The sequence below is a fragment of the Myodes glareolus genome, chromosome 7, assembly GCF_982192425.1.
Source record: "Myodes glareolus chromosome 7, mMyoGla1.1, whole genome shotgun sequence".
Classification (NCBI taxonomy): domain Eukaryota; kingdom Metazoa; phylum Chordata; class Mammalia; order Rodentia; family Cricetidae; genus Myodes; species Myodes glareolus.
The window spans coordinates 104024218-104096306 of record NC_142032.1 but is presented as its reverse complement, the minus strand read 5'-3'; the positions used below and the strand labels follow the sequence as shown (position 1 = coordinate 104096306).

At 38.3% G+C, this 72089-nt stretch overlaps 1 pseudogene across 1 annotated transcript; it reads left to right on the top strand.

Moving 5' to 3' along the window:
• The first annotated feature begins 28965 nt into the window (after positions 1-28965).
• Positions 28966-70830, top strand: LOC148121576 (tRNA (carboxymethyluridine(34)-5-O)-methyltransferase ALKBH8-like; annotated as a pseudogene). The gene is made up of 9 exons (XR_015738475.1): positions 28966-29168; positions 32754-32991; positions 33974-34105; positions 34908-35003; positions 42349-42453; positions 44308-44378; positions 64729-64814; positions 67941-68210; positions 70546-70830. The product of XR_015738475.1 is annotated as a tRNA (carboxymethyluridine(34)-5-O)-methyltransferase ALKBH8-like (transcript).
• The last annotated feature ends 1259 nt before the right edge of the window (positions 70831-72089 follow it).

The following is a 72089-nucleotide window of genomic DNA, read 5'->3' as shown; positions in this document are numbered from 1 at the left end:
TATTATTATTACTGTTGTTACTCTTTAATCACAAGTACTTTTAAAAATAAAGCCCAGGTCCTTGGTTCACATGGAAAAAAAAAAAGGGGGGGGGATTGATTGGTGATGGGATAATAATATATTGGTATTTGTGAGTTATTGTTTTTAGAAAATTGTATTGGTGTTGATTTTTGTACATTGATATATGGAAAGATATTTATGTAATTTGATTGGAATAATAATATATTGGTATTTGTGAATTATTGGTTTTAGAAAATTGTATCGGTGTTGATTTTTGTACATTGATATATTGAATGTTGTATGTAGTATGCTTCTACCTCTATTTGTATTAATATATATACATATATTTACATTCCTACCTCTGATTAAGATATTTATACACATTGTTTACATTTGGAGGTCATTGTCCTCACTCATTGCACAGTTGTTCATTCTCTTAGTCTTCAAGTTAGATAGATAGAAATCAATAGTCATATATGGTTATTATATTTATATTTAGGATAATGAGGTTATTTAGATGCATAGAGATCATATTTAGTATAGATAGTATAATCTTCAACCTCTTCGAAGAGCTGTGAAAAATGGCCTTTAATCTAACTCATAGTTCTATAGTAGTGAGACACAATCGCTCCTGGCATCACCGCTCTACTCCCGAGAGAACGTTGAGCACCAAAGACACTCCACATGGAGCTTGTCTTCTTCCTGGAAGAACTGGCCTTTGGGCAAAGAAAAAGCCCATACCTCAACCACTGACAGAATTACAGAATATCCATAAATGGATAAAAGCAGGATTGTCTTATCTTGCCAAGACAGGGTGAGAGAGTCCTAAAAGGTTTCTTGCCTTTGAAAAATGGCATGTCAGTTCCATCAGGCCTTAGCCAAAGTTGGTTGACTCAACATTGCATACGAAACTTTGGGTGATTGCCCAGGTATTCAGTTGTCTCTTCCATTCATTGCACATTTCAGAAGTTTCCCGCTTGTACTTCTGGGCTGCTTGAGTAAAATTATTTTCCTTCTCAGATCTTTGATGGAGTTGAAGATTAGATAGTTGTAGTTACCATCTACATTATTTAGACTCCCTGAGATAGAATGTTTAGCAGAACTTTTGTTATAGGTTTCTTGCTTAACATTGTTTGTTGTTTGTAACTTTATATTTATTATTTGCTTCTATTGCATATAGTTGTATTTGGTTTGGTTCTGTCTTATTTTAGAAAAAAGGGGAAGATGATAGGGGAGTTCAGCCAATCATATTCTGTTTTCAGGACGTGCCGCCCTCAGGCAAAAGCCTGCCTATAAACCTTGCAAATGCGCTCTGCTAGCTCTCTTTTCGCCTGGCTCCTGCTTCCGGACGGATCGGTTGGATTCTGGTGTAAGCTGTTGTAAGTCTTACTTCTGTTTATTAAAGCTGTATATTTTGTATCAAGATAGTCTGGGGACTTTTCTTTACCAATCGCCCTGCAGCTTCAAGCCCAGATAATTAGAGTTGACAGTTTACTGCCAAGGAAGGCCGCATCCATCTGAGTGTCTCTCTGCCATGCTCCTTTACTCTTTAGTTTTGACAAGGTCTCATAATCCACTTCTCTCAATTGCCCAAAGGATGGATTACAGGTTTGTACTACCGTCCACCTTCTTTCTTTCCTAATTAAGTTTTGCTTTTCAGCAGTTGGTGATAATTTTTCTTGCCTAGCAAACAGGAGCAGTTGAGTTTGGTCTCCATAGCACATAATCCAGACCAGGAGACAAATTGTAATCTCATGCTTAGGAAGTAGAAGGCAGAGGGTCAGAAGTTCAAGGTCACCTTCAACTAATATGGAGTTTGAGACCAGCCTGGGCTAGAGACTTTGCCTCAAAAATTACATTTGTAATTAAAAAATATTTTATTAATAAATTTTTTCTGGGTTTTTTTGAGACACAGCATTAAAAGGCCACCTTCATCTTTAGCTTGCTATATAGTTCAGGCTGGTCTGACCTCAAATTCCTTGTTCCTCAGCATTCTGAATGTGGGTGCAGGAGATTACATGTGTTGGTCGTCACGCCTAGCTGAACTCGTAGTTCTGGGATCCAGGATGAAATCTAAGGCTAGAAAACACTAGAAACGCACTCTAGCTAGCACTAGCCTACTGCAACCCTACTAACACTAGATCATCTAAAAAAAATTAATTCCAAAGCTATGGATTTTCCTCTGGGTTCCACTTTATTAACAACGTAGTTCTAAGATTTTTAACTGCCCATACTTTATGTCTAGAAAGAGTTCAACAGCTCACGTTTTTCCAGACTATTTTCATTGTTTCCCTTTCTCACAGACAGGACAGCCTGTTGAATATTCAAGTCCTGGCTCCACGAGGCTGGAAGACACCTCATGGAGCCTGCTTGGTACTGAGTGCCCAGTTGGTCTCGGTCAATGCTGCTCTGCTGCTCAGTGAGCTATCAGGAGCAGCAGTAACTCCACCTCTCTCAGGGAGTAGTCCCGTCCACGGGGTTTCCATGGGACTTGTTTCTGACCCTAAGGCTGGCGTGGTGCCCCATACGTTGGTGCTGCTTGACTTGAACAGGCAGAGTCTTCCTCTTCCCTGGCCCATTTCCTGAGTGTTAAAACTACCTCTAGACTGTGTTCATTTAGTTCTATCTGAAGATAACTGTCTTTTAATTGACATTTCCTCACAGATGGAGTAGGGAGCTTAGGGATTTGGGGGCCCCTGCCCTGAGTATCTATAACACAGATATAATTGACTGGAGTGGGGGAACTTTCTGGTAGCGTAGCCTCCCTTAAGCTGCCCACAGCTCTTCGGGGGTAAAGGTATTTGTGAGTCGCCCATGCCTTCGGCAGCAGTCTTCATGGTCTAAGTGCTAGTATGCTGTCCAGGAGGTTCCTGGTGCTGTAGCTGCCTTGAGTCATTTGCGATCTTACAAGTGACCCCAATGAACTCACTGATTCACTACCTGGATTTGGATGGAATCCTTTCTTTAGTTTGTTGTTACCTTTTTCATGTGAGTGAAGGAAGGGTGAACAGATGCTTCTTCCCACCCTCTGAGGAAGTGTCAAAAGGGCCTGAGAGTCAATATGTCTGGCTCTGCAGGCCAAGTGGTGTCTTTTTAAAATTGTTTAATGAGATCACCATGGGCAAGCGCATGCAGGAAGTCAGTGAATGGGTGTGTCTTACTTATTTCACACTGTAGTCCGCTAACTTTCGGTTTAGCCCATACCATGTACTTTCATCAGAAGTGAGTCACAGAAATGGAGGGAAAATCCATGCTTTATTAATGTACTTTATTATCTGTCTGTTACACTTAACAAGCTAATCTACTAAGTTACCACAATTTTAAGATATAAATATTTTTAGTTAATATATGGCAGATACAAGAGAGCCACCGTCAATTTATCTTCATTCACTGGGAGACGTAAATTGAGCAGCACGACTCTTGTACTTCTCTGCAATCTCGTTGATATTTTCCAAGAGGTCTTCAGACATGATTCCTTCATAGTCTTCATCTGCCTTTGCAATCTGTTCTTCAAGGTGTTTCTAGTGGAAACAATTCACAACTCTTAATGCACAAACATGAATTTTGGTTCAAGTGTGACATTTACATACAAGAATGACATTTGTAAATTAAGAAAAGTACCAGGTGGATGTAATAGTAGAGGACTGTAAACTCAGCACATGAGAGGCTGAGACAGGAGGATCACAGTTTAACATGTCTCGGCTGCCAAATAGGTCACCTCAAAAGAACAAAATATTCTTATGTTCACATGAATTCTATTTTCTTTTCCTCTCATTTTTTTCTTTCATTCTTTTTTTGTTGAGACAAGGTTTCATTGTGTAGTTCTAGGTGTCCTGGGACTCCCTCTGGAGACCAGGCTTGCCTAAAATTCAAATGGATCCCACCTGCCCCTGCTTCCCGAATGCTGGGAATAAAGGCTTGTTCCATCACCTACCAGCACATTCTACTTCCTGAATGATATTTCCTTCTTTTCCCAGTGATACACTAAGTAATAAGCTTTTTATTATCTCTAATCCTCTCAGAGCTATGTGCATTTATGACATGCAGTCATTTGTGCAGATGTTTCTGTGAATAGGCAGCACATACTAAGATCAGTCTCATGATAATACAATCTCTAACCCAACCTGGGTTTGTATAAGAACATTATAATGTTTACAACCATCCCAGTTGTTGCCTTGCAACTTATCTTCGAATGTAACCTCCTCATATGCAACATACAACTATACTGGGACTTGGTTTTAAATTTTATTACATTACATGTAATGTATGAAATTTTGCTTGCAGTTTTTGTTTTTGTTATTTGAAGATAAGTCATCACTCTAACTCAGAGTGGCCTGGAATCATGGTAATCTCCAGTCTCAGTCTCCAGTCTTCTTTCTTCCAGTTCTAGAGGGTTAGGATTACAGATATGTAAAACCATCATGCCCAGGTCTCGTTTGGTCTGCTACAGGTCTCTCATACTGATGCATATAGCTATACATTGCTAGATTGTAGTCATAATCTTTTTTCACCCAGAGATTCACCTGCCTCTGCTTCCTGAGTGCTGGGATTAATGGCATGCACCACCATTGCTCGGCTGATCTTATTTTTTTTGAGTGACAGTGTCTCCCTCTGTAATTCAGGCTAGTGTCAAACCTGTAATCCTTCTGCCTGGGCCTATGTGGTACTAGGATTATAATCATGTGCCGTTCACTAGATCTAGTTTTAAGATAAGGTTCTTGACATTCCAAGTATTGGAATTACAGAATGTGTTTCTATAATGATTAAGAATCCTTAATTTTAAACTGGGCAGTTGTGACACACACCTCTAATCCTAGCACTCAGGACACAGAGACCAGAGTCTGAGGCCAGCCTGGTCTATAAGAGCTAGTTCCAGGACAGGCTCCAAAGCTACAGAGACACCCTGTCTTGAAGCCCCCACACACACAAAAAAAGAAAAGATTTTTTTTTGTTCTGGGTAGTGGTTATGTGGTTGTGCATGCCTTTGATCTTGATGCTCTGGAGGCCGAGGAAAGAGGGTCTCTAGTTTGAGGCCAGGCTGGTCTACAGAGAGAGTTCCAGGATAGTCAAGGCTACACAGAAAAACCCTGTCTCACAAAACTTCTTTTTTGTATCTTATTTAATAGCATTTTATAAGCCCAGGAGTTGTAAAGGTAATCTTATAATCTAGCCCCACATTAGGTTCATAGTCCATCGGACCTGAGTTCTGTGGAAGGCAGGATCCAACACCATCAGACAGTAGTTTGTTACCTTCGGTCTTCTACAGTGCTCCCTTCTCACATGCCAATTTGATTTCTGTGCTCATACATCTACTTTGGGCCCTTTTTTGATTTTTGAGAAAGGGGTTCTTTCTGTGTACCCTTGGCTATGCTGGAACTCAGAGATTCCACCTGTCTTCCTCCTGAGTCCTGGGATTGAAGGTGTGTGCCTTTCCTCCTGAGTGTGAGATTAAAGACGTCGACTACTACTGCCCAGCTTACTTTTGGAATCTGAGAGAAAGGCCAGGTATGAACTAATAGCAATCGTATTGCCTCAGCTTCCTAAATGCTGGGATTAAAGGCACGAACATAGTGCCTAACTTACTTCCATACAGCCCCTCCCTGCTGAGTGTGATGTATGTGTTTGTAGGTTATGCACATGAACAAAACACTACTTTATAAAATATAAAAGTGGTCTCCTGTAACCTTGCCCCTCCAGTAGACAAGATTATTTTATTTATAAAAAAAACTGTTTATCACTAGTTTCCATCAAAATAAAATTCGTCACATGACCACCGATGAACTCTGATGCACAGCTAGCAAACGTTCATCCATATTTTTGCGACTTACACGCTTCTTGTCCTGTATGGTATCCCTGTAATATGTTTTATACTGTAATGTGCAAAAAATTGTTTCATTTTACTGGAAACACAAGCTGGGATATTATCAGTCTTAATTTGTGCTGGTATGCCCATTACAGCCAGAGTAAGTGTCAATGGTATGATGAACATATTTTAACTTTACCAAATTTTATTTCTTTGCATACCTTTAGGATTAGTCCCTGCTAGTAACAGACCTTGATTATAAAAAGTACAAGCAGGTGGTGGTGCATGGGTTTACTCATGCAGGTTCATAAAATGAAGACTGAGAGACACCTTAAGAATGAACTTAGCTTTAGCAACCACAGGAGTCCTCAGCCTTGCTGGGCTGAAGCGTATTCTCTTAGCCCTTAGGCATTTTATTTTTCCCTCTGTTTATACTTTAGCCACTAGATTTCCATATCTCAAAACAATCTGAATGAGGCCTCCAATAATACACTGCCATGTGTCAGTACCTGATTCATGAGGTACCACAATTATCCGAATTTTTCCTAACCAAGTTTTGCCTAGACCTTTTATCCATGGTGAAACTCTCAGACAAGATTCACATAGGACAACAAAACGTATCTGTAACACAAAGGATGGGTTAGGGCTGGTTGGTAACTCTGGAGCTAGGCCAAGTATGGCCGGTCTATCAGGGGTTCAAGGGTAGTGGGGGTTGCTTGATAATACCCTGGTGCCAGACGGGCAGAAATTCTGTCACAGAGAGTCAAATCAGCTGCTTGACTTGGAGAGGCCAGGTCCTTTGGAAAGGAATTGATTTATGCCACCCCAGCAGTTTGGTTTCAGCACCACAGAAATGAAAATAAAATGAGGACATGACTGTTCCCACATATGGTTTGAGGAGAATATTTATTGTAGATATGAGGGAGAGAACAGCCAGAGGCATCTGGGAAGATTTAGATTGAATATGCCCAGCAGACTGCTAGACCATGTGCAGGGGTGAGAGATCCAAGAGTGGAGTCAGCTAATAAACAAGAGGCCAAGTGATGGAGTAGACAAAATGACTACATCATGTAGGATCAGAAGTCGAGAGAAAGAGAAGCAGAAACCAAGTACCTGGGAAGGGGAGCTTTAGGGTAGTGGGCAGAGTGAGCGATGCTGGAAAGGAGCAGTAGGTACTGAGCAATGCTGGGAGAGCTGGCCAGCATCTGCTTCGATATGTTAGCAGGCATAACCATTTGTCCTAGTTTCTTTGAGACATAACGATGTGGAGATGGATAAAAAACATACAAATTAAAACATTACTGTTGCTCTTTTTGTTGTTATCGTTGCCATGAATCAACCTCATATTAGGGACATAATTTTTTTCTCCATTTGATCAATTTTTCTGCCACTAAAACTTTTCTTTGAAATTGTAAGCATTACAGATCGAAAGGGATCATCCTGGCAGTTGTGAGCCAAGAAGTACCACAAAGTCACCATAAGCATAGCAGCTTACAAGCCTGTTGCCTGGAAAGGCTTCCTTAAAGTAACAACTCTGCCCCAGCAGGGGAAGGTTTCCTCAGAAAAAGAGTTACAGTTGTGCTCTGTTCTGTTCCAGCTAAAGATGTTACTTCTCTGCTCTACTCCATTCAGCAGAAAGATCTCACCCAAATCTCATTCAAGAGATTTATTGGGAGGGAAGAATCTAGGAGGGCAGCTGCTTTTGCCATGGTGGAAAAAGGCAACAGCTAACTGAACAGGCACAGGGTTTATATAGGGCTTCTTATGCACAATATTTTTTCCAGGGATAGAAATTTTCTGGGTGGGAGTTGGTTGTATTTTAATCCCGGAGCTTGGCTGGATTTCATGTTCAGGGATTGGTTGGTTTCTGTACTGAGGTGATCAGGGACTGAATGTGTTTCGTTGGTTTTGGTTTCAGGTGTGTTTCTTTGGTTGTAGTTTCAGGGCCAGGGTATATTCCTTTGGCTGGCCCTTTTACCCTACAGAAATGTGTTTCCCAAAGCAGATCCAATTTCTTCTTCTTCGTCGTCGTCGTCTTCTTCTTCTTCTTCTTCTTCTTCTTCTTCTTCTTCTTCTTCTTCTTCTTCTTCTTCTTCTTCTTCTTCTTCCTCCTCCTCCTCCTCCTCCTCCTCCTCCTTCTTCTTCGTTTTTAGAGTTCTAACTATTTCTGTATTTTTAAGATTATATTATGTAATTTACCCATTGCATTTCCACCCTCCAAATCTACTCCCATACTGCTCCTCCATGCTCTCAAACTCATGACCCTTTTAATATTAATTGTGCATATATACACAAACACAATATATTACATTTGTATAATATAGCTTGTATTTAAGTGTTTTCAAGGCTGACAACTTATTATTGGATAACAACTGGTACGCTCTACCCTGGAGAAGACTATTTCTCTTGTTCTCAGAATTCCTTATTTTCCTGTAGTTCTTTGTGTAGAGTTAAGGCCTCCTGAACTTTCTGTATGACCTTAGAAGCATGTCTATTTTCATTGTTTTGTTCAACTCATATGTAGACAGTCTAGTTAGTGAGACTTTATGGATGACTCCCCATTTGCTTTACCTCCATTTTCTCTGCAGATCTCTGAGCTTTAGGTGCAAGAATTGTATTGTAGATGACAATTGACACTGGCCTTCACAGATCTTCATCTTGATTAGTTGTGGTTTTTCTGTAACCGTCTAGTTCTTTTACAAAGATAACTTTCCTTAATAAAGGGTGAGGACGATACTCAACTGTGGGTCAAATCCTTAGCATGCATTTAGGGAGTTTTAGTAACGTGCTTTAGTAACGTGCCAGTTGTAGTGCTCCTCCAATCATTACTATCCACCCACATAAAGCAGCCAAACAGCACAACAGATTACAGACACTTGGCCGAGAAAGTGTCAACAAAAGATTTTGGGCGCGAGAGGGTGTTGTGGGAGCGCTGTGGTAGCCCTGTGGACTCATGGGAAATGTACTGCGACTGTATGCAACATGGTGACGCCTAGGTGAGGTGGTGTGAGAGCGGTTGCCTAGCTCTATACGCTCCAGTGGGGCTGACTGACGACAGAGACAAAGCATCGGTGAGGTAAAAACCTCTGGTGAGGAGAGAAAGAAGAGTACGGTACCAGTTTTTAGCGGTGACGGAGGGTCGAAAACCAAAGCTTATTCCTGGCAACTCCTTGTCCATTGTCTTGGCCAACGTGGGCCCACCCAGGTTGGGTAGGGTGCAGTCTATGGGCCGAGGCATGCCGCGGTGTTGGCAGCTCTGGTAGGATCTAGTGTTCATGTGTTTGGGATGGGATGAATGCCCAGGGATGCCTGTGTTAGCTGCTTTTGTGGTTGGAGACCGGCACTTGATTCTAATTCTTTTCCAGTCAGCATCAATTCTGTGAAGCAAAGGTAAGCTAGTAAACGTTCGTCCATATTTTTGCGCTTCTTGATCAACCCTTCTGCCTGTAGGGTGGGGGTGGTGTGTATCAGTCTGTGGTTTTGGTTGATTTCACTGAACGCTTTTCTTCTTCTTCTTCTTCTTCTTCTTCTTCTTCTTCTTCTTCTTCTTCTTCTTCTTCTTCTTCTTCTTCTTCTTTGTCTTCATCTTTTTCTTCTTCTTCTTCTTTGTCTTCTTCTTTTTCTTTTTCTTCTTCTTCTTCTTCTTCTTCTTCTTCTTCTTCTTCTTCTTCTTCTTCTTCTAATTCTTCTTCTTCTTTCTTTTTTCTTGATATTTATTGAGGTCTACATTTTTCTCTGCTCCCCTCCCTGCCTCTCCCTTCCCCCCTTCAATCCTCCCCAAAGGTCCCCATGCTCCCAATTTACTCAGGAGATCTTGTCTTTTTCTACTTTCTACTTCCCATGTAAACATAAAGCAAAGAAAGTCAGCCTACAAACCACAATCTCACAGAACTTATACAACAATGAGGACACTAAGAGAGACTTAAATAGATATAACCACTGAACGTTTTTGTTGCAAGCTTTATGCCAGGTATCCAAGACTGTAGTGAGAGTTTGAGTCCAGCACATTCATGTAATCTGGATACACATCTGGTGTTATGGAAATCGTTGAAGATGGCTGCCAAAATCAGAAATCTGAAGAAGAGAAGTTTAGGAGCTAAAATGGCAAATTCTACTACGTTTATAAAACAAACAGACAAACAAAAAATAATGAGTTGCTACTGGGTATCACATCATTAAACATCATTAAACAGTGCTAAGTGCTACCCAGTGAATATTACTAAATCACTACTTCATGCAGTTAAATTTCTATGCACTTGTAGGAAAAGATAATAAACACCAAGTGTAAACAAAAATAACAACATAGAATATATAATTCAGAAAGTTAGAAAGGGGTATGATAAATTTTTTTCTAATTGCTTAACTGTTTCTGTGTTCTTTTAAAATAGATAGTGCATTTTGAATAGCTTATAAATTCAAAAGCCATGGCATCCCAGCTTCCATCCAGAGGGCCATCGGAGGGGTGAGTTTGCTTCGGGCCCGCGGCAGGGGCCCTGCGAGGAGGAGCTCGGACTTTCCCCAACCCCATAGACTCCCAGGTCACCCTGCAGTGCTGGCTCCACCCTGCTAAGCTCTCCCACCTGCCATCCCAGCTTCCATCCAGGTACAAATTCCTATATTTCTCCCTTCCCACTGGGGCCATAAAATTTCCCCAGCTCAGCTGCCTTGCATGCTGGGCCTGCTCTGTAGGTGCATCCCAGAAAGAGGGAGTGCCTGTGCTTCAATAGCCTGCCTGAGGAAAAGTAAGCATTCTATCAGTGAATTCACTGCCCAACAAGGGAAACTGACCCGCTACCAGAAGTTCCAATAGAGAGCATTTGAACGAAGAGATGGGCAGATGCCAAGGCAAGACCTCCCCCAACAATCTGAAAAACAACATGAAAACACCAGATCCCAACGACCCTACAATAGAGGGACTTGAACACTCTAACCCAGAAGAAGTGGAAAAAAGTGCCATTATGAAAGCAATAGAGTCCCTTAAACAGGATATGAATAACTCCCTTAAAGAATTGGATGAGAAGTATAACAAAAAGTTTGAAGAAATGAGTATAGAAATGGATGAGAAATATAACAAAAAGTTTGAAGAAATAAGTAAATCCGTGAATGAGACCCTGAGAAACCAAGAAAAAACAATCAAACAGGTAAAGGAAACAGTCCAAGAATTGAAAACTGAAATGGAGGCAATGAAGAAAACACAAACCGAGAACCAGCTGGATATGGAAAACCTAGGTAAACGAACAGAGACAACAGAATCAAGCATAACCAATAGAATACAAGAGATAGAAGAACAAATCTCAGATTCTGAAATTACCATAGAGAAAATAAATGCTCTGGTCAAAGAAAACGGCAAATCCAACAAATTCTCTTCACAAAACATTCAGGAAATCTGGGACACAATAAAAAAACCAAATCTAAGAATAATAGGGATTGAAGAAGGAGAAGAACTGCAGATCAAAGACCCAGAAAATATATTCAACAAAATTATAGAAGAAAACTTTCCCAACCTAAAGAACGATATTCCTATGAAGGTTCAAGAAGCATACAGAAGACCGAATAGACTGGATCAGAAAAAAACATCCCCTCGCCATATAATAATCAAAACACAAAACATACATATTAAAGAAAAAATTTTAAGAGCTGCAAAGGAAAAAGGTCAAGTAACTTATAAAGGTAAACCTATCAGGCTTACACCGGATTTCTCTATGGAAACCATGAAAGCCAGAAGATCCTGGATAGAGGTACTGCAGAAACTAAGAGACCATGGATGCAAACCCAGGCTACTATACACAGCCAAGCTATTGTTCGCTATCAATGGAGAAAACAAAATATTCCAGGATAAAAACAAATTTAAACAATACGTAGCTACTAATCCAGCCTTACAGAGAATATTAGAAGGAAAATCACTACCGAAGGAATCCAACATTCCCAACACGGCCTACAATAACTCGAACATCTAGCGACCATTCACAAGCACAAATCAAAGAAGAAAAACACATACACTCTACTACCTAAAAAAAAAAATGACCAGAGTCAATAACCACTGGTCATTAATATCACTTAATATCAATGGACTCAATTCACCTATAAAAAGGCACAGACTTAGAGATTGGATACGAAAACAGGATCCAACATTCTGCTGTTTACAAGAAACACACCTCAACCACAAAGACAGACACCTACTCAGAGTAGAGGGTTGGGAAAAAGTTTTACAAGCAAATGGACCTAAGAAACAAGCGGGCGTGGCCATTCTAATATCTAACAAAATCGACTTCAAACTAAAATCAATCAGAAGAAATGGAAATGGACATTTCATACTCGTAACTGGAACAATTCATCAGGAGGAAGTCTCAATCCTGAATATCTATGCTCCTAATATAAAGGCACCCACATATGTAAAAGAAACTCTTCTAGAACTCAAGGCAGTCATCAAACCATACACACTAATAGTAGGAGACTTCAACACTCCTCTCTCACCAATGGACATGTCAATCAGACAGAAACCAAACAGAGAATTGAGAGATCTATTGGAGGTATTGAATCAAATGGACTTAACAGACATCTATAGAACACTCCACCCAAATAGGAAAGAATACACCTTTTTCTCTGCAGCTCATGGAACCTTCTCGAAAATTGACCACATACTTGGTAACAAAGCAAACTTCCACAAATACAAAAAAAAATATTAGTAACTACCTGTGTCTTGTCAGATCACCATGGACTAAAATTAGAATTCAACAACAATGCTCCCCCCAGGAAGCCAACAAACTCATGGAAACTGAACAGTCAACTACTAAATCACCCATGGGTCAAGGAAGAAATAAAGAAAGAAATTAAACTCTTCCTTGAATTTAATGAAAACAAAGACACAACATACTCAAACCTATGGGACACTATGAAAGCAGTGCTAAGAGGAAAGTTCATAGCACTAAGTGCCCAATTAAAGAAAACGGAGAAAGCACACATTGGAGACTTAACAGCACACTTGAAAGATCTAGAAAAAAAGAAGCTGATTCACCCAGGAGGTCTAGAAGACTGGAAATAATCAAACTGAGGGCTGAAATCAACAAAATAGAAACAGAGAAAGCAATCCAAAGAATCAATGAATCAAAAAGCTGGTTCTTGGAGAAAATCAACAAGATTGACAAACCCCTATCCAAATTAATCAAACGGCAGAGAGAGAACATGCAAATTAATAAGATCAGAAATGAAAAGGGGGACATAACCACAGACACAGAGGAAATTCAGAGAATCATTAGATCTTACTATGAAAGTTTATATGCCACAAAGTTGGAAAATGTAAAAGAAATGGACATTTTTTTAGATAAGTACCATATACCAAAGTTGAACCAAGAACAGGTGAACAATCTAAATAGACCTGTTAGTCGCGAAGAATTAGAAGCTGTTATCAAAAATCTCCCTACCAAAAAAAGCCCAGGACCAGATGATTTCAATGCAGAATTCTACCAGAACTTCCAGGAAGAGCTAATACCTATACTCCTTAAGGTAGTCCACAATATAGAAACAGAAGAGTCATTGCCAAACTCCTTTTATGAAGCTACAGTTACCCTAATACCAAAACCACACAAAGACACAACCAAGAAAGAGAATTACAGGCCAATCTCACTCATGAACATCGACGCGAAAATTCTCAATAAAATACTGGCAAACCGAAACCAGGAACACATTAGAAAAATTATCCATTATGATCAAGTAGGCTTCATCCCAGAGATGCAGGGCTGGTTCAACATACGCAAATCTATCAATGTAATCCATCATATAAATAAACTGAAAGAAAAAAACCATATGATCATCTCACTGGATGCTGAAAAAGCATTTGACAAAATTCAACACCCCTTTATGATAAAGGTGTTGGAGAGACTGGGGATACAAGGATCATACCTAAATATAATAAAAGCAATATACAGCAAGCCGACAGCTAACATCAAACTGAATGGAGAGAAACTCAAAGCCTTTCCTCTAAAATCAGGAACGCGACAAGGCTGTCCACTCTCTCCATACCTCTTCAATATAGTGCTTGAAATTCTAGCAATAGCAATAAGACAACATAAGGAGATCAAGGAGATTCGTATTGGAAAGGATGAAGTTAAACTTTCGTTATTTGCTGACGATATGATAGTTTACATAAGTGACCCCAAAAACTCTACCAAAGAACTCCTACAGCTGATAAACACCTTTAGTAACGTGGCAGGATACAAGATCAACTCCAAAAAATCAGTGGCCCTCCTATACACAAAGGATAAAGAAGCAGAGAGGGAAATCAGAGAAGCATCACCTTTCATGATAGCCACAAATAGCATAAAATATCTTGGGGTTACTCTAACCAAGGAAGTGAAAGACGTATTTGACAAGAACTTTAAGTCTTTGAAGAAAGAAATTGAGGAGGATACCAGAAAATGGAAAGACCTCCCCTGCTCTTGGATTGGGAGAATCAACATAGTAAAAATGGCAATTCTACCAAAAGCAATCTATAGATTCAATGCAATCCCCATCAAAATCCCATCAAACTTCTTCACAGACCTTGGGAGAACAATAATCAAGTTTATATGGCAAAACAAAAAACCCAGGATTGCTAAAACAATCTTATACAATAAAAGAACTTCTGGAGGCATTACCATCCCTGACTTCAAACTCTATTATAGAGCTACAGTATTGAAAACAGCTTGGTATTGGCATAAGAACAGAGAAGTCGACCTATGGAATCGAATAGAAGACCCAGATATTAACCCACAAACTTATGAACACCTAATTTTCGACAAGGGAGCTAAAGGTATACAATGGAAGAAGGAAAGCATCTTTAACAAATGGTGCTGGCATAACTGGATGTCAACCTGTAAAAAAATGAAAGTAGATCCATATCTATCACCATGCACAAAAATCAAGTCCAAATGGATTAAAGACATCAACATTAATCCGTCCACTTTGAACCTGATAGAAGAGAAAGTGGGAAGTAGTCTACAAGATATAGGCACAGGAGGCCTCTTCCTAAGTAGGACCCCAGCAGCACAGACAATAAGAGAAACAATGAATAAATGGGATCTACTGAAACTGAGAAGCTTCTGTAAAGCAAAGGACACTGTCAGTAGGACAAAAAGGCTGCCTTCTGACTGGGAGAAGATTTTCACCAACCCCTCATCAGACAAAGGTCTGATCTCCAAAATATACAAAGAACTCAAGAAACTAAATTAAAAACTCAATTAAAAAATTAGAAACTCAATTAAAAAATGGGGGTACTGAACTTAACAGAGAATTCACAACAGATGAACTTCGAATGGCCAGAAGACACTTAAGGTCATGCTCAACCTCCTTAGCGATCAGGGAAATGCAAATCAAAACCACTTTGAGATACCATCTTACACCTGTCAGAATAGCTAAAGTCAAAAACACCAACGATAGCCTATGCTGGAGAGGATGTGGGGTGAGGGGAACACTCATCCATTGTTGGTGGGAATGCAAACTCATGCAGCCACTGTGGAAATCAGTGTGGCGGTTTCTCAGGAAACTGGGAGTCAACCTCCCTCAGGACCCAGCAATTCCACTCTTGGGAATATACCCTAAAGATTCCCTAACATACTACAAAAGCATTTGTTCTACTATGTTCATAGCAGCACTATTTGTAATAGCCAGAACCTGGAAACAGCCTAGGTGCCCCTCAATAGAAGAATGGTTAAAAAAGGTGTGGAACATATACACATTAGAGTTTTACTCAGCGGTAAAAAACAATGACATCTTGAATTTTGCATGCAAATGGATGGAAATAGAAAACGCTTTACTGAGTGAGGTAAGCCAGACCCAAAAAGAGGAACACGGTATGTATTCACTCATAAGTGGATTCTAACCATAATTAAAGTTCTTTGAGCCTATTATTCGTGATCCTAGAGAAGCTAAATAAGAAGATGAACCTGATGAAGATTATTTAGCTATCCACCAGGAGGTAGGAAATAGACAAGAGTCCCAGGTAACCTCGGGTGCATGGGGGGGTGGGCGGGTTGATGGAAGGGGAGAGGGTTAGAGAGAAGGGAGTAGGGGAGGAACGGGGAAAGCTCGGTGGCCTGGGATGGGGGGGGGGAGGAAGGATGAATATGGGATCAGGGAAGAATATATTTCAACTAAGGGAGTCATTTTAGGGTTTACAGGAAACTTGATTATATATGGGATCCCAGGTCCAAGGAGAGATCCCCAGATTGTTCTCTGGACAGAGGAGAGGGTGCCTGAATCGACCGTGGCCCATAACCATACTGATGTATATTTTGCTTATCACCATAGATCCTTCATCTGGCGAAGGACGGCGATACAGTCGGAGACCCACATTGGAGCATCGGACTGAGCCCCCCGAGGTCCAAATGAGGAGCAGAAGGAGGAAGAACATGAAAAACGAAATCAGTACTGCGAGGGATGCTATCACCCACTGATACAAGGGAACGGATCTAATGAGAGTTTACCAAGGCCAGTTGGACTGGGACTAAACGAGGAGGTGATCTAACCAGATTCTCGGAATTTGGCCTGATTCTCTGACTGTGGCTGGCCCGAAGTCTTTCTGAAAAGCCATTGACTATGATACTGGGACCTGTTTCCTCTGCATATACTGGATTTTGGGGATCCAGTCTGTTTGGACACTCACCTTCCTGGACCTGGAGGGAGGGGGAGGGAACTGGAACTTCCCACAGGGCAGAAATCCCTGACTGCCCTAAGGGACGAAGAGGGAGGAGGAGAGGGAGTGGGGGGAGTGGGAGGGTGTTGGGAAGAGGGGTGGAAATGGAAACTTTTATAATTTAGTAAAATTTACTTAAAAAAAAAGAAAAGAAAATATTACATTTCCAAAAATTATATCATGTTTATCAACTTGCATTTTTAAATAAGTTAATAACAGACTTTCTGTAGCATTATTTGTCTTTTAATATCTCATTTTAGGTAAATTGCTAATCTTACAATAAAACTGATATACATACACAAAAAAATAATCAAAACACAAAACATACAGATTAAAGAAAAAATTTTAAGAGCTGCAAAGGAAAATGGTCAAGTAACTTATAAAGGTAAACCTATCAGGCTTACACCAGACTTCTCTATGGAAACCATGAAAGCCAGAAGATCCTGGATAGAGGTACTGCAGAAACTAAGAGACCATGGATGCAAACCCAGGCTACTATACCCAGCCAAGCTATCATTCACTATCAACGGAGAAAACAAAATATTCCAGGATAAAAATAAATTTAAACAATTTGTAGCCACAAATCCAACCTTACAGAAAGTAATAGAAGGAAAATCGCAACCCAAGGAATCCAACATTGCCATCACTGCCTACAATAACCCAGTCATTTAGCGACCCTTCACAACCACAACTCAAAAAAGAGAAACACACAAACTCTACTACACACACACAAAAAAAAATAATAACCGGAGTCAACAACCACTGGTCATTATTATCACTTAATATTAATGGACTCAATTCACCTATAAAAAGGCACAGACTAAGAGACTGGATAAGAAAACAGGATCCAACATTCTGCTGTTTACAAGAAACACACCTCAATCACAAAGATAGACATCTACTCAGAGTAAAGGGTTGGGAAAAGGTTTTCCAAGCAAACGGACCTAAGAAACAAGCGGGTGTGGCCATTCTAATATCTAACAAAATTGACTTCAAACTAAAATCAATCAGAAGAGATGGAGATGGACATTTCATATTCATAACAGGAACAATTAATCAGGAGGAAGTCTCAATCCTGAATATCTATGCCCCTAATATAAGAGCACCCACTTATGTAAAAGAAAAACTTTTAGAACTCAAGGCAGTAATCAAACCACACACACGAATAGTAGGAGACTTCAACACACCTCTCTCACCAATGGACAGGTCAATCAAACAGAAACTCAACAGAGAAATAAGAGAATTACTAGAGGTAATGAATCAAATGGACTTAACACATATCTATAGAACATTACACCCAAATAGGAAAGAATATACCTTCTTCTCTGCAGCTCATGGAACCTTCTCGAAAATTGACCAAATACTCGGTAACAAAGCAAACTTACACAGATACAAAAAAATATTAGTAACCACCTGTGTCTTGTCGGATCACCACGGAATAAAGTTAGAATTCAGTAACAATTCGAACACCAGAAAGCCTACAAACGCGTGGAAGTTGAACAGTCAAATACTGAATCATCCCTGGATCAAGGAAGAAATGAAGAAAGAAATTAAAGTCTTCCTTGAATTTAATGAAAATAAAGACACAACATACTCAAACCTATGGGACACTATGAAAGCAGTGCTAAGAGGAAAGTTCATAGCAATAGGTGCCCAAATAAAGAAAACGGAGAAAGCACACATTGGAGACTTAACAGCACACTTGAAAACTCTAGAAAAAAAAGAAGCTGATTCACCCAGGAGGAGTAGAAGACTGGAAATAATCAAACTGAGGGCTGAAATCAACAAAATAGAAACAGAGAAAGCAATCCAAAGAATCAATGAATCAAAAAGCTGGTTCTTGGAGAAAATCAACAAGATTGACAAACCCCTAGCCAAACTAATCAAACGGCAGAGAGAGAACATGCAAATTAATAGGATCAGAAATGAAAAGGGGGACATAACCACAGACACAGAGAAAATTCAGAGAATCATTAGATCTTACTACAAAAGTTTATATGCCACAAAGTTGGAAAATGTAAAAGAAATGGACATTTTTTTAGATAAGTACCATATACCAAAGTTGAACCAAGAACAGGTGAACAATCTAAATAGACCTGTTAATCGCGAAGAATTAGAAGCTGTTATCAAAAATCTCCCTACCAAAAAAAGCCCAGGACCAGATGGTTTCAATGCAGAATTCTACCAGAATTTCCAGGAAGAGCTAATACCTATACTCCTTAACGTATTCCACAATATAGAAACAGAAGAGTCATTGCCTAACTCCTTTTATGAAGCTACAGTTACCCTAATACCAAAACCACACAAAGACACAACCAAGAAAGAGAATTACAGGCCAATCTCACTCATGAACATCGACGCGAAAATTCTCAATAAAATACTGGCAAACCGTATCCAAGAGCACATTAGAAAAATTATCCATTATGATCAAGTCGGCTTCATTCCAGAGATGCAGGGCTGGTTTAACATACGCAAATCTATCAATGTAATCCATCATATAAATAAACTGAAAGAAAAAAACCATATGATCATCTCACTAGATGCTGAAAAAGCATTTGACAAAATTCAACACCCCTTTATGATAAAGGTGTTGGAGAGACTGGGGATACAAGGATCATACCTAAATATAATAAAAGCAATATACAGCAAGCTGACAGCTAACATCAAACTGAATGGAGAGAAACTCAAAGCCTTTCCACTAAAATCAGGAACGCGACAAGGCTGTCCACTCTCTCCATACCTCTTCAATATAGTGCTTGAAGTTCTAGCAATAGCAATAAGACAATATAAGGAGATCAAGGGGATTCGTATTGGAAAGGATGAAGTCAAACTTTCGTTATTTGCTGACGATATGATAGTTTACATAAGTGACCCCAAAAACTCTACCAAAGAACTCCTACAGCTGATAAACACCTTTAGTAACGTGGCAGGATACAAGATCAACTCCAAAAAATCAGTGGCCCTCCTATACACAAAGGATAAAGAAGCAGAGAGGGAAATCAGAGAAACATTACCTTTCATGATAGCCACAAATAGCATAAAATATCTTGGGGTTACTCTAACCAAGGAAGTGAAAGACCTATTTGACAAAAACTTTAAGTCTTTGAAGAAAGAAATTGAGGAGGATACCAGAAAATGGAAAGACCTCCCCTGCTCTTGGATTGGGAGAATCAACATAGTAAAAATGGCAATTCTACCAAAAGCAATCTATAGATTCAATGCAATCCCCATCAAAATCCCATCAAACTTCTTCACAGACCTTGGGAGAACAATAATCAAGTTTATATGGCAAAACAAAAAACCCAGGATTGCTAAAACAATCTTATACAATAAAAGAACTTCTGGAGGCATTACCATCCCTGACTTCAAACTCTATTATAGAGCTACAGTATTGAAAACAGCTTGGTATTGGCATAAGAACAGAGAAGTCGACCTATGGAATCGAATAGAAGACCCAGATATTAACCCACAAACTTATGAACACCTAATTTTCGACAAGGGAGCTAAAGGTATACAATGGAAGAAGGAAAGCATCTTTAACAAATGGTGCTGGCATAACTGGATGTCAACCTGTAAAAAAATGAAAGTAGATCCATATCTAACACCATGCACAAAAATCAAGTCCAAATGGATTAAAGACATCAACATTAATCCGTCCACTTTGAACCTGATAGAAGAGAAAGTGGGAAGTAGTCTACAAGATATAGGCACAGGAGGCCTCTTCCTAAGTAGGACCCCAGCAGCACAGACAATAAGAGAAACAATGAATAAATGGGATCTACTGAAACTGAGAAGCTTCTGTAAAGCAAAGGACACTGTCAGTAGGACAAAAAGGCTGCCTTCTGACTGGGAGAAGATTTTCACCAACCCCTCATCAGACAAAGGTCTGATCTCCAAAATATACAAAGAACTCAAGAAACTAGGCACTAAAACTCTAATTAACCCAATTAAAAAATGGGGTACTGAACTTAACAGAGAATTCACAACAGATGAACTTCGAATGGCCAGAAGACACTTAAGGTCATGCTCAACCTCCTTAGCGATCAGGGAAATGCAAATCAAAACCACTTTGAGATACCATCTTACACCTGTCAGAATAGCTAAAGTCAAAAACACCAACGATAGCCTATGCTGGAGAGGATGTGGGGTGAGGGGAACACTCATCCATTGTTGGTGGGAATGCAAACTCATGCAGCCACTGTGGAAATCAGTGTGGCGGTTTCTCAGGAAACTGGGAGTCAACCTCCCTCAGGACCCAGCAATTCCACTCTTGGGAATATACCCTAAAGATTCCCTAACATACTACAAAAGCATTTGTTCTACTATGTTCATAGCAGCACTATTTGTAATAGCCAGAACCTGGAAACAGCCTAGGTGCCCCTCAATAGAAGAATGGTTAAAAAAGGTGTGGAACATATACACATTAGAGTTTTACTCAGCGGTAAAAAACAATGACATCTTGAATTTTGCATGCAAATGGATGGAAATAGAAAACGCTTTACTGAGTGAGGTAAGCCAGACCCAAAAAGAGGAACACGGTATGTATTCACTCATAAGTGGATTCTAACCATAATTAAAGTTCTTTGAGCCTATTATTCGTGATCCTAGAGAAGCTAAATAAGAAGATGAACCTGATGAAGATTATTTAGCTATCCACCAGGAGGTAGGAAATAGACAAGAGTCCCAGGTAACCTCGGGTGCATGGGGGGGTGGGAGGGTTGATGGAAGGGGAGAGGGTTAGAGAGAAGGGAGTAGGGGAGGAATGGGGAAAGCTCGGTGGCCTGGAATGGGGGGGGGGGAGGGAGGAAGGATGAATATGGGATCAGGGAAGAATATATTTCAACTAAGGGAGTCATTTTAGGGTTTACAGGAAACTTGATTATATATGGGATCCCAGGTCCAAGGAGAGATCCCCCAGATTGTTCTCTGGACAGAGGAGAGGGTGCCTGAATCGGCCATGGCCCATAACCATACTGATGTATATTTTGCTTATCACCATAGATCCTTCATCTGGCGAAGGACGGCGATACAGTCAGAGACCCACATTGGAGCACCGGTCTGCGCCCCCCGAGGTCCAAATGAGGAACAGAAGGAGGAAGAACATGAAAAACGAAATCAGTACTGCGAGGGATGCTATCACCTACTGATACAATGGAACGGATCTAATGAGAGTTTACCAAGGCCAGTTGGACTGGGACCGAATGAGGAAGTGATCTAACGAGATTCTCGGAATTTGGCCGGAATCTCTGAATGTGGCTGGCCTGAAGTCTTTCTGAAAAGCCATTGACTATGATACTGGGACCTGTTTCCTCTGCATATACTGGATTTTGGGGATCAAGTCTGTTTGGACACTCACCTTCCTGGACCTGGAGGGAGGGGGGAGGAACTTGAACTTCCCACAGGGCAGGAAACCCTGACTGCCCTAAGGGACGAAGAGGGAGGAGGAGAGGGAGTGGGGGGAGTGGGAGGGTGTTGGGAAGAGGGGCGGAAATGGAAACTTTTATAATTTAATAAAATTTACTAAAAAAAAAAAAAAGAAAGAAAAGAAAACGGAGAAAGCACATATTGGAAACTTAACAACACACCTAAAAGCTCTGGAAAAAAAAGAAGCAGACTCTCCCAGGAGGAGTAGAAGATTGGAAATAATCAAACTGAGTGCTGAAATCAACAAAATTGAAACACAGAAAACAATCCAAAAAATCAATGAAACAAGAAGTTGGTTCTTGGAGAAAATCAACAAGATTGACAAACCCCTAGCCAAACTAATCAAATGGCAGAGAGAGAACACTCAAATTAATAAGATCAGAAATGAAAAGGGGGACATAACAACAGACACAGAGGAAATTCAGAGAATCATTAGATCTTACTATGAAAGTTTATATGCCACAAAGTTGGAAAATGTACAAGAAATGGATTGGTTTTTAGATAAATACCATTTACCAAAGTTAAATCAAGACCAGGTGAACAATCTAAATAGACCTGTTAGTCGCGAAGAATTAGAAGCTGTTATCAAAATCCTCCCCACCAAAAAAGCCCAGGACCAGATGGTTTCAATGCAGAATTCTACCAGAACTTCCAGGAAGAGCTAATACCTATACTCCTTAATGTATATCACAATATAGAAACAGAAGAATCATTGCCAAACTCTTTTTATGAAGCTACAGTTACCCTAATACCAAAACCACACAAAGACACAACCAAGAAAGAGAATTACAGGCCAATCTCACTCATGAACATCGACGCGAAAATTCTCAATAAAATACTGGCAAACCGTATCCAAGAGCACATTAGAAAAATTATCCATTATGATCAAGTCGGCTTCATTCCAGAGATGCAGGGCTGGTTTAACATACGCAAATCTATCAATGTAATCCATCATATAAATAAACTGAAAGAAAAAAACCATATGATCATCTCACTAGATGCTGAAAAAGCATTTGACAAAATTCAACACCCCTTTATGATAAAGGTGTTGGAGAGACTGGGGATACAAGGATCATACCTAAATATAATAAAAGCAATATACAGCAAGCCGACAGCTAACATCAAACTGAATGGAGAGAAACTCAAAGCCTTTCCTCTAAAATCAGGAACGCGACAAGGCTGTCCACTCTCTCCATACCTCTTCAATATAGTGCTTGAAGTTCTAGCAATAGCAATAAGACAACATAAGGGGATTCGAATTGGAAAGGATGAAGTTAAACTTTCGTTATTTGCAGACAATATGATAGTGTACATAAGCGACCCCAAAAACTCTACCAAAGAACTCCTACAGTTGATAAACACCTTTAGTAATGTGGCAGGGTACAAGATAAACTCCAAAAAATCGGTTGCCCTCCTATACACAAAGGATAAAGAAGCAGAGAGGGAAATCAGAGAAACATCACCTTTCATGATAGCCACAAATAGCATAAAATATCTTGGGGTTACTCTAACCAAGGAAGTGAAAGACCTATTTGACAAGAACTTTAAGTCTCTGAAGAAAGAAATTGAGGAGGATACCAGAAAATGGAAAGACCTCCCCTGCTCTTGGATTGGGAGAATCAACATAGTAAAAATGGCAATTCTACAAAAATCAATCTATAGATTCAATGCAATCCCCATCAAAATCCCATCAAACTTCTTCACAGACCTTGAGAGAACAATAATCAAGTTTATATGGAAAAACAAAAAACCCAGGACAGCCAAAACAATCTTATACAATAAAGGAACTTCTGGAGGCATTACCATCCCTGACTTCAAACTCTATTACAGTGCAACAGTGTTGAAAACAGCTTGGTATTGGCATAAGAACAGAGAAGTCGACCTATGGAATCGAATAGAAGACCCGGGTATTAACCCACAAACGTATGAACACCTGGTATTTGACAAGGGAGCTAAAGGTATACAATGGAAGAAGGAAAGCATCTTTAACAAATGGTGCTGGCATAACTAGATGTCAATCTGTAGAAGAATGAAAATAGATCCATATCTATCACCATGCACAAAACTCAGGTCCAAATGGATTAAAGACATCAACATTAATCCGACCACTTTGAACCTGATGGAAGAGAAAGTGGGAAGTAGTCTACAAGATATAGGCACAGGAGACCACTTCCTAAGCAGAACCCCAGGAGCGCAGACAGTAAGAGAAACAATGAATAAATGGGACCTACTGAAACTGAGAAGCTTCTGCAAAGCAAAGGACACTGTCAGTAGGACAAAAAGGCTACCTTCCGACTGGGAGAAGATCTTCACAAACCCCTCATCAGACAAAGGTCTGATCTCCAAAATATGCAAAGAACTCAAGAAACTAGACACTAAAACTCTAATTAACCCAATTAAAAAATGGGGTACTGTACTGAACAGAGAATTCACAACAGATGAACTTCGAATGGCCAAAAGGCACTTAAGGTCATGCTCAACCTCCTTAGCGATCAGGGAAACGCAAATCAAAACAACTTTGAGTTATCATCTTACACCTGTCAGAATAGCCAAACTCAAAAACACCAATGATAACCTATGCCGGAGAGGATGTGGAATGAGGGGAACACTCATCCATTGTTGGTGGGAATGCAAACTTGTGCAGCCACTGTGGAAATCAGTGTGGCGGTTTCTCAGGAAACTGGGAGTCAACCTCCCTCAGGACCCAGCAATTCCACTCTTGGGAATATACCCTAGAGATGCCCTAACATACTACAAAAGCATCTGTTCAACTTTGTTCATAGCTGCACTATTTGTAATAGCCAGAACCTGGAAACAACCTAGGTGCCCCTCAATAGAAGAATGGTTAAAAAAGGTGTGGAACATATACACATTAGAGTTTTACTCAGCGGTAAAAAATAATGACATCTTGAATTTTGCATGCAAATGGATGGAAATGGAGAACGCTTTACTGAGTGAGGTAAGCCAGACCCAAAAAGAGGAATATGGTATGTATTCACTCATAAGTGGATTCTAATCATAATTTAAGGTCTTTGAGCGTATTATTCGTGATCCTATAGAAGCTAAATAAGAAGGTGAACCTGATGAAAATCATGTAGATATCCGCCTGGAGATTGGAAATAGACAAGAGTCCCAGGTAACCACGGGTGCATGGGGGGGAGGGTTGTTGGAAGGGGAGAGGGTTAGAGAGAAGGGAGTAGGGGAGGAATGGGGAAAGCTCGGTGGACTGGGATGGGGGGAGGGAGGAAGGATGGATATGGGATCAGGGAAGAATGTATTTCAACTAAGGGAGTCATTTTAGGGTTTACAGGAGACTTGATTATAAATGGGATCCCAGGTCCAAGGAGAGATCCCCAGATTGTTCTCTGGACAGAAGAGAGGGTGCCTGAAACGGCCTAGGCCCATAACCATACTGATGAATATTTTGCTTATCACCATAGAACCTTCATCTGGCGATGGATGGAGATGGAGACGGAGACCCACATCGGAACACTGGACTTAACTCCCTAGGTCCAAACGAGAAGCAGAAGGAAAGAGAATGTGGGCAAAGAAGGCAAGACCAGAGAGAACCTTCATCCGAAGATGGATGGCGATACAGACGGAGACTCACATTGGAGCACCGGACTGAGCCCCCCAAGGTCCAAATGAGGAGCAGAAGGATGAAGAAAATGAAAAAGGAAATAAGGACTGCGAGGGTTGTGATCATCCACTGATACAAGGGGACGGATCTAATGAGAGTTCACCAAGGCCAGTTGGACTGGGACTGAAGGAGGACGCGATACAACCAGATTCTCTGAATGTGGCCGGATTCTCTGAATGTGGCAGGGCCATTCTGCCTGAAAATGGAGTCTTTCTGGCTATTACAAATAGTGCTGCTATGAACATAGTTGAACAAATGCTTTTGTAGTATGCTAGGGAATCGCTAGGGTACAGCCTAGGTGCCCCTCAATAGAAGAATGGTTAAAAAAGGTGTGGAACATATACACATTAGAGTTTTACTCAGCGGTAAAAAATAATGACATCTTGAATTTTGCATGCAAATGGATGGACATAGAAAACGCTTTACTGAGTGAGGTAAGCCAGACCCAAAAAGAGGAACACGGTATGTATTCACTCATAAGTGGATTCTAACCATAATTTAAAGGTCTTTGAGCCTATTATTCGTGATCCTAGAGAAGCTAAATAAGAAGACGAACCTGATGAAGATTGTTTAGCTATCCGCCAGGAGGTAGGAAATAGTCAAGAGTCCCAGGTAACCTTGGGTGCATGGGGGGGTGGGTGGGAGGGTTGTTGGAAGGGGAGAGGGTTAGAGAGAAGGGAGTAGGGGAGGAATGGAGAAAGCTCGGTTGACCGGGATGGGGGGGAGGGAGGAAGGATGAATATGGGATCAGGGAAGAGTATATTTCAACTAAGGGAGTCATTTTAGGGTTTATAGGAAACTTGATTATATATGGGATCCCAGGTCCAAGGAGAGATCCCCAGATTGTTCTCTGGACAGAGGAGAGGGTGCCTGAACCGGCCTTGGCCCATAACCATACTGATGAATATTTTGCTTATCACCATAGATCCTTCATCTGCGATACAGACGGAGACCCACATTGGAGCACCGGACTGAGCCCCCCAAGGTCCAAATGAGGAGCAGAAGGATGAAGAAAATGACGAAGGACTGCGAGGGATGCTATCACCCACTGATACAAGGGGTCAGATCTAATGAGAGTTTACCAAGGCCAGTTGGACTGCAACTGAACGAGCACGTGATCCAACCAGATTCTCTGAATGTGGCCGGATTCTCTGAATGTGGCTGGCCCGGAGTCTTTCTGAGAAGCCATGGACAATGACACTGGGACTAGGTTCCTCTGCATATACTGGATTTTTGGGATCCAGTCTGTTTGGCTACTCACCTTCCTGGACCTGGAGGGAGGGGGGAGGAACTTGAACTTCCCACAGGGCAGGAAACCCTGACTGCTCTTAGGGATGGAGAGGGAGGAGGAGAGGGAGTGAGGGAAGTGGGAGGGTGGTGGGAGGAGGGTCGGAAATGGAAACTTTTATAATTTAATAAAATTACTTTCAAAAAAAATTCAAAAGCCATGAAGACTATCTTTCCTTACTCACATACCCGTTTCCCTCTCTTGGAACCAACTCATATCACTGATTTCTCATATTTTAAAAACATGTATGTGAAGCCTTGTTTGATAAAAATTTAGGTTTGTTCTTAGTGTTTGCTAATAAGTGTGTTACAATCAAAAGATTCACATTATATGTGTTGATTGATAGCTTTTTAAAAATATATATATTATTTTTATTTTCTGTTTGTGTGTTTTGCCTGTATGTGTATCTGTGCACTTCTTGCATGTCTGGGACCCAAGGAAGGCAGAAGAGTGTGTCAGATCTCCTGGAACTGGAGTTATAGATGGTTGTGAACTACCGTGTGTGTGCTAGGACTTGAATCCGGGTACTCAGGAAGAGGTGTCAGTGTTTATAACCACTGAGCTGTCTCTCCAGCCACAGCTCTCTGTTTTTTGACTTAGAGGTGGACACAGTACAGTTGCCAGTTGGGGTAGGATCCAGCAAGATGTACTGGTGCTTAGCTAGTAGCAGAGCCTTTATGTCTCTCTACTCTCCTTACCAACAGAGAACGTGCTCAGACTGGAGGTCACCGAACTACTATCATGGCTACTATCCGGTGACCTAACTTCTGTCACACATAAGGTGCATCCAAGCAACTGTGCAGTGACCTTGATTCCTCTGTTCACATCTCAGTAATCACCAAGGCCTGTTGATCTTGTGGAACTTTTTTTTTCTTTCTCCCCTCTCCCTATGTCTTTCCTTCTATGTCTCCAGTGTAAATTAGATCAGCATTTCTGCTTGCTGCAGATAGGATATTGCAGGTCTTCTCATTCTCATTACAGTTGACCTGTTTTGTCCAACCAGCCTGCCTTACTCACTTTACTGTCCAACATGTACTCTGTGTTCTAGGAAACTGAACTAATGCTATTTTTCTTCTTTTCTTAAATGAAGTCTAGTAATTAATTTTGACTGTTCCCCCAGTTAATTTAAAAATGTAATTTTATTTAAGTTTATTTTGTTTGTTAACTTTGACGTGTGTAGCACTGAACTAGAGATTCAGTAAACACTTGCTGCTCTAAAATAGTTATGTGCGTGGTGTGCAAATTTGTAGTCCCAGCACACAAAGGCTGAGGCAGGATAGCTTTTGTGGGTCTTAAGTCAGCTAGGGCTGCATAGTGAGTAACCGTCTCAATAAACAAAACAAATAAGCATATACTGGACTTGTGGGATGCACACCTGTAATACCAGCCAGCCTGTACATCTTTGAAATACAGAGCATTAGTATCAGAAGTTCAAGGTCAGCCTTAGCCTTGTAGCAAGTTGGAGGCCAGCCTGGGATATGTGACACCCTGTTTCAAAACAGAACAACAAAATAAGGAGAAAGGAAGAAAAAAAACAAAACCTGTCAATTTATTACGATATTTCACTGCTGTTGATGGACATTTCTGTTTATCCTTTGCTGTTACCTCACTGAATACCTCCTTTAAAAAAATCCGTATGTTCTGATCTTTCTAATTTGAAATCTTCACAATTTTTTCAATTACATTAATTTTGTGTTTTTGTCTGTAGTTATGATACAAGCAACAGAAATTCTATTAGTAGTTAATTATATGAAGATATGTCATATATTTTCTTTTTCTTTCTTTCTTTCTCTCTCTCTTTTTTTTGGTATGTATTTGTTTTGCTCAGCTAACTTAGAAGTTCCCACAAAGCTATGCAGTGTATTAAAGTTGTATGGTCAGGGCACTAAGGTCATAATAGGCATAAATGTTCACTCAACATTCCTTTACTCTTCCGCCATATTTCCTGGGTATGTACCATATGCTGGCATTCTTGTTCTCCCACAGTTTACATCACAATGGAGGACTTAAGCTAACAGATGACTTGTCATGAATTTCTTTTACTTTCTGAAGTATTTCACTTTTTTAAAGAAAAGTGGTTTTCACTTTTCTAGGTTGTTGAAACTAATTTTTTAACAAAACAAATTTTTATAAACATAGAAAATATTAATAACATAATTATTTCTTCAGGACTTTTAAGATTTACACTTTTTATCCCTCTTCTCTACAGTATTACTATGAACATCAATCATAAAGGTGGCTTAAAACTTAACAAAGTTGAGAAGAAGTTCTTAAGGAAACAGAGTAAAGCCAGGCATGTGTTGCTGAACATGAAGGCATCCAGGCAGTATCTTATCCCACTCAGGTGACCTTAAAGTGTTATTATCACTTGAATATAGCTGTATCAATCTTCTAATGTATTATGTTAATATTGTGAAGTGTAGCTCAAAGCTGCAATTTGTTCATTGATATGTTGCACCTGTATTAAGTATACGTGTGATAGGATGTGCTCATTTTCTATTTGTATGGTCTGTAGTTTGAATTCATGTTGTTAGTCTGGATTGAAATAGAGCGGTTCTCAACATGTATTTCACAATTATAGGAAAACATATTTCTGATGGTCTTAGGAACCCACAACCATGAAATGTTTTCATTGCCACTTCATAACCATGATTTTGCCACTGCGTAGTGGCTCAGTTCCCAAGACCATCAGAAGTATGGGTTTTCTAAAGATTGTGACCGACAGATTGAGAACCTCTGAACTAGAGCATGTTACAATTATATATTAAATCTTTTTAGTTAATAAAGCAAACTTAACATTCATTATTATGTTTAATTAATTCTCTAAAAGTCTTTATGAGCTAGTTGAGAAAACTATCATCTTTGAGAAGTTAATTTCCCTCAATATAAATAAACTAGTATATGGTTGAATAGAAACTTGAAGGTATATCTTCAATATCTTAATATAATCTTTCTTTTTTTCTTACCTTCCCTATTTTACAACGTATTTTGGTTATATAATATAAACTATATTCATTAGTCCTTATTTAGAAAACCTTTTCTTTTCTGTTGGAAATAATTAAGTGAGATGCTATGAGCTATTGTGAGGTTTCCTGGGCTTTAGATTATAACTCAATGTAACTCACTTCTCTCTTTGTTTAGATATGAACATTACTTTTGGCCTTGGCTTTTTTCTAAACTGGATATAGTATATATGCCATACCTAAAACTCATACTAAAGACCCTCAGGAATGAATTTAGTTTTCTTTTATTTACTAATGAAGTGACTAATGGCTTCTGAGTGACCTCTGCCCACTGCAGACACCAAAGTATGATTGGAGAGTTGGATCTTAGCCAAGCTTTCTCTGGGGAAGGGAAGCTGATCACTGTGATAGTTACTTTTATTATTACTACAACAAAATAGCTGACAGAGTAAGGAGGAAGGAATTTTTTAATCACCATTTTGAAACTACAGTCTATTATAGTAGAAAAGGCGTTACTGCAGTACTGGGTCCTATGGCCTTGGGTGTCCGAAGTGGCTAGTCATCTTAAAATGATAGATAGGAATTGGCTAGAGAAGAAGCTAGATGGAGCTACAGCCTACAAGCCCCACCTCTACTATCCAGTATCAGCCAGCTAGGCTACATATAATCATAACCTCTTCAAACAGTGCCATCCAATGAGGATTAGGTATCCAAAGAATTGACTGTAGGGGACATCTCACATATATAAACCATAACAACCAGTGGCCCATGATATATTCAGTCATGCCTGTGTGGAAGGTGCCATGAAACTATAAAGAGACAGAATTGAGAGCTTTTGGATATTGGAGCATGTGTAATTTGCTGGAGGGTGGTGTCCTCAGGGAGGGCAGTGGATTGCTGCCTTTTAATAACCTATATAATGAATGAGTGGCCGTGAGCAGTGTTTCACTGAGTTCTATGAGATGTTCTAGTAATTGAATAGCCCCTGAGCAGGTAATCTCAGGAACTGAGTTATAGCTTTCTGTCAGAAGTGTAAGTGATAGTTTCCTGCTGAGGGGAGCAGGCTTGCAGGACTGAGCCTGTGGGTTCTGTTGTTCTCACTAGTGTTAAACTGAATTGATTTTGTCTAGAGAGAAATTAGAGGACGCTTAACTGGGCTTGCTGAAGAATCTACTAAGAATTAATTGGTTGCTGGTCTTCTTAATCATGTTGTATTAAGTACATGAGAATAGAAAAAAGTACTTTTTTTCCTTTTGTCTGTGACGCAGATTTAGGGAAATGGGAGTGTTTCTTTGTAGTGGTGGCCACACATAACTAAATTGTTACAATATTTTAGTGAAAACATCTTATTGAATGAAGTCCATGATAAAGTAATATGAGAATAAATTTTTTGCTGTTTAATGTAGTATTGTAATAGTGAGTTTATTATGTGTATTCTTATACTTGTTTGTGCAAATGTATATGGCTGTCCTCTGGGGAAGAGAGTTTTATCTTTTTTATTATCCAGTTTGATGATAATACTGTTACATCTTTTTCAAGGAATGTTGTAGATATCCTCATATTGTGTAATAAAATGAACATTAATTTACTAATCTTGAACTTAGTACAACTCATAGAATCAGCAAACTGTTGTACTCAGAACAAACATGTCTTATGAGCTAAGAATGGGTCTCACATTTTAATAGTTTGTTAAATAAACCAAGTTGAGGCTGTGTTACAGAAATTTACATGACTTGTAAATTTTGAAATATTCTTTTAAGGACATTTTCAACACTTGGTATAAATGATGAAATTAAAAAGAATAAACCATTCCATTCGTTTTTGTTTTTTTAAATGTTTTTAGATGTAATTGGTTACACCAGTGAGATGTCTCAGGTGATACAGGTGCCTACTACACAAACCTAACAAGCTGAGTTCTGTCCTTGGACCTGATGAGATAGAAGGAGAGAAATAACTCCAGAAAGTTGTCCTTTAATCTTCACATGGGTGCTGTGGCACCTGCACACTGACACAGACACCCCACATACATCCCCTTCCTTCCCTACACACAGACACACACACTAAAAGAAGATTCAGAAATAATAGGTGATAAATTGTGCTAACACCATTTAAGCGGGTTTTAAGTATAGAAACTATAAGGGTACTAGACTATAAACCTCAAAATAAGGAAAAGAGAGTTTCCTCATTCCCTCATATCCCATGACTTAAGTCTGCAAAGGGACAGGAAGTAATCTTGAAATTTATAAAGGTAAAAAGTTTACTTACAATGTGACTAAATTACTTTGACTGAATTAATTTATTTGAACAGGAAACTTCTCATTTCAAAGTTCAAACTTTCTGAACATGCAATTAAATTTTCTTTGATCTAGTTCCTCAGTTTTACTTTTTGGTAAACATGGTGGAATAATTATATTTGAAGTATGGGTTCCAGAAGACCCAGAGTGCTCCCTTAATCCCTTAACCTGGTTTTCTGCTCAATAGTTTCTTGCTCTGTAAAGTGTGTCTCATATTACCCAATAAGTTTACTTTGTTTTAGAGATTATGCTAATTAGCATTAAATAGGTCAAAGAATGTAAATCATTTATTCTTTAGTAAAATATATCATGTGACTCTGATTGCATGTTTTCTCTCTAGCCTTCATTCCTTCTTTTTCATTATGTTGATTTGTATTTCTGAACATAATAGGAAGTTAGATTTTAACCTTCATTTCTGGTTATGAAGAAATGAATATATCACCATTTCAAACTATTTAAAAATAAATGTTTATAGCATAGGAAAACTTTTCCTCCAAAATATTCAGTAAATTGGTTTATATACTTTGTATGAAGCTAGCAAACCAAATAACCAAAGGAAAAAAACAATTTTAATTACAATATTCTGAAATAATGATTTTATTTCATTTTCAAATAAATAGGTCATATCAATTGCTTTTTACTTATCTCACTACCCCCCCCCTTTTTTTAAAGAGCCTGGTTGTTGCCAATGGTGGTCTTGGTGATGGTGTGAGTAGGAAGCAACTGCTTTTGGCTTTAGAGAATTGTGGACCCATGGAAGCTCTCTTAATGCCACCTAATGAACCTTATGCATTTGTAATATACAAAACTATCGAAGAATCCAAGAAAGCATATGCTAACCTCAATGGAAAAGAAATCATTGATGATTTGGGGCAGAAGATCATTCTGTACTCGAATTATGTGGGAAAAGGTACCTTGAAGTTGCTTACTTTTTTTGCGTGAGCTTTCTTCTTATGGAGTCTCTATCAATTTCTCTGTGTGGGGGAGGGTGAGTGTGTGTGTGTGTGTGTGTGTGTGTGTGTGTGTGTGTGTGTACATGTATATGCTGTTGTGTATATACATATGTATATGCTGATGTGTTTGCTTGTGCTGTGCCTGTTGGGGTCAAAGGCTGATACAGAAAGAGAGGAGCCCCTACTCACTGCTGGTAAGAATGTGGACAGTTTGAAATAGAGTTTTCATATGATCCAGCTATCCTGCTCCTGGTTATATACCCAAAAGAATTTTAATATTTTATGTTGGATAAGGATGTTAGACACAATTATAGATACATTGGCTTCTTTTTCTAGGTGAACCCCTTCTATTTCTTCCTCTTGTTGATCTAGCTAAGACTTCAAACCCTATATTGAATCCTAGTGGAGAAAGGACACCCTTGTCTCATTGCTGTTGATATTAGAGGAAATATATTCAGGTTTTCTCTGTTTAGCATAATTGTCTATAGGTTTGTTAAATATAGTCTTTATATGTTGGGGTATGGTACTTTCTAGTTCTTCAGAGATTGTATCATAAACGAGTGTTGAACTTTGTTAAAGCCTTTTCTGTATTAAATGAATTGATCTTGCGGTTTCCATTCCCATTTTGTACTGTTTTTACCCTTCACATTTTTAGTAGCATTTTATAAGTATATGAAAAACCTGTTCTTTAAATGGGGTTTACAAAGTGACTCAATCATGTGCAAACAGAAGATTTGAGTGCCATTCTTTGTTAAAATGAACTATAAAGACTACAGTACAGTACAACTCTGATCTTGATCTTTGTTTTTGCACTTTCTGTGGGCCTTCAGCATTCTTCTGAAAATGGTGATTTAGAGCTTTTCTGACATTGGTGCAGAAATTTATTTTTTCCAGGAGTTCAGATTTTGTATATGAGTATTTTAATTTGTTTTCCTGTAGCACAATGGAAAAAGTTGGGGCTTCAAACCTTGCCTCCAGGCCTCTTGGTGGTAGAAGAAATCATTTCTTCTGAGGATGAGAAAATGCTTTTGGAAAGTGTTAATTGGACAGCAGACACAGGCAATCAGAATTGTAAGTAAAACTACAAGGTCCATAAATTAAATTTTTGGAAAATATCCTGTTTCTGCTCTTGCTTTCATTGTACACCATAGGTTTATTGGCATTTTACTGTTTCCTCAAGATCACTGGAAGTAGCTTGGACATGGTGCCACACTAACAAGCCACACTAACAGTTCTTAACAACAGTATTATATATAACATTTGTATTAGCGACCTGTTCTAAACTCTAGTCTGAGGAATGTTAACATAGCTTTTATCAGATCTTCCACTGTTTAAAATCTTGTTTACTTCTTAACTTGACTCATGTGTCACAGGCTAAGCACTCAGGACTGGGACTGATAATATAGTCTATTCAATGGGGAGAAGTCAGATTCCCAGAATCTGAAACCTTGACTCCTTCGTGGCCCTGTTGTTGGCCCTGGACTAGACCTTGCCAGATCTGCTGCTAGGCAAGGACACAGAGCTAGTGTTCCTTTAGTTGTTTCATCAGGGTCTCTGAGAAGGCTGTAGACTGACCTGGATTCCAACATTTTCTCTGGCACTAATTGGTATAGGACATCCCATCAGAGCTGCTTCACCTCTTTCCAGATAACTAGCAACCCTGTGAGTGGCAGGATATATGCATATTCCTCTCACATTAATAGGTGTTTTAAGCATAATGAAACAAATAATATAAACAAAATGGTAATGCTATTAAAACAGGCAATTTAGAAATTAGGAGAAGTTGTCATTACCTAACAACTCCTTATAATGTTGAGTGAAAATATGAAGTGTGCTGTCCTTTTCTTTCAAGCAGTTTATTTTCTTTATACAGTTCAAAAGTCCCTAAAACACAGAAGAGTTAAACATTTTGGTTATGAATTCCACTATGAGAACAACACTGTGAATAAAGATAAGCCCTTACCTGGTGGTAAGTACATATTAATACACAGCGGGTACTGGCATGGGAAGAATGATGTGATATATAAGAAATCTACAGTAGTTGAGGTGCATGTCATCTGTAGGTCAATTTTTGAGGTGATTGGTTAAATTTAGAGCATTTTCATTCAATAAGTGACCTGGTTTAGTTATAAAAGTTCAAGTATACAGATGAAGTCGAAGCTCTTGTCTACTTCTATTCCTTCCTTCCTTCATTTGTTTATTTATTTTGCATTCTGACTGCAGTTTCTCCTTCATCTTCTCCCAGTGTTGACAGAGGTTTCTGTCCCACTTGGTCCCATAGCCATTCAGTCCCAAAGAAACATACAGAAGTTTACATTATCAACTGGTTGACCTATTTGCTCAGGCTTCTTATTAACTAATTCTTACATCTTAAAGTAGCCCATTATTCTTGTCTTTGTTAGCCGTGTGGCTTGGTACATTTATCAGCGAGGCATTCTCATCTTGCTTCCTCTGCATCGGGGTGACAACTGCAGACTGCTTCTTTCTTCTTCCCAGAATTTCTCATCCCCCGCCTCTAGTACCTGCCTGGTTGCCCTGCCTGGCTACTTGCCAGTCAGCATTTTATTAAAATAATACCAGGTAAAAGATTAAAAGACCATTGTCCCACAGCATCCCAGCCTCTTCCCCCACTTCCCTTCTGCTTCCCCATCTACTGCTCCATTTCTATTCAGAAAAGGGCAAACCTCCCATGGATATCAACAAAACATGACATATCAAGTTGCAGTAAGACTAAGCACCTCTTCTTGTATTAAGACTGGGCAAGATGACCCAGTAAGAAGAATAGGGTCCCCAAAGCCAGCAGAAACATTAGAGATAGCCTCTGGTCCCACTGTTAGGTGTCCTACAAGAACACCAAGCTATACAACTGTCAAATATATAGAGTGCCTAGGTCTGACTCCCTAATTCTTGGTCCAGTCTCTGTGAGCTCCTATAAAACCAGGTTAGTTGATTCTGTGGGTGTCCTTGACCCCTCTGACTCCCACAATCTTTCTTCCCTGTCTTCAGCAGGATTCTTCAAGCTCAGCATAATGGTTGAATGTAGGTTTCTGCATCTGTTTCTACAAGTGGCTGGATAAAGCCTCTCTGATGACTTCTAGGTTAGACACCAATCTATGAGTATAGCAGAATATCATTAGGTATCATTACATTGACATCTTTTTCTTCAGTCGTGTTTGCTTCTGTCCTAGATCTCTGGGCCCCTCAGCCTCTGGGTCCTGGTGCTTCAGGCCATGTCGGGTGAGCTCACTCTCGTGCATGGTTCCCAGACTGCACTTGTCATTGGTTGGCCACTCTCACAATTTCTTCACTACCTTAATCCCAGCACATCTTATAGGCAAGAAAGGTTATAAGTCAAAGGTTATATGGCTAGTTTGGTGGCCCAATCCCTCTAATGGAAGTCTTGCTTGATTGAAGGAGATGACCAGTTCAGGCTATTTCCTATTGCTAGGAGTCTTAGTTGGGGTTATTCTTGTAGATTCTTCAGAGTTTCCGTTGCATTCTGAAATGCCTCCATTTTCCAGTCATCTCTTTAAATACTTTCTTTCTCCATCCCATGCCTCCTCATCATTTCTGTTCCCATCCCCATCCACCCCTAGTCCACCCACAAAATTTATTCTAATTCCCGTTCCCAAGGAGATCCAAGTTACTTTCTCCCTATTACTTAGCTTCTCTGGGTCTGCGAATTGTAGCAAGATTATTCATTACAGCTATTATCAACTTATAAGTGAGTATGTACTATGTTTGTCTTTCTGGGTCTGGGTTACTATACTCAGGATGATTTTTTTTTCTAGTTTCTTCCATTTGCCTATGAATTTCATGATGTCATTGTTTTTAACAGCTGAGTAATACTCCATGGTGCGAACGTACCACATTTTCTTCATCCATTCTTCTGTTGAAGGACAACTAGGTTGTTTCCATGTTTTGACTATTAGAAATAAAGCTGTTATGAACATAGTTGAGCACTTGTCCTTGTGGTATGATTGATCATCCTTTGGATATATGCCTAACATTTATATAACTGGGTCTTGAAGTAGATTGATTTCCAATTTTTCTGACAAATCACCATACTGATTTCCCAAAGTGGCTATATGAGTGGCGTATTCGCCTTGCTTCACATCCTCCACAGCATGAGCTATCAGTTGCGATTTTGATCTTAGCATTCTGATAGGTGTAAGATGAAATCTCAGAGTCTTTTGATTTGCATTTCCCTAATAACTAAGGATATTAAACATTTTAAAAGTGTTTCTTGGATATCTGAGATTCTTCTGTTGTGAATTCTTTCTTTAGATCTATATCCCATTTTTAAATTGACTTACTTGATTTTTTGATGTCTAATTTCTTGAGTTGTTTATACATTTTGGAAATTACCCCTCTGTAAGATATAGGGTTGTTAAGATCTTTTCTCATTCTGTAGGCTTCTGTTTTTCCTACTGATGATGTCTTTGCCTTACAGAAGCTTTTCAGTTCCGTGAGGTTCCATCTTAGTGTCAGTGATTTTGGTGTTCTTTTCAGAAAGTTTTCTCCTGTGCCAATGCATTCAAAAGTGTCTTCCACTTTCTCTTCTGTCAGATTTAGTGTACCTGAACTTATGTTGAGGTCCTTGATCCACTTGGACTTGAACTTTGTGCAGCTTTATAGATAAGTCTCAAATTGCATTCTTGTGTCAACCTTCAGTTAGACCAGCACTATTTGTTGAAGATGACTTCTTTTTTCTATTATATAATTTTGACTACTTTGAGAAAAATCAAGTGTTCATAGATGTATGGATTTATGCGTGGGTCTCCAATTGCATTACCTTGACCAATGTGTTTTTATGCCAATACCATGTGCTTTTTATTACTATAGTTCTGTAGTTGAACTTGAAGTCAGAGATGGTACTAACTCCAAAAGTTCTTTTATTGTACAGGATTGTTTTAGCCATTCTTTTTTTTTTTTTTTGTCTTTTCATTTGAAGTTCAGTATTTTTCTTTTAAGGTCTGTAAAGAATTATGTTTTGATTTTAATAGAAATTTCATTGAATCTGTAGATTGCTTTTGATAATAGGGCTGTTTTTACTACATAATCCCTACTGATACGTGAGCATGGGAGCTCCTTCTATCTTCTGTTATCTTCTCTGATTTTTTCTTTAAATACTTGAAGTTCTTGTCATAAAGGTCTCTTACTTGCTTGGTTAGAGTTACACCAAGATATTTTATATTATTTGTGGCTATTGTGAAGGGTGTTGTTTCCCTGATTTCTTTCTCTACCTGTTTATTCTTTGTTTATAGCAGAGCTCTCATCTTTTTGAGTTAATGCTGTATTCAACCACTTTGTGGAAGGTGTTTATCAACTGTAGGAGTTCCCTGGTAGAATTTATGGGATCGCTTATGTATACTATTATATCATCTGCAAATAGTGATACTTTGCCTTCTCTTATTTGTAGCCCCTTGATCTCCTTTAGATGTCTTACTGTTTTAGCTAGAACTTCAAGTACTATATTGACTAGATATGAAGAGAGTAGACAACCTTTTCTTGTTCCTGATTTTAGTGGGATTGCTTTGATTTTTCTCTCCATTTAATTTGTTTTTGGCTATTGGCTTGCTATACATTACATTTATTACATTGATGTATATCCCTTATATCCTTGATCTCTCCAAGACTTTTATAATGAAGAGATGTTGGATTTTTTTCAATCACTTTTTCAGCATCCAGTGAGATGATCATTGTTTTTTTTCTTTCAGTTTGTTTATATTGACTGATTTTTGTATGTTGAGCCATCTCTGAATCTTTGGGATAAAATCTACTTTATCGTGGTTGATATTCTTTATGATGTGTTCTTCGATTTGGTTTACAAGTATTTTGTTGAATATTTTTGTGTTGAGGGATATTGGTCATTAATTCTCTTCTTTGTTGAGTCTTTGTGTGGTTTCAGTATCAGGATGACTAGCCTCATAATAAACTTGGCATTGTTGCTTCTTTTTCTGTTTTGTGTAATAATTTTAGGCATACTGGTATTACCTCTTTTTTTGAACGTGTGGTAGAATTCTGGCCCTGGCCTTTATTTGGTTTAGAGACTTTTAATGACTATTTCTAGTTCTGATCTTGATTTAACTATGGTAAGTGAAATCTATTAAGAAATTTGTCTGTCATTTTTAGATTTTCCAGTTGTGTGTTGTATAGGTTTTTAATGATTTTCTGGATTTCCTTGGTGTCTATTGTTATGTCCCCCCTTTTCCTTCTGATTTTGTTGATTTGCATGTTCCTTCTCTGTCTTTTAGTTATTTAGTAGAAGGATTTGTCTGTCTTACTAATTTTTTCAAAGAACCAACTCTTCGTTTCATTGATTCTTTTTATTGCTGTTTTTGCTTCCATTTTATTGATTTCAGACCTCAGTTTGATTATTTCCTGCCATCTATTCTTCTTGGTATTTGCTTCTTTTGGTTCTAAGTTCTCAGGTGTGCTACTAAGTTGCTAGTATACAATCTCTCCAAATTCTTGATAAAAGCACTAGTGCTGTAAACTTTTCTCTTAGCTCTGCTTTCATTGTGTCCCATACGTTTGAATATATTCTGCATTCATTTTCATTGAATTTTTAGGAATTCTTTAATTTCTTTCTTTATTTCTTCCTTTACAATGTAGTCATTCATTAGAGAGTTGTTCTATTTCCATGAGTTTGTTCTTTTTCTGCTGTTTTTGTTGTTGAAATTCAACTTAAATCCATGTTGTTCTGATAGGTTGCAGGGGGTTATTTCAATTTTCTTTTATCTTTTGAAACTTGCTTTGTGACTGTGTATATGGCCAATTTTGGAGAATGTTCCATGAGGTTCAGAGAAGAAGGTATATTCTTTTGTTTTGCTTGAAGTATTCTGTAGTTATCTTTTAGATCCATTTGGTTCATAACATCTGTTAGCTCCAGTGTTTTCTCTGTTTTTGTCTGAGTGTTCTGTACAATAGGGAGTGCAGGGTATTGAAGTCTCCCAATATTAATATTAACAACCGTGGGTGTCCTTGTGTTTGGGGAAAGGTATTGAGAATTAAGATGTCATATTGGTGGATGTTTCTTTTGATGAGTATGAAATGTCCTTTCCCATGTCTTTTGATTAATTTTGGTTTGATGTCTACTTTATTAGATATTAGGATAGTTGGACCAGCTGGTTTCTTGGGGGTTATTTGCTTGGAAAATCTTTTTCTAACCCTTTACTCTGAGGTGACATCTGTCTTTGATGTTGGTGTGTGTTTCTTGTATGCAGCAGAAAGACAGATCTTGTTTTCACATCCATTTTGTTAGTCTGTGACTTTTTATCGGGGAATCAAGTCCTTTGACATTGAGAGATACTATTTTCTTATATTGTTATTGTTGGTAGTGTGTGCAAATGTGTGTGTGTGTGTGTGTGTGTGTGTGTGTGTGTTGTTCTCCTTTGGGATATGCTGATGTGAGATTATTTATTGCCTATGTTTTTGTGGGTTTAGTTAACCACGTTGCATTGAAGTTTTCCTTCTCGTTCTTTCTGTGGGGCTGGACTTGTGATAGAAATTTTTTTAAATTTGACTTTGTCATGGAATATCTTGTTTACTCCATTTATGATGATTGAAAGTTTTGCTGGGTATAGTAGTCTGATCTTGCATCTCTGCTTTTAGAATTGCCCTTGAGAAATCAAGTGTTATTCTGATGTATCTATCTTTATATGTTATTTAACCTTTTTATCTTGCAGCTTTTAGCATTCTCTCTGTGTTCTGTATGTTTTATGTTTTGATTATTATGTGGTGACTATTCTTTTGCTTTTGATCTAATCTATTTGGTGGGTGTTCTGTAAGCTTCCTGTACATTTATGGGCATGTCCTTTTTTGGTTAGGAAAATTTTCTTCTATGATTTTGTTTAAAATGTTTTCTGGGCTGTGTTTGTGCTGTAAATCTTCTTCTTCTCTTCCTATTGTTTTTAGGTTTGGTCTTTTCATAGTGTCCCAGATTTTCTGAATGTTTGTGTCAGGAATGTTTTAGATACAACATTTTCTTTGACCCATGTATCTATTTCTCTATAGTTCCTTCAACACCAGAGATTCTTTCTTCTACTTCTTATATTCTGTTGGTGATGCTTGCGTTTATAGTTCCTATTTGAGTGCATATATTTTTTCTTTTTTTAGAATTTTGTTTTGTGTTTTCCTGTTTACTTCTATCCTCTTTCTCTTCTTCTTCCCTTTAGAAACATGTGCTCTAATCAGGTTAACACACATTCTTCTCACTTTTTATGAAATGAATTCATATTCAAAATGTGTGTATCTATTCAAGTACATAGTTGAAGATGAATAGCTTTATATTATAAAAGTAGTTCTCTATCATCCACTTATAGTATATTTCTCACATGTGCCATGTAGATATTTAAAAATTGACAAAGTATTCAATTTAATTTCTAACATAAAGTCTATCGGTTGAGTCTCTGTAAATCTGAAAATATAAAATTCAAATTTCTCTAAAATTTGAGGATGTTTGAGAGCAGATATGATGCTCCCAATGGAAAATATCCATATCTAAGCCTATGTGATGAGTCATAGTGAAAACACAAGCACATCAAAAATAAGATATAAGATTACTCTCAGGATTCAAGACTATGTATTAGAAATTTCCTAGCAGAAAGCTTTCCCAGGGAGATAGTAGCCTTTTTTCTCACCCAGGCACACAAGGTCACTTAGCTCAAACCAGCTAGCCACCTGCAAGCTGATAAAGATGGTCTAGCTCAAGGGCAATAGTCTCTCTGAAGGCAAGAAAAAAGAGTTTATTTTACAAAATATGAGAAAGTAGAAGTCCTTGTGCTCAAGTCAAAGCATCTTCAAAGATTTTTTTTTGTAAACTGTTTTATGCTGTTCTTTTCTGTTTTATGATTTGATGATGTATGCCTTTGCCAAGTTCTTTGATTGTAAAAAAATATATAATCCTGCACTAAAAAGAGTAAAAACGCAGCAGCATTTTCAAAATAAAAAAAAAAAAGATTACTCTCAGCCCGGTATAAGGTTAAACACTGATTTTGGATAAGGGCATTTCAATGTATATTAAGCTTATTATCACTTTACAAAACGTCAAATTTGTTATTAGTAAAATTATTATTTTGTGCTTTTTATTTGATTGTGTCAATGGTGTAAAAACTTTAAATATTCTTACAGGTCTATTTTTAATTTGTTTTGCCTGTGATTTCTCATCTTTTTTGCTTTGACAACAACACTAAAAGCTCAGATTAGTATCAGTGTTACTTTTATATTTTCAGTTAAATATAAATTTATTTTATAAAAATAAAAATATACAGTTTCTGAGTGTGTTTTGCTTCTCTGGTTACAAACTTTAGGTCTTCCTGATATTTGCAACAGCATTTTGGAAAAATGGTTGAAAGAAGGTTACATTAAACATAAACCTGATCAGTTGACCATAAATCAGTATGAGCCTGGGCACGGTAGGTGTTTCTTTTTAAAAACGCATTTTCTTTTATTTTAGGGTATCTATTTTCATTCATATATATATATATATATATGTAGAGAGAGAGAGAGAGAGAGTTTTGACTGTATGCATGTCTGTGAATCTCATGTGGTTGTAGTGCCCTAGGAGGTCAGAAGAGAAACTATCGTGTCCCATGGAACTGAAGTTATAAATGGTTCTGAGCTGCTTTGTGGGTGTTGGAAACTAAACCTGGGTCTTCTGGGAAGAGTATCTAGTGTTCATAATCACTGAGCCATATCTCCAGCCCCATTTGTTTCTTCTTTAATATCCCAGTTGTGTATTTCAGAAATAAGAAGGTTATGAAACTTTTCAAGATCAAAATTCAGTGTTTTTTGTTTTTATTTTGGCTAAAATTAAGTTTTAGACTGCTTCAATAATATTCAGTATCTGTATTACTTCTTATTACTTGTAGTCTGTACCTCCATTTCTTGAGGAGCTTCCACTATAAAACATAACTAAATGGATGTACATTGCTGTTTGTAGTTTTTGTTCCTCTCTCAACATGTCAGAGAGGGAGTTGGTAGCTTGGGAAACAAGAAATGCATAATAGAAGAAGCAGGTTAGCCACAGAAAGGAAGAAAGTTAACTGGTTGGATGATTTTTCTCCTGCTGCTTTAGAATGTGTAAGATAACTTTAGGAGTATTTGTCAGTGAAAATCTTAGGTATAGGTAGGTTATTAGTAGCATTTTCACCCGATATTTGTAGTTAAGTGAGTTCCCCCCACCACAAAGGGAATCACTTTTTGTCCCACCTTTTTTTTATCATGGAATGTTTTATATTTTATTTTTTATTGTTTTATTGTGATGCTGAGGATTAAACATAGGACCTAGTGTAGCATGAATTATAATAAAAACCTGGAGTCAGATATTGGGATAAATACTGAAAGATCAGAGAGACAAAGGAGCCAGCCACAGCCACCTCTTGCCTAGCTAACTTTTCAGCTGAAAGGGGTTGAGCTCCTTTCTGTACCTCGCCTTATTATCACTTCTTCTCTCTGCTGAGCCATATCAATCACTTTCTCTTTCCTTTTCCCAAGTGCCTGGCCTCTGTGGTTAACTAGTGGCTAGCATTGCACTCTGATCTTCCAGCAAACTTTATTATTATAGCACAAACAAAATATCACCACAGCTTAGTCCTGCTGGACAGGAACCCAGTCATTGTGCTACATTCCCAGCCCTCAAGACTGATTAAAACGTGAGCTGCTCCTTTCCCAGCTCCCGCGGGGCTAGGACTTCAGATGTGTACTGTGGTGTTAATATTGTAAGTATTTGAATTTCTTGTTTTCCTATCTGGCTTTCCACCAGTCTATACATTCTTTAGTAGGATATATCTTTCTTCTTTGTATCTTTTCTCTGAGTTACAGTTTCTTTACCAATGTCTACTCATTTGCCAGACTGATGAATGGAAGAAGTGGTATCTTAATTATTAATACACTAAGTCTTTAGTGTATTAATGACCTCTGTTGTCCAAGTTTTTGAGAATCCAAGTGTTTATGGAAAAGAATGACTTGTATTTGTCTTCCACATTGACCTCTTGAACTGTGAATGGAAAGTGTCCTATTTAAGCAGTTACTCCTGAGACTTTATTTAAAGTCAATTCTCAATGTCATTTTATTTTGATGTTGAGTTATCCTGTTTTAGATTTAGTTTAATTTTGTTGAGTCATATTCATTCTGTTTCCCTCTAAGTGAGATTATAGTACCTTCTAAAAAACCAAACAATCTTTTCACCGTAATTATGTGAGACTCCATGCGTGTAGTCTAAATCTATGATGGACGATGAAGTGATATTGTCATGTTTTCTATCTCAGGAATTCCTGCCCATATTGACACACATTCTGCATTTGAGGATGAGATTATTTCTCTCAGTTTGGGGTCAGAGGTAAGTGCTGAAGCATTTCTCTTTTTTTCTTTCTTTTTGTTTTTAAATCAGCTTTTACCCTATTTTACCTTGCACAATGCCTTGTTTTCCCATATGGGAATATCCATTCTAATTAAAATGAATTAAAATTTCTAAAAGGAAATAACTTTATTAGCACATTAGTTCCTAAATGACCACCCCTCCTTTTTTTTTTAAAGTTGTCATCAGATGCCAGGAAAGTCTATACATTTATTGATACATTTCAAATTAGCAGTTGGGTGAAATATAGATAGATTTTCTCTGGTACTGTTTGGCCAATTTTTGACCTGCCTTTGTTTCATTGTCACCTGATGGCAAATGATAGTCACTATATGAAGCAGGATAATGAGATAATGACAGAACTGAAATACAAATACATAAACTACTCATTTATTTATTTATTTGGCTGTTGTGGTTTTAGATGTAATCTTTTTGGCTTTGGTCTCCTTGTGTAGACCAGACTGGCCTGGAACTCACAAAGATCCACCTGCCTCTGCCTCCTGAGTGCTAGGATTAAAAGCATGTGTCACCACATCCGGCCACGTGGTAGATCTTTATAATACTTGGGTAACTTGAGTCAAGCCTTTCAGAAATGTTAGCAGCGGATAATTTCTGCCCCGCCAGGTGAAGGAAAGGCCCATGTTTATTCAGTGCTTGCTTTCTCTTGCACTTTGCTTGAGCTGCTATACATGTGGAACCATGCTTTAATGTGGTGAATATAAGCCCCTCAATGAATGAGGGACCAGACCCTGACTACTCTGATAGCCAGACCTAGTCTCTTGAGGCATGTGGCCCAGGCCCTGTCCCTCAAGACTACTCTACAGTTTTATTTTAATGGCTATTTCTGTCTGAAGATGCAGGTGGCTAACCTCTACCCTACAGGAAAAAAAGCCTGTGATCAGGTCACAAAATTCCATTAATTCATGAGTTTGCCCCCAAGATCAGGCTAGAGAATTACAGCAATTTCTGAACTTGCCTCAAGATCAGGCCACCCTGGAGAGGTCTTCCTCCCCCAAAAACCCCTATATAAGGCCTATGTCCTGTTCAGTTCTTTGCTGCTTTTCTCTCAAGCAGAGGCAAACACCCTCTTGTGTCTTTCCCAAAAATTATTTTGTTAGGTTTGTTGGGTGGTATGACTTTGGTATTCCTACTGCCAGAATACCTTTCCTCTCAGAGATGTAACACTTATAGTATATACAAGTTTCACATGGACTTTCAGACAGAAATAAAAAAAAATCCAAAATAATTTTTGAAATATGAAAGCATCTGACTAGGGTTATTCAATATTTGATGTCTCACCTGAAGGCAAGTACTATTTGCCTCTCACCCTCCTTTCCTCTCCCCTCTTCCTCCTTTTGTCTCTCTCCCCTATATCTGTACAGTTCCCATCTGTATAGCTTAAGTACTTTGACTTCTTAACTTTTGCTATATTCTTCTGATCATCTTATTGCTGTGATTAAAAAATCAATATGATTTATTTGATATAGTAAACCATCTTTTCACTTACATATGTAGATTTTTGTATAGAAGGTTTTAGAAATAATGAGCATGAGAGAAAAAAACCAGTTCTTTTTCCATGTTGCCGATTGTTACTTTTAGTTTTAGAAGATCAGTGAGTAACATTCTTGAGTTTTCTTCCCAAAGCTGTGAAATTAAAAAAAAAAAATGACAAGTGAGATCAGCATGTCTTCAGCTCCCTAATGAGAACAATGATAGCAGACTTCATTGTAGGTCTATGGCCATTGCATACTTCACCTCTGAGTTGTGGAAATACAGTGTTCTTATTCGCACTGACTGTTTAGAGGAAAAGGATGGCCCTGTAACATTAGACCAGAAGGAGCTTGGTAGATAATACACACTGGTTCTGAAGATTGAAGAAAGGGCAGGGACAAGTGAGCTAGCTTTGTTGCTGTCCTGGGAAACGGTAAGCAAGAAGGTATGTCAAAGGTAGGGGTTCGCTTCTTTCTCCTGGAGAGGTTTGCCTCCCTCCCAAGGAAATATGAAATTAAACACTGGAAGTGCTTAATTAAATGTTGTAAGGGAGGGGAATCTTATGTTTTTTTGAACTGAAATCTTGTTGATCGGTATTTCCGTGTCTTGTCTCTGGAGATGTGCTTTTCATCTGCTGGTGGAATGATTTAAGTTTTTTGTTAAATTTTTCTATGTAATAGCTAGGAAGGATATGAGTTATAGTTATTACAGGCACAGATTTTACCTTAAAAAATAGTTTGAGGGGAAGTAAAATTTTGAGATTTTGAAAATTTCAAAATTAACATTTCAGATTATCCTGCTATTTAAAGTAGGGCTCTAAATCTGAACTTTTATTTTACTTATCAATTGGAGTTATTAAAATTGCTTTCCTGACCAAAAGATTATAAGGAATAAAATGAGTTAATCTTGTTAAAATGGTTTTCAAACTTGGAGCCATCCATTTAGGTAAAGACTCATCAAGGCTTGTCCAATAGGAGTCTTTGCTTGAAACCTTCATTTTTTTGGCAGAAAAGGAAGTCCTTATACCCATGACCTGGGTGCAAGTTTTCTTACCCTTGGCACAGCAGCCATCCACAGTTGTTTTTAAGAAATTTCCTATAATTTTTTGTAGTGTACAGTTGGGACCTGTCTGCTTGTGGCAGCCTCCTTTTCTTCCTTCCTTCCTTCCTTCCTTCCTTCCTTTTAAACTTTAATTAATTAATTATTATTTTTTAAAAACTGTCTTTTCTCATTTTACATACCTATCCCAGTTACTACTTTCTCCCCTCCTCCTGCTCCCTCCATCTTCCCCCCACCCTATCCCTGTCAGACTGGGTAAGGATTCCCATGGTGAGTCAACAAAGTCTGACATGTAGTTTTGAGGCAGGACCAAGGCCCTCCCCCCATATTTAGGCTGAGCAAGGTATCCTGGCAAAAAGAGTGGGTTCCAAAAGACCAGTTCAAGCACTAGGGATAAATCTTGGTCCCACAGCCAAAGCTAGTGGCCCCACAGACTGCGCAATCCAAACAATTGTCACCCACATTCAAAGGACCTAGTTTGGTCCTATGCAGGTTCCCCTACTATCAGTCTGGAGTCAGTGAGCTCCCTCTAGCTCAGGTCAGCTGTTTCTCTTGGTATCCCCATTATGGTGTTGACCCCCTTTGCTCATATTATTACTTGTCCTTCACTTTGACTCATCTCCTTTTTCTTCTTCCATCAGTTGCTGGTTGAAGGTTCTATAATGATAATTCAGGTATTCATCAATCTGATTATAGATTACAATGGAAGGCCAGTTCAGGCACCATCTCCACTATTATGTAGGGTCTTAGCTGGGGTCATCCTTGTGGATTCCTAGGAATTTGCCTGGTGCCAGGTTTCATGCTAAACCCATAATGGCTCCCATAATCAAGTTATCTTTTTCATTGCTCTCCCTCTGTCCTTCCTCAGTCTCCACCATCCTATTCCCTCCTGTTTTCCTTCTCCCTCCCTCTCCTCCCCCCTCCCTTTTTGCCCTTCCTTGTTGACTCCCCCCACCCACCCACACACACCCTGCATGCTCCCCATTTTCTCAGGATAACTTGTCTATTTCCCCTTCCTTGGGGGAATCCATGTATGTCTTTCTTAGGGTTCTCCTTGTTAACCAACTTCTCTGGGGTTGTGGGCTCTAGTCTGGTTATCCTTTGCTTTACATCTAATAGCCACTTATGAGTGAGTATATAAAATGTTTTTTTTTCCTGGGTCTGGGTTACCTCATTCAGAATGTTTTTTTTTCTAGTTACATGCATTTGCATGCAAATTTCATTGTTTCTCATCACTGAGTACTCCATTGTGTAAATGTACCACATTTGTTTATCTGTTCTTCTGTTGACATACATCTAGGATGTTTTTAAGTTCTGACTGTTAAGAATAATGTCCTTGTAGTATGAGTGTGCATCTTTTGGGTATATGCCCAAGAATGGTATTGCTGCATCTTGAGGTACATTGATTCCAAATTTTCTGAGAAACTGCCGTACTGATTTTCAAAATTGCTGTACAAGTTTGTGCTTCCACCAGCAATGAAGGAGTGTTCTGCTTACTCCACATCCTTTCCAGCACAAACTATCATTGCTGTTTTTGATCTTAGCCATTCTGACTGGTGTAACAGGATATCTCAGAGTCATTTCGATTTACATTTCCCTGTTTACTAAGTATGTTGATCAATTCCTTAAATGCCTTTTGGCCATATGAGATTCTTCTGTGGAGAATTCTCTGTTTAGATATGTACCACATTTTTTATGGGATTACTTGGTATTTTAATATTTAGTTTCTTGTGTTTTTTGTGTATTTTGGAGATCTGTCCTCTATCCAATGTGGAGTTGGTTAAGATCTTTTCCCATTCTATAGGTAGCCATTTTGTCTTCTTGACTGTGTCCTTTGCCTTCTCTGTTTCAGGTTGTCCCATTTATTGATTGTTGGTCTCTGAGTCTGTGCTATTGGTGTTATATTTAGGAAGTGGTCTTCTGTACCCATGCATTGAAGTCTACTTCCCGCTATCTTTCCTATCAGGTTCAGAGCCAATCATTTTGTTGAGGTGTGTGATCCATTTGGACTTGAGTTTTGTGCATGGGGATATGATGTAGATGGGCCTTCTGTTATGTGTTATTTTCATTGGTTAATAAACAGACTGCCTTGGCCCTCTGATAGGACAGAAAATTAGGTAGGCGGAGTAAACAGAACAGAATGCTGGGAAGAAGGCAATGAGGCAGACGCCATGGAGCCAGCCACCAGGTCAGACATGCTGAATTTTTTCCGGTAAGCCACCACCTCATGGTGCTACACAGATTATTAGAAATGGGTTAATCAAGATGTGAGAGTTAGCCAGTAACTAACTCTCTAGAGATAATGGGCCACGCAGTGTTTAAATTAATACAATTTGTGTGTTGTTATTTCCAGGGCTAAGCTAGCCATGTGGGAGCCGAGTGGGACGAAAAACAGGCCTGCCCGCAACTCCTCACTACAGGGATAGATATGGATCTATTTGCCTTCTTCGACATGCTGACATCCAGTTATGCCAGCACCATTTGTTGAAGGTGCTGTCTTTTTTCGTTGTAAAATTTTAGCTTCTTTGTCAAAAATCAGGTGTTCATAGGTGTATGGATTAATATCTAGGCCTTCGATTCAGTTTCATTGGTCCACGTGTCTATTTTGAAAATATCAAGCTGGTTTCATTACTATAGCTCTATAGTAATCAACAACTCAGGGTTGTTGATGCTCCAGAAGTTTGTTTCTTGTACAGGATTGTTTTGACTATCCTGAGTTTTTTTGGTTTTCCCTATGAAGTTGAGTGCTGTTCTGTTGAAGTCTGTGAAGGATTGTGTTGGAATTTTGATGGGGATTTTATTGAATCTGTAGATTGCTTTTGTAAGATTGCCATTTTTATTATGTTGACTCTACCTATCCAGGAGCATGAGAAATCTTTCCATTTTCTGATATCTTCTTCAGTTTCTTTCTTCAAAGACTTAAAGTTTTTTTCATACTAGTCTCCCACTTCTTTGATTAGTGTCACCCCAAGATATTTTATGTTGTTTGTGGCTATTTATTATAAAGGGTGATGTTTCTCTGATTTCTTTTTCTTTTTTTACTCTTTTTTTATTAAAATTTTCCACCTCCTCCCACTTCCCTCTCCTCTCCCCCACTCCCTCTCCTTCTCCAGGCCAAAGAACAGTCAGGGTTCCCTACCCTATGTGAAGTCCAAGGTCCTCCCAGCTCCTCCCAGGTCCAGGAAGGTGAGCATCCAAACAGACAAGGCTCCCACAAAGCCCACCCATACAGTAGAATCAAAGCCCAGCGCCATTGTCCTTAGCTTCTCAGTTAGCCTCCACCGTCAGCCACATTCAGAGAGTCCAGTTTGATCACATGCTCCATCAGTCCCATTCCAACTGGCCTTGGTGATCTCCCATTAGATCTATCCCACCATCTCAGTGGGTGAACTCACCCCTCGTGGTCCTGACTTCCTTGCTCATGTTCTCCCTCCTTCTGCTTATCATTTGGACCTTGGGACTTCAGTCCAGTGCTCCAATGTGGGTCTCTGTCTCTATCTCCATCCATCAACAGATGAAGGTTCTATGGTAATGTGCAAGATATTCATCAGTGTGGCTATAGGACAAGGTCAATTCAGGCACCCTTTCCTCTGCTGCTCAAGGAACAAGCTGGGGACATCTGCTTGGACACCTGGGAACCCCTCTAGAGTCAAGTCTCTTGCCTACCCTAAAATGGCTCCCTTAATTAAGATATATACTTGCCTGATCTCACGTCCACCCCTCCTTCATCCCAACCATGCCATTCCCTCAAGCTCTCCTCATCCTCCCCTTCTCCCTTCTCTCCCCCATCTCCCCTTATCTCCACTTCACCCCCACCCCCTTGCTCACAACCCCTGCCTGACAATTTTGTAAACTTCCAATATCCAGGAAGATAACTATATTTTTTCTTTAGGTTCACCTTCTTATTTAGCTTCTCTAGGATCACAAATTATAGGCTCAAAGACCTTTAACTATGGCTAGAATCCACTTATGAGTGAGTACATACCATATTCCTCTTTTTGGGTCTGGGTTACCTCACTCAGTAAAGCGTTTTCTATTTCCATCCATTTGCATGCAAAATTCAAGATGTCATTGTTTTTTACCGCTGAATTCTAAAGGGTATATGTGCCACACCTTCTTTAGCCATTCTTCTATTGAGGGGCACCTAGGTTGTTTCCATGTTCTGGGTATTACAAATAGTGCTGCTATGAACATAGTTGAACAAATGCTTTTGTAGTATGATTGGGTATCTCTTGGGTAAATTCCCAAGAGTGGAATTGTTGGGTCCTGAGGTAGGTTGACTCCCAGTTTCCTGAGAAACCGCCACACTGATTTCCAAAGTGGTTGCACAAGTTTGCATTCCCACCAACAATGGATGAGTGTTCCCCTTACTCCACATCCTCTCCAGCACAGGCTATCATTGATGTTTTTAATTTTAGCCATTATGACAGGTGTAAGATGGTATCTCAGAGTTGTTTTGATTTACGTTTCCCTGATCGCTAAGGAGGTTGAGCATGACCTTAAGTGTCTTTTGGTCATTCGAACTTCTTCTTTTGAGAATTCTCTGTTCAGTTCAGTGCCCCATTTTTTAAACTGGGTTAATTAGCATTTTAAAGTCTAGTTTCTTGAGTTCTTTATATATTTTGGAGATCAGACCTTTGTCTGTTGTGCAGTTGGTGAAGATCTTCTCCCAATCAGTAGGTTGCCTTTTTGTCTTACTGACAGTGTCATTTGCTTTACAGAAGCTTCTCAGTTTCATGAGGTCCTATTTATTCATTGTTTATTCATTCAGTGCTACAGGGGTTCTATGTAGGAAGTGGTCTTCTGTGCCCATGTGTTGTAGACTACTTCCCACTTTCTCTTCTATCAGGTTCAGTGTGGTCAGATTAATATTGAGGTCTTTAATCCATCTGGACTTGAGTTTTGTGCATGGTGATAGATATGGATCTATTTTCATTCTTCTACAGGTTGACATCCAGTTATGCCAGCACCATTTGTTAAAGATGCTTTCTTTCTTCCATTGTATACTTTTAGCTCCTTTGTCAAAAATCAGGTGTTCATAGGTTTGTGGATTAATATCTGGGTCTTCAATTCGATTCCATTGGTCAACATCTCTGTTTTTGTTCCAATACCAAGCTGTTTTCATTACTGCAGCTCTGTAATAGAGTTTGAAGTCAGGGATGGTAATGCCTCCGGAAGTACTTTTATTGTATAGGATTGTTTTGACTATCCTGGGTTTTTTGTTTTTCCATATAAAGTTGATTATTGTTCTTTCAAGGTCTGTGATGAATTTTGTTGAGATTTTGATGGGGATTGCATTGAATCTATAGATTGCTTTTGGTAGAATTGCCATTTTTACTATGTTGATCCTCCCAATCCAAGAGCAAGGGAGATCCTTTCATTTTCTGATATCCTCTTCAATGATTTAAAAATGACTCTTCAAAGACTTAAAGTTCTTGTCAAATAGTTCTTTCACGTCCTTGGTTAGAGTTACCCCAAGATACTTTATGCTATTTGTGGCTGTTGTGAAAGGTGATATTTCTCTGATTTCCCTCTCTGCTTCTATGGTCTTTCTGTATAGGAGGGCAACTGATTTTTTGGAGTTGATCTTGTATCCTGCCACATTACTAAAGGTTTTATCATCTGTAGGAGTTCTTTGGTAGAGTTTCTGGGATCTCTTATGTACACTATCATATCATCTGCATATAACGAAAGTTTGACTTCTTCCTTTCCAGTTCGAATCCCCTTGATCTCCTTATGCTGTCTTACTGCTATTACTAGAACTTCAAGCACTGTATTGAAGAGGTATGGAGAAAGTGGACAGCCTTGTCTTGTTCCTGATTTTAGTGTGATGGCCTTGAGTTTCTCTCCATTTAATTTAATGTTAGCTGTCGGCTTGCTGTATATTGCTTTTATTATATTTAGGAATGAACCTTGTATCCCTAATTCCTCCAAGACCTTTATCATAAAGGGGTGTTGAATTTTGTCAAATGCTTTTTCAGCATCTAATGAAATGATCATATGGTTTTTTTTTTCTTTCAGTTAATTATATGATGGATTACATTGATTGATTTTCGTATGTTGAACCAGCCCTGCATCTCTGGGATGAAGCCTACTACTTGATTGCAATGAATAATTTTTTAATGTGTTCTTGGATTCTGTTTGCCAGAATTTTATTGAGAATTTTCGCGTCGATGTTCATGTGTGAGATTGGTCTGTAATTCTCTTTCCTGGTTGTGTCTTTGTGTGGTTTTGGAATCAGGGTAACTGTAGCTTCATAAAAAGAGTTTGGCAATGACTCTTCTGATTCTATTATGTGAAACACATTAAGGAGTATAGGTATCAGCTCTTCATGGAAGTTCTGATAAAATTCTGCATGCATTAAAACTATCAGGTCCTGGACTTTTTTTGGTTGGGAGGTTTTTATGACAGCTTCTATTTCCTCATGACGTATAGGTCTATTTAAATGGTTCACATGGTCTTGATTTAATTTTGGTAAATGGTACTTATCTAAAAACAAGTCCATTTCTTTTACATTTTCCAACTTTGTGGCATATAAGCTCTTGTAGTAAGACCTAATGATTCTCTGAATTTCTTCAGTGTCTGTTGTTATGTCCCCTTTTCATTTCTGATCTTGTTAATTTGCATGTTCTCTCTCTGCCGTTTGATTAATTTGGCTAGGGGTTTGTCAATCTTGTTGACTTTCTCAAAGAACCAGCTCTTTGTTTCATTGATCTTTGGATTGTTTTCTGTGTTTCTATTTTGTTGATTTCAGCCCTCAGTTTCATTATTTCCAGTTTTCTACTCCTCCTGTGTGAGTCTGCTTATTTTTTTTCTAGAGCTTTCATCTGTGCTGTTAAGTCTCTACTGTGAGCTTTCTCTGTTTTTTTAATGTGGGCACGTAGAGCTATGAACTTTCCTCTTAGCACTGCTTTCATAGTGTCCCATAGGTTTGGGTATGTTGTATCTTTATTTTTGTTGACTTCAAGGAAGACTTTAATTTCTTTTTTTATTTCTTCCCTGACCCAGGGGTGGTTCAGTAGTTGACTGTTCAGCTTCCATGAGTTTGTAGGCTTTCTAGGGGTAGAATTATTGTTAAATTCTAACTTTATTCCATGGTGATCCAAAAGACACAGGTGGTTATTAATTTTTTTTGTATCTGTGGAAGTTTGCTTTGTTACCGAGTATGTGGTCAATTTTCGAGAAGGTTCCATGAGATGCTGAGAAGAAGGTATATTCTTTCCTATTTGGGTGGAATGTTCTATAGATATCTGTTAAGTTCATTTGATTTATTACCTCCATTAATTCTCTTATTTCTCTGTTAGGTTTCCGTCTGATTGACCTGTCCATTGGTGAGAGAGGTGTGTTGAAGTCTCCTACTATTAGTGTGTGTGGTTTGATGTCTGCCTTGAGTTCTAGTAATGTTTCTTTTACACAAGTGGGTACTTTTATATTAGGGGCATAGATATTCAGGATTGAAACTTCATCCTGATGAATTGTTCCTGTTATGAGTATAAAATGTCCATCTCCATCTCTTCTGATTGATTTTAGTTTGAAGTCAATTTTGTTAGAAATAAGTATGGCCACACCCGCCTGATTCTTAGGTCCATTTGATTGAAAGACCTTTCCCCAATGCTTTACTCTGAGTAGATGTCTGTCTTTGTGGTTGAGGTGTGTTTCTTGTAAACAGCAGAATGTTGGATCCTGTTTTCGCAGCCAATCTCTTAGCCTGTGCCTTTTTATAGGTGAATTGAGTCCATTGATATTAAGTGATATTAATGACCAGTGATTGTTAACTCTGGTTGGTTTTCTTTTGGTTTTTTTTTGTAGTAGAATTTGTTCTTCTTAGAGTTGTGCTGGTGAAGTGTCACTAGATGTCTGAGTTATTATGGGCATTGTTGGATTCTTTGGGTTGTGATTTTCCTTCTGTTAGTTTCTGTAAGGCTGGATTTGTAGCTACGTATTGTTTAAATTTGTTTTTATCCTGGAATATTTTGTTTTCTCCATTGATAGTAAACAAAAACTTGGATGGGTATGGTAGTCTGGGATTGCATCCATGATCTCTTAGTTTCTGCAGCTCATCTATCCAGGACCTTCTAGCTTTCATGGTTTCCATAGAGAAGTCAGGTGTAAGTCTGATAGGTTTACCTTTATGAGTTACTTGACCTTTTTCCTTTGCAGCTCTTAATAATTTTTCTTTATTCTGTGTGTTTTGTGTTTTGATTATTATATGGTGATGGGATTTTTTTTTGATCCAGTCTATTCGGTGTTCTGTATGCTTCTTGAACCTTCATAGGAATATCTTTCTTTAGGTTGGGAAAGTTTTCTTCTATAATTTTGTTGAATATATTTTCTGAGCCTTTGAACTGTAATTCTTCTCCTTCTTCTACCCCTATTATTCATAGGTTTGGTATTATTGTGTCCCAGATTTCCTGGATGTTTTGTGATGAGAATTTGTTGGATTTGCTGTTTTCTTTGATCAGTGTGTTTATTTTCTCTATGGTGTCTTCAGCATCTGAGATTCTTTCTTCTATCTCTTGTATTCTGTTGGTTATGCTTGTCTCTGTCGTCTATGTTCGTTTACCTAGATTTTTCATATCCAGCCAGTCCTCAGTTTGTGTTTTCTTCATTGCCTCCATTTCAGTTTTCAAGTCTTGTACTGATTCCCTTATCTGTTTGATTGTTTTTTCTTGGTTTCCTAAGGTATCTTTTACGGATTTACTCATTTCTTCAAACTTTTTGTTATTCTTCTCTTCCATTTCTTTAAGGGAGTTTTTCACATCCTGTTTAAGGGACTCTATTGCTTTCATAATGTCATTTATTTTCTACTTCTTCTGGGGTAGGGTGTTCAAGTCTTCCTGTTGTATGCGCATGGGTTCTGGTGATTATCATGTTGTGTTTAAGATTGTTGGAGGAATTCTTGTATTGGCACCTGCCCATCTCTTCCTTCAAATGCTCTCCGATGGATCTTCTGGTACAGGATCAGGCCCTTGATGGCCAGGGACCTTGCAGACAAAAGGCCTAGCTTGTTGCCTGCAGGCTTAGTGAAACAAAGGAACTCCTGCCCCATTGCACTCACCACCCCTCTCAGCCCTAAAATAGGCTGAGCTGGGGGGGTCTTATGACCCCAAAGAAAGGAAGGGGTGCCAGGCGCAAGCTGGGATCAGATAGGAAGAGAGAGGCAGTAGCCAGGGAGAGAAGCCCCTGCAGAATGAGCAGGAAGTTGAGGGGGTTGAGGAATGTCTGTGCTCCATTTCCAGGGCTTCTGCTGCCAGTCAGGAACACACTCATGCCTCCAATGGCTATACTCAAGTTTTCTACAGTGTCAGTGAACTGACTATAAACAGAGATTACACTTTCGTTTCCTGGCCGCCCAGACCTAAATAATCACACAGAAACTATCTTAATTACAACCCTGTTTGGCCAGTGGCTCAGAAGTATCCTAGCTAGCTCTTACATCTTAAATTAATCCATTTTTATTAATCTATGTATTGCCACAAAGCTGTTTCTTACCAGTAATGTTGTGGCATCTTTCTCCTTTGGGCGGCTACATGGTATCTCTTCTACTCTGCCTACTCTCTCTGTCTGTCTCTGTTCGGATTTCCCACCTTGCTTTACTCTGCTAAACCATTGGCCAAAACATCTTATTCAACCAATAAAAGCAACACACATACAGAAGGACATCCCACATTTCTGAACTCTGATTATCTCCTCAGTGGAGGTTCGGTGTGTGTGTGTGTGTGTGTGTGTGTGTGTGTGTGTACACGAGTGCATTCGTGTGTGTTTTCAAAATACACATTTTAATGGGAAACTGGTTGATTTTTATAGAAACTGATTATGAAGGAGACTGCAGAAAAATCTCTGTAGTCCAGGAAAATGAGACACTACCATACTTCTTACATATAGTATGGTGGCAGATATTATGGTTATGTTTCTTTTTAAGTGTCTGTTCAGTTTTGCAGATGATTAGAGAAGATGGGGAAGGTCTATTTTGTAATTATGTTGAAAACTGTTGTTTTCATGTTGGCTTTAGTGTTTCTTTAGTACCTTCTTTGAATCTCTCTGCTTTGGTCTGAGACATGAGGGAAAAGGGAAGTTTTTCAGTAAAGTGCAGGGTGAAATAAAGTAATTCTGCATTCTATATAAGCATTAACAGAGGCATAATGCGACTTCACCCAGGATTTGTTTCAGTAGTCTAAAGTATGATCCCATTTATGATGTCAGAGACAGAAATTATATGCCAGAGATAGAAGTAGAAGTGTTGCTATTGTTTTAACGTTGGCACAGTGACTGTGTCTTATTCTACTAATAATTCAGCCAGCAATTGCAACTCTGAAGTTACCAGCTTTGCTGGTCTAGCAGCAGCCTAATCAATCAGGCCACAGCCTGGCAAGAATTCTGCTCTCGCTGGCACTGGTCCTGTCACTACCATTAAAAGTAGTTTTAACTAAATTTCTATCATTCTAATTATGAATAAGACTAAAGATTCAAAGGCTGGAGTGAAAACCTGCGAGCTCAGAAAAGCTGAGTAGCAGCTAGGTAATCCTCTCCTTGCTAGTGTCCATGGAAGACCCATGCTTCTACTTCCTCAAACCACAACAAGCTGTGCCATTCCCACCCCCACTCTACTGCTTCCTGTGTCTCTTTTATCCCTCCTGGATGCCCTCTGGTGCTCTATGATTATTTTCTGTCAACTAGTTGCTATGCAGCCTCCTGATCTAAGGTTAATTTTATTAGTGCAAATACAAATTTGGGGTTTACAGTGTAATCAAATATCCTTCAATATATTGCAATTGGGCTCACGAGAGTGTTGCTTTGTGTCTGCAGTCCCAGATATGAGAAGGTGGGTATGGGAGGATTCCCAGAGTTCATTAGTTACCTAATCTTGCCTCATTAGTGAGTTCAAATCAGTGAGAGATCCTATTTCAAAATAAGGTGAAGTAAAATCTTATTATCTCTATTAAGACTCTGACAAACTAAAATTACTGTGAAATCCATTTTTACAAAATGAATAGGAATGACTTGAGATTGTGGAGAGCACAGGAGAAAATGGAGGAAGTTTGTGTTCCTGGTTAAGTTCACTGTTTTTTAATATGTGATTTCCTAGAGTGTGGTGTCTCTCTCAGTCTGTATAAGGGCCAACAAAGAGTTTGGTAGCTTCAACAATATTTAAAATGATACAACAATTTAGTAGTCATGCACATGATAACATTGAGACATATTCTCAATTTGTTAGGACTCTGTTACTAGTCTAACTTGTTTTATCCCTTCAATTTTTGTGAGCCGCTGAAACAAAAATATTCCAAAAACTGATTAGGCCATATGCACATTTTATTACCATACGTAGGTGAACTTGAACTACTGAAAGGTTGTGAATAGACTAATTATTTCAGTCACCCAAATTTGGAAAATCATGTCTGGATTTGTGTGTTATGGAATGGAATAACAATAGGGAAGGTTATATTTGCTTGGGAGTGTCTCTTGATGCTTGTTAGCTAACTTTTATGCATTCTGCCATTCATCTTATATTCACTGGATCCTTTTATTTCCTAGATAAGGTGGTATAAAATAATTATATTGTAGTGTCTATTTTTGAGAATTTACATTGGAAAGGCGGTCAAGTAGGTACCTATACCAATGTGGTATTTAAGTACCATAACACTTATAAGTATAGGTACTTACAGTTGCTTCAGTTAGGCTGTGTTTTATAAATAGTAAGAAGGAAGTATCTCAAGGGTTCTTGAAGGACTGATTTTACATTTTAAAAGCTTCTGTAAGTATGAAGGTTGGATTAGAAAATGGGATAGATTAAAGGTAAATGTACTAGTCAGGAAGTGGTGCTGAGAGAAAAGAAGTCCTGTCCGAGAGAAGTGGGTGTAGAAGAAAGGTGCCATTTGATAGAGCATTTGAGATTCACTGATGAAGTTATTTCATTGGTTCCTTAGAAGGATTTGTTAACTTGTCTATTCATTGTTCTAGATATTTCTTTTAACCTTTTTTGAAGCGATTTCATCATTAGACTTCAAGCAGAAGGAATATCGGACTGTTTGGAAAATTCTGGGATTTAGTAATTAGCTGTCAATGGCAAGAACATGTATAATTATCAAGTACTGGGGTAGGTACTTTGGTTATTGCTTTCCTACAACTCCTGTAATTTTATACATTCTGGCATTTTATTTTGGCAGTATAAGCCTTGATATTAATCTCTTTCTTTTTATTAAGATATATACTTTTTTATTTTATGTATATGTATGTGTTCCTGAAGAGTTTATGTATATGGGCCTAATTGTATGTTATACACCGTATATTTATATTCAAGAGTCTGCAGAATTCAGAAAAGGGTGTCAGATCCCCTGGTTCTGGAGTTACAGGCAGTTGTGAATCACCATGGGGGGGGTGCTGGGAACTGAATTTAGTTATTATACAAGGAATCAAAAGCTCAGTAGCTCTTAACTACTGAGGCATCTCTCCCAGCCCTCCTTCTTTTTCCTTTTTTTAAAGTCTTGGGTAGGTTGAGGTACTCAGCCAGTATATAAATCTGGCTAATGGCAGTCTAGATTTGAAACCATGTCAGTTGGATTGGGAAACTCTTTGTCCTAAAACACTCTGGACTTTCCTTCTTTTCAAGAAAGGAAGAAATAAGTTTCATTATAAAGATGTGACTGCTAGTGTGTGAATAGCTAATAGTAGAAAATCAGGATTGATTGGTTGGTTTCAGATGTCCTTTCATTTATAGAAATGAACATGAACCTATTTCTACATTGGTATTTAATATGTAGTTACTCTTTCCTTAGAGGAAGGGGATGCCTTGATGAATGGCTTCTACTCTTACTTTTCATCTGGTCCAACTTAAACTTGGTTATAACACTCATTACTTTTTCAGTGACAGTTTGTGTAGAACTGTTTCATATCTGGATTTTAGTAAACTTCTCTTGGGTTAACAGATAAGGATCTGTGAACCATTCTTCTTCCTTCACCTCTTTGTTTCCTTATCTGGCAATTTTGAAATTGAAATAGATAAATTGGACATATATTTTTGGATAGGAAAATCTAATGAGGTATTAAGTACTTGGGAGAAGTAGACCAGACAGAGCCAAAGGAAAGCAAACAGTTTCTTACGGAGTGAGCAGAGGTGTGTGAGAAGCAGACCTAGGAGCTAGGTGCATTTGCTGGTGTCATAAATGACAGATTGTCTTTAGGAGGGTGTGAACTGTGGTTCTCTACTTTATATTATATATTCCTGAAAAAATTTAACTACTACCTTTAACTTCTGTCTGAAGGACAAGAACAGTATATTTTCAAAGCAGGAATTTAATTTCAAATTAAATTTGAAATTAAAACAGTATAATTTCAAAGCAGGTAAATAATACGTATTGAGAAAATTATGTTGAGTGGGAAGTAAAATTTGTAGAAATAGAACTGGGTTGCTGAAAGTCAAATAAATTGCATTTATAATACAATAAAAATGAGGTATTACTTAATTTGAGAAATTTTTCATACAAAAAAGTACAACTAATAGTACAAGCAGTAACAATCCACAGAGGCAAATAAATAGTAATGATATTCTCCTAATCATATGAATACAATGCCCCACTGTTTGTTTTAATTGCTTTTTAAAATATGGACTCAAAAGAACATGAAGGGAAGGAAAAATCCCTTCCAAATGATTGCTTTTCATCTAATATTTTTATTTTTTAATTTAAGCTCTAGAATTTTACTCTTTGTGGTCATCTAGTATAAGACAAGATGGTTTCTATAGCAAAGACTAATACAGTGTTCTTAACAACAAAACTCAAATGGTATCTGTTAAGTTGTCTTTTTTATGACAGAGAAAGTAAATATATCTTTTTTAATTCTGTACATGGTCTCTTTCTCCCTCTCTCTCTTAGAATTTGTTTATTTTTTGTTATTATTTGCTCAGAATGTATGCTAACAAAATATAGCTTAAGTAAGATAAAACCTTAAAATACAGCAAAACTAGTGTCCCGCGCTACCTTCTCGCCAGCAAGAACGACACGGGGCACATAGGATACTTCTGCAGTAAAGCTTTAATGCCCCTTGGGAGAGCGAGCATCAGCCAACATGGTGGAGACCCAGAATGAGGGGAACCCAGCCCTTATAAAGGAAACAGTCCTCGCTTCTGACGTGTCATTCTTGGATTGGTCCGCTGCCCATTAACCCAGATGATGCCTCGGGAGTAGGCAGGGACGCAGCGGGAGAGAGTTAACAAGCACATGTGCTGGGATTAAAGGCGTGTGCTACATCACCTTGAATTTACAGAGATCTGCCTGTCTCTGCTTCCCAGGCATTGGGACCAAAGGCGTGTACTACCACGCCTTGAGGTCACAGAGGTCAATCTGCCTCTGTCTCCCAGGCATCAGGACTAAAGGCGTGTACCGCCACACCTTGGGGTCATAGAGGTCAATCTCTACCTTTGTTCCTTGAAGCAATGGAGAATGTGGTTGTGGCCCTCCACAAACTAGGATATGAATGATATGTTCTTTTTATTAGCATATATCCATTGTGCAGAAAGATAGACTTCACTTTGCCATTTCCATAAATCTGGATCTGCTCATGTTCAGAGGCAACTGCTCAGGACCTCCGAAGAGCAAACAGTGCTCTTAACCACCAAGCCATCTCTCCAGCCCCAACCACCACAGACACATTTTATATAAGTGGGAAATACATTGTGTAATTTGGGTAGAGGCTGGCCTCTTTAACTGAGCATAGATGTTTTTAGTTTCATTCAGTTCATTCCTTTTGATTGATGGGTAAGATGCCATTGGTTTGTAAACCACAGTCTGTTTCTTCATTCCCTCTTGGTGAACTTTTAGATTGCTTCCTGTTTTTGACCATTAGCAACGAAGTTTTTCTGTGCACTCATGTGCTTATGCTTTTCTATAGCTTTCCCAAGAGATGAATTTAAAGAGTACTTTAAATATTAAGAAAACATAAGACTTTTTCATAGAATTGTCATCTTATGTTACTAATAACAGAATTATGGAAGCATCGTTTCCCCTATTTACCTTCAAACATTTGGCAATGGCACACTTTTAACCTGGTTACTAGTTCTAGCCCACATTTTGTTTTTCGAAGTTCCCTTATATGCACAGACATAAGGATTTCTGTGTACTTTGATAGCTTAGCCCGTTTTTCTTATGAAATGACCCTCTTTGTCCAGAATATATTTGGTGTTGTACAGTAACTTGTCACATATTTACATAGATACTTCAACCTTTGACTAATGTTGACATGGTGTATGTTTCTTCCTTTTACATATAGCACATTTATATCTTTATATTTATAGAACATTTTTGTTAATGAAAAAGTCTATAGCTAATATCCACTTTTTAATACATATATTTAGATAATGTTATTGATATATAGGCTGAATATCCCTTATCTCAAACGTTTGGGGCCTTTTTAGTGTTGTGGTTTTTATTTATTTTACTTTGGACTATTATTACCTGCATATGCATCATGTGATCATTTTGGAAATCTATATCTGTACATAAAATATACTTTGTCCCATAAATATCTCAATATCTAGTAAATGTGTGTGTGTGTGTGTGTGTGTGTGTGTGTATTTTTAAAGTAATTTTATAGGCTTTTAATGATCTGGTGTTTTGAGTGTGATTATCATGTAAGATCAAGTATATGATATTAATGCTAAAACATTTAGCTCTTTCTCAAGTCATTTTCAAATTTCATATGCTTTGGTTGGTGGTATGCTCAATAACAAAAAAAAACTTCAGATATTCTTTTGTTTTCTGTTGTCCCATCTATCTTCACAGTTCAAACTTCCTTGAGCTGCTTCTTCATTTTCAATAAAGTTGGGGGATTTGAGTCTCTTTATTTCTCTTCCCTTCTAGGGACTCCCCATATGATAGAGAATTTAGGATTGCCGTGTAGCCTTCTGATATTGTTTTTAATTTTTTTTGTTTCATTTTGTATAGTGTACTTTAGTAATCTAATTTTTTTAAAAAATCTTAATGTGGTGTTTTTAATCTCTGGGTTGTTTCCCTGACTAGAAGTTCAATTTCCATCTTTTTTGTTTTTGTTGTTGTGTCTTTAGACACCAAGCTCGCCTTGAACACTCTAACATCCTGCCTTATCCTCCTGACATTAGATGTGCACCACCAGGCCTGGTTAAAGTGGCTCTTCAATAGCTCTTTTGAACAGATGGGATACATTTATCCTAATAATTGAATATACTTGTATATTGAATTTCTTGTATCTGTGTCAGTTCTGGATGGCTTTCGCTTGGTAGAATTTTCTTCTAAATATGAGTTATACTTTTCTACTTGCATATCTGATAATACCTGGATATTAGATATAATGGTATTTACTTATTGAACACTACTTTCTCATGTTTTTTATTGGCATATATTCATCATATGAATTGATCAATTTTATAAGATCATTTTCATTCAAATGTATAACATCTTTAAATATTTTTGCAATTTGTTTTGAAATGTAACTAATGGGAAAACATTTGCTACTTTCTTACTCTTAATCTTAACATTTTTTTAAAAAAAAAATTGGGCTCCAAGTAGCATTTTAGTGTGCAGGACATATTATTTCCTAAGGCTTCTACCCAGTATTTTCCCACTTATGCAACTTTGCTGTGTGACTAGTGGGACCATACACTATTACCAGAATTCCTTATAACATTTCTTTAATTATGTGGGAGAATTGTTTCTGTGACTACAGGTGTTTCTTTCCTGAATACTCCAGGGCAGCCCTGAGTGATTCTTTCATGGTATCACTTTCTCTTGGCAGTCTGTACCATGACCTGGGACTACTTTGGACTTGTGTGATTGTTACTATTCTTTCCTTGCTCAGGACTCCTCCAGACTCTTGCTGGGTTCACCCTCCTTTTCTGTAGCCTTGACTCCTAAGAATCTTCAGCTGGGGTTATCTGACGTTGGCTGAAATTTTCTCTCAAGTGACAGTTCTCTGACTTTGGCTCATGATTTCAATTTTAAATTATTTTGCTTATAATTAGTTATAGACCAATTTAGCAAAATAACACGCAATTGCTGCTTTTATTTCTTGATTGTGGCTAAATATACCATCCCAAGTTTATAGTTAGAAGATGACTAGTAATTCATCATATTTAATACTAAATTTCTTAAGATATAAAAAATTGTGGTCTGACATTAATGCTTTTGTTTGCTTTCTTTTTAAAATCAGTGTAGATTTTATTTGTTTCTGAGACAGGGTCTCTCATTGTAGCCCAGAGTGGCCTCATTTAATATGCTCAAGATGGCTTCTAACTCATGGCAGCTTCCAACTTTGATCTACTAAGTGTTGGGATTACAGGTGTGCACTAGTACACTGACTCAGTTTTTTTTAAGATTTATTTATTCATTATGTATACAGTGTTCTGCAGGTCAGAAGAGGGCACCAGATCTTACTACAGATGGTTGTGAGCCACCATGTGGTTGCTGGGTATTGAACTCGACCTCTGGAACAGCAGGCAGTGTTCTTAACCGCTGAGCCATCTCTCCAGCCCCCTGGCTGAGTTTTTAAAAAATGAAGATGTTATTTTGTATACTATTTATTTATCTTAGAGTTAACAATACTCTTCAGTTATCATTGCAACTATAATAGGCCATTCTTAATTTTGTAACAGAATCTTGAAGTGCAATTCACCCTAGAATGCTGAACGTAATTCTTGTGTGTTAGAATTGTGATCTTCTATTGGTCCTGAATGCTTTACTGAAGTCATTTTAAGATAATGCATAATTTTGAATTATGGCATATGCTCTTCTCCTGTCTTGTTTCACCTGCATCCCAGAGGCAGAGTCCACCTGTATCTTGAACGCTGATGAAAAGAACAAGTTGGGGGCCAAGATTATCAAGGCAGAGATGATGTGAAATACGGTAAGACCCGTGTGTGCTGTTCACTTGGAGAAGAATGAAATGTTTAACCTTCACAGATAATTTTAGAAGTTTTAGCTATTTAGATGTGGCATTCTTTGAAGATATTACTTCTTCTTAATTTCTTTTTTCTTTTATTATTAAGAATTTTTTAATACAATCTTTTCTCATTTTACACAGCTATCCTCATTCCCACTCCTGCCCCACCCTTCCCCCAATGCAACTCTCCTACACTACTCAGAAAGGGTAAGGCTTCTTATGGGGAGTCAACAAAGTCTGACACTTCACTTCTGGGCAAGACCAAGGCCCTCCAAAAAGAATGTGCTCCTAGATGCCAGTTTAAGCAGTAGGGATAAATCCTGGTCCTATTGCCAGTGGCCCCACAGATTGCTCAAGCCTCACAACTGTCTCCTACATTCACTGGGCCTAGTTTGGACCTTTGCAGGTTCTCTTGCTATCTATCAGTCCAGAGATAATCATAATCATAATTAGTTGTTTCAGTGGGTATCATAATCATGGTGTTGACCCCTAGCTCCTCCCTCTCTTGGACTGGTCTCCTGTAGACCGGCCCAGTTCTTTGCTGTAGATCTCTTTATCTGTTTTCATCAGTTGCTGGTTGAAGATTCTTTTATCTGATTTCAGGGGAAGGCCAGTTAAGGTGTCCTCTCTACTGTTTCTTAGAATGTTCTAGCTGGGGTTAACCTTATGGATTCCTAGGAGTTTCCCTAGTGCCCTTTAATGGCTCTCTCAGTTAAGATATCACTTTCTTTTCTCCCCCTCACTGACCTTCCCCCCTTTGGGTATCCAATTCCCTCATGTTCTCCTCCTTTCTTCCCATCTCCTCTCTCTCCCCTTTCACCCTCCCTTCTCCCCCACCCCCCAATTATCTCAGAATACCTTCCCAGGTGGATCCATGTATGTCTCTCTTAGGGTTGTCCTTGTTACCTAGCTTTCCTGGGATTGTGGATTTTAGGCTGGTAATTCTATGCATTAAGTCTAATACTCACTTTTGAGTGAGTACATACATTGTTTTTCTTTCTGATTCTGGGTTACCTAACTCAGGATGGTCTTTTCTATTTTTATCCATTTATATGCAGATTTCAAGGTGTCATTGTTTTTTCCACTAGTAGTACTCCATTGTGTAAATGTACCACGTTGTCATTATCCATTCTTCTGTTGAGGAACATGTAGGTTATTTCTAGGTTCTGGCTGTTATGAATAATGCTGCTGTGAACACAGTTAAGCAAATGTCCTTGTGTTGAGTGTGCATCCTTTCGGTATATGCCCAAGAGTGGTATTGCTAGATCTTGAGATAGATTGCATTCCCACCAGCAACGGATTAGTGTCCCCCTTACTCCGCATCCTCTCCAGCATGTGTTTTTGATCTTAGCCATTTTGACAGGTATAAGATGGTATCTCATAGTCGTTTTGATTTGCATTTCTGTGATAGCTAAGGATGCTGAGCAATTCCTTAAGTGTCTTCTGGCCATTTGAGATTTTTCTGTTGAGAATTCTCTGTTTAGATTTGTATCCCATTTTTTGATTGGATTGCTTGGTAATTTGATGCCTAGCTTCTTGAGTCCTTTATATGTCCTCTGTCTGTGGGGAGAATGAAGTTCTTTTCCCATTCTGTAGGCTGCCATTTTGTCTTAGTGACTGTGTCCTTTGCCTTACAGAAACTTCTCAGCTTCAGTAGGTCCCAGTTATTGATTGTTGCTCTCAGTGTCTGTGCTACTGAGGTTATATTTAGGAAGTGGTCTCCTGTGTCCATGTGTTCAAGGCTCCTTCCCACTTTCTCTTCAGTGAGGTTCAGTGTGATTATATTCATGTTGAGGTCTTTGATCCATTTGGATTTAAGTTTTGTGCATGGGGATAGATATGGATCTATTTATATTCTTGTACATATTCACGTGCAGTTATGCCAGTACTGTTTCTTGAGAATTTCTAGAAATAGTACTCTTGTGGTTTCTCTATTGGAGAAATATATATTATCTCTCCTTTTTAGATTTCTGGAATTTATGAAAAACATGTTATTTTTATATACCTTTCTACTTATTCTTGCATTTCTAACATCTAACATCTGGGACATAGTTGAAGGAGTTAAAGATGTCTTTCTTTCACTTCCATTTTAACTTAAGAATGCTTATTAGTTTCTTTTTATAAAGATTTAATTTTCATTAAACATTTTTATTTGTGTACACACACACTATGATGCCCTCTGAAGCCAGAAAAAGGTATTAACACAGAAAAAGTATGTGCTGGGTATTGATGACTGGTCCTTTGTAAGAGCAGCAAATGTTCTTAACCACTGAGGTGTCTGCAGCCCAACACTGCTTATTATTACTTTCTTAAAATAGCACATAAGAACCTAAGAACTTGGTACAGGTCGGATGACTCAGTAGGTAAAGGAGTTTGTCATAAAGGCTGATAACCCGAGTTTAATCTGTACCACCAACCTATTACTACTGCAAGTTGTGCTCTGATCTCCATACATATGCTATGATGAAACTCAACAGTAAATTTAAAATGTTTAAGAAGAACATAAAATATGTTTATGAGTTAAGACCAATTTGCCTACAATTAAATAAAAATCGAGACAATTTGGTAGGACCTACTCATTCATTTACCATATATACATATATATTACCATTTATTTTGATTTGTATTAACTTTGATATGACAGAATAGCAAAGACAGAAATTCATTTACTGAAATATACATGGAGTTGTTTTAAATTTAAATGCTTTGGAGCCAGTCCTGGAGCTTGCTCTGTAGACCAGGCTGGCCTTGAACTCACAGAGATCTGGCTGACTCACCGTCCCAAGTGCTAGGATGTGTGCCACCATCACCCAGCTGCAAAAGTGTAATTCTTGATGATACGTATCTTTTTCCATTTTCTTTCCTCTCTCAAAGTATAGTTTCTTGAAATTATTCACGTCAAAATCATAAACAGAGTATCTCAATACTCAAGAAATTTGTAACTGAAGAATGCTTATTAAAATTTGTGTCAATTGGTTATCAAAGTCAGGTGTTGACTGCTTTATAACTTTGGAATATTCTGTAATGAAAAATTATTTTTAATATTTATTTATTATGTATACAATATTCTATCTGTGTGTATGCCTGCAGGCCAGAAGAGGGCACCAGACCCCATTACAGATGGTTGTAAACCACCATGTGGTTGCTGGGAATTGAACTCAGGACCTTTGGAAGAGCAGGCAATGCTCTTAACCTCTGAGCCATCTCTCCAACCCTGTAATGAAAAATTTAACAACACAGCTTACCTATTTGATTTTTCCTTTCGAAGAAATTAGCTGAACAACTTAAAGCCCAACTAAAGAGGCAAATAAATTCAAAGAAACCATAGCACAGATATCAACACAAAGATCCAGAATAAAGGTAAGTAATGAAAGCTTGTTTGAATGTATATTACTTTGTTTAATATTATTATACTACAGCAGTGGTATTGTAATTCTAGATGTCTATATGTAAATTTGACTAGCATTCCCTGGTGAAAGCCTCATCCTCAGGCCAAGGAAATCTTTTATTCTAAATTCTGTGGCTTGATGATGTCCTTAAATTTTTTTTCCTACAGTAGAATGAGAGAATTTTATTACATATTCATTTCAGATAAGACAAATAATTTTGTCTATGGTTTGTTTGTCTATTATTGAATGGAAAAGATAAAAATGCTTACCTACTTAGAACTTTTATTTGTGTATGGATGATTTTTGCCAGCTATAAGGCTGTTTTATAGATAAAGAATTGATAGAACTAAAGCATATTGAGATTCGTTTATAAGAATATTCATAGAAAATGTTTGTAATTAAACATTCGCTTTCAGTGTTTGTAAAATCAAAAATTGTGGATTGAACAGTGTTTGTTGGGAATAATGTAAAACTCTGGAGTATTTACAAAATGGAAAACATTTATAAATCCTTTCTATTTGTAGCAGAAAATGTGTTTCTGTTTTTGGAAAGAAATAGTAAATTACATGGATGTTAAAATTGGTTTGCCTAATTTCACTTTTAATTTCTTGTGATAAGCACTCTCTACTCTGTAACTCTTGTCCTGGGACTCACTATTGTAGATCAGCTGGTGTTGAATTCAACACAGATCTACCTGTCTCTCCTTTCCTAGCACTGGGATTAAAAATGTTTGCCACTGTGCCATGTCAGGCCTTTTTTTTTTTCTCCGTAGAAAAGACCTCTCTGTTGTAAGTGAATAAAATGAGTTGGTTTCAGGTCTTATGAACTGACAACATCGTGAAAATGAAAGTAACAAAGTGACACCCAAGGGAAGGAAGTGGTTTAATTTTGAGAGTGTATCAATCAGTTTGAGGCCCTGGTTTGTTAATTCCATTTATCAAGCATTTATTGAGGACTCTGTTATTTTACAGTGTTCCAGGTCTTCTATATACTTAAAATGTTTACCTTTTCTTGGCCTGAAAAAGTGGCTAAGATAGAAAATCACAAATAGTATAATGGTTGTTTTCTTAATGACTTGTAATAATAGCAATGTGAATATTCTTAAAATTACTTGGGAACTGATGGTTGGCTGTGATTACATTCTTGTTTTCCTTGTTGAACAAGAAGGTAACTATTTCTGTGAAATGGAAATAAAATGCAAATTTGCCAGAATTGTGAAGAGCTAGAAAAGAAAAGAAGTACAGGGCCAGCATTTGAAGGCCACACAGATTCTTGAGCTTGCCATGTTTAGTTTAATTCCTCTAGTCTTCTGTGCAGAATTAAGGTTGTTTATAGATGTGTAAAATGTGTGTGTGTGTTTGTTTGTATGTGTGTGTGTTCACGCTGAACTGATAGTGTCATAAAATGTGATTGACTTTATGAATAAAACTAAATAAAGAATATAGGTAATGGGGCTATAGAGCTGTCTTGGTAGTAGAACTATAAGTTTAGTTCCACCTTGCACATAGCTTTTGGAGCCTGTCCTAGAACTAGCTCTTGTAGACCAGGCCAGGCTGGCCTCGAACTCACAAAGATCTGCCTGTCTCTGCCTCCCGAGTGCTGGAATTAAAGGTGTGGGAGCCTAGACAACAGATGTATACACAGCCTTTGCTGGCAGCAGATAACAAACGTGGCCCCCAGATTACAGCAGGAATTATATGCCTCAACTTGGCGTCTGGAGACAACATAGACCACAGACTTCAATATGGCCCTCTGTGGCAGTGCCACCATCTTTGTTCTTTCCTTTATCATCCTTCAATGTATTTGGATGAAACTGTTTGAACTGGGCCTTTAACACAAGCTTGGAATCTTGTGGGAGGAGAGGGGGGATATAGCAAGTTCAAGGTCAGTGTGAAATACAGGGTGAGTTCAAGGCCACATTGGATAATTTAGTAAGACTGTATCTCAGAATCTTTTTAAAAAGGAAATATCAGGGTTAGAATATAACTCATTGGTCGGCTGCTTACCTAATATTATGCATGAGGCCTTAGATTCAACCCCATTGTGCCCAGTTAAAAATGGTTAACAGAATCATTTGAAGATTGCCTCATTAATTGAATTATAAAAATGCTAAAATGAACTTTGGGTTTCTCTCCCTCTTGTTTTTCATTTTATAGTTAATTTACAATGATTGTTAAAAATCCAAGAGACTTAAAATGACCCATAGGTCTTTCTGAAATCTAGAATCTTTTCTGTAATTTGTTGTTGTTAAGTGTGGACATTTGTAGCTAACAAAGTTTCTTCCCTTCTCTCCTGGCGATTCGCAGGGCCGTGTGACCTCCGGCTTCCTGGAGTCTCTGCACCAGCTCTGGCTTGAGGGGATAACTTAGCAAGAACCTGGTTCTCTTTGTTATGGTGATTCCACCTGTATTCAAGGTCTTAACAGTGAGCCGTTAGCCTGCCTCCCCTGGCTGACCCTGCCCGAGGGGCCGGGAAGCTTTAATCTTCTCCTCCTGCTTCTGGTTGGGAGGAGGCCTTGCCTTTTTGATCCTGGTTGCCCACTGGTATAAATATCTGACTTGAGTTTAATAAAGTTGCCATTTACTCTTGTAGATGAGCCAGGTCTCTTTGTGTCTGTGTCTCTTTTTCAACCCTCAGGAAATTGTCCCTTCTCATGGGCCCGAGTTCAGGAAGCGCGCAGCCTGGGTCGGGCGTGGGTATCCATTGAGAAACGCAGACTCCCACAGACATTTAGCATTATAAGTATTTTAACCTTTCCTTAGCATGAAGATGAAGAAGTGATCCTTACTAGAAGAGATGAGTCTGGAAGAGTGTGGCCTGTGAACACTCCTGGAGGGACCCTGGATATGAAAGCGAAAAGAAGAAAGAGACAAGGAGTAGGTGTAGCATATGCTTTCACTTACAAATTCACAATTCTCTTTTTCTCTTTGGAGTTTATTTTACATTAGACTAGAATTTTCTTTTGAAGTGAAATCATTGAAAAATAATAAATTTTCACTTTTATTCTTAGTTGTACCTTTTTACTTTTTACAAATGGCAGACAATTCAGCCATGTTTTTGGAGTGACTGAACATGGAAGGCTTACTGCAACTTTAAATTTAGTTTACATTTTTTGACATTGTATTCAGTTTCTTTTGCATATTTACCATATTGCACATAGAAAAGCTTGACCTCCTGGACTTGGTGTCTTTGTAAACACCTAGTTTGAGGCCCAATGGTAGGGTGTTCATATACAGTAATGTCTTAATTACATAGGGGGTATGAGCTTTTAAACATTGTATTTTCTTTTCTATCTTCCATCTCTGATAATTAATTTTTAGCAGTGCCTTGAGTATGGAAAGGTGGCAAAAACAATACCTCCACTTTTCATAAATTAGATTATTGTTTTAAAATTGAAGATCATGTACAAGATAACTGAATATAAAAATTTTTGTTTGCTTCGGAATTTTTGGCAGCTATTGGTTGTTTGCCTGTTGAGTGCCTATTCTACTTTAGATACTAATTAATTCCTTGAATACTGAGAGATGAGATTGATACTCCTAATGTAATGGGGAAGCTGGAGAGATACGGTGAAAAATAAATGAACAATTAAAATGGCAGAACTGTCTAGGAATCCATAACCACAATATCAGATGTCATGAAAGCATTTTTAAGTTGCATACTACTGAACAACCTAAACAAGTGATTAAAGTCAGAGACAGATTCATTCAGGCCTGGGATTTGCATTTTTGAGTGTAGGCCAAATATTAAGTATGTGGAGCCAGGAAAATCATATCAAATGAGGTTCAGGTTAGTGAAAAAAATAATAGCAATGTTAGAATAAATGATGGGACATTGTTTTTAGGCATTG